The 72,089-nt window shown below is 43.7% G+C and overlaps 1 protein-coding gene, 2 long non-coding RNA genes and 1 pseudogene across 3 annotated transcripts; 2 read left to right on the top strand and 2 right to left on the bottom strand.

Annotated features, from left to right (window-relative positions):
* Positions 1–31,428: 31,428 nt before the first annotated feature.
* On the bottom strand, positions 31,429–32,607 carry LOC115542511 (uncharacterized; annotated as a pseudogene).
* A 4,101-nt stretch (positions 32,608–36,708) lies between these two features.
* LOC115542513 (uncharacterized) lies at positions 36,709–37,103 on the bottom strand. Its single transcript, XR_003976561.1, has 2 exons — positions 37,039–37,103; positions 36,709–36,797 (listed from the first exon to the last, which is right to left on the bottom strand). It is a non-coding gene; the product is annotated as an uncharacterized LOC115542513 (long non-coding RNA).
* A 24,529-nt stretch (positions 37,104–61,632) lies between these two features.
* LOC115542512 (uncharacterized) lies at positions 61,633–62,529 on the top strand. Its single transcript, XR_003976560.1, has 3 exons — positions 61,633–61,676; positions 61,981–62,119; positions 62,313–62,529. It is a non-coding gene; the product is annotated as an uncharacterized LOC115542512 (long non-coding RNA).
* Positions 62,530–62,660: 131 nt separating this feature from the next.
* Positions 62,661–64,257, top strand: LOC115542509 (uncharacterized). Its single transcript, XM_030354789.1, has 2 exons — positions 62,661–63,915; positions 64,106–64,257. The coding sequence occupies exons 1-2, from the start codon at positions 63,174–63,176 to the stop codon at positions 64,183–64,185; spliced, it is 822 nt and encodes a 273-aa protein (XP_030210649.1). The 5' UTR covers positions 62,661–63,173; the 3' UTR covers positions 64,186–64,257.
* Positions 64,258–72,089: the final 7,832 nt, after the last annotated feature.

The raw sequence follows: 72,089 nt of genomic DNA, 5'->3' as shown, positions 1-72,089 counted from the left end.
CAAGGATCCTGGAGGGGACCTGGGAGTATGCCCATCCGGTCTACATGTGTTTTGTGGATCTGGAGAAGGTGTATGACCGGGTCCCCCGGGAGAAACTGGGGAGGTGCTGCGGGAGTATGGGGTAAGGGGGTCTCTCCTCAGGGCCATCCAATCTCTGTACTCCCAAAGCGAGAGCTGTGTTTGCGTCCTCGGCAGCCAGTCAGTTTCGTTCTCAGTGGGTGTTGGTCTCCGCCAGGGATGCACCTTGTCACCAATCTTGTTTGTGATATACATGGACAGGATATCGAGGCGTAGTCGTGGTGGGGAGGGGTTGCAGTTTGGTGGTCTGAGGATCTCGTCACTGCTTTTTGCAGATGATGTGGTCCTCATTGAATCATCGGCCTGTGACCTTCAGCACTCACGGGATCGGCTGGCGGCCGAGTGTGAAGCGGCTGGGATGAGGATCAGCACCGCTAAATCTGAGGCCATGACTCTTAGCAGGAAACCGGTGGATTGCTTACTCCGGGTAGGAAATGAGTCCATAGCCCAAGTGAAGGAGTTCAAGTACCTCGGGGTCTTGTTCGCGAGTGAGGGTACGATGGAGCGTGAGATTGGCCAGAGAATCGGAGCAGCGGGGGCGGTATTGCGTTCGCTTAACCACACCGTTGTTACGAAAAGAGAGCTGAGCCGCAAGGCAAAGCTCTCGATCCACCGGTCGATCTTCATTCCTATCCTCACCTATGGTCATGAGGGTTGGATGATGACCGAAAGGACGAGATCGCGGGTACAAGCTGCCGAGATGAGTTTTCTCAGAAAGGTGGCTGGCGTCTCCCTTAGGGATAGGGTGAGAAGCTCAGCCATCCGTGAGGAACTCGGATTAGAGCCGCTTCTGCTTTACTTAGAAAGGAGTCAGCTGAGGTGGTTCGGGCATCTGGTAAGGATGCCCACTGGGCGCCTCCCTTGGGAGGTGTTTCAGGCACGTCCAGTGGGGAGGAGACCTCGGGGAAGACCCAGGACTAGGTGGAGAGATTATATCTCAACACTGGCCTGGGAACGCCTCGGGATCCCCCCGTCAGAGCTGGTCAAGGATGAGCGAATTTTCTCGTTATTAAATTAAAACAACCTCCCTATCATTCGCTGCTGCTGGAAAAAATAAAATAAAAAAATAAAATAAATTCCCTACCTACCCATGATCTCAACTGACAACCAACAGGAACCAAACTTTAATTTTTTTTGAGGCCTAATTTATTAACTCAAAAGGCAAGGAACACGGGTGATGCGGGGAACACAGTGAACACAGGTAACACACAGGACACAACTCACCACGAACTAAAATGATCCGACAAGGAACAAAGGAAAGACAAGGGCTTGTATACCAAACACACAGGGCACGCAACGAGTAACAGCTGAAACACATTAGGGGAGGCAGCACTAATCACACAGGAGGGAAACCTGACATGGGGAGAAACAAGACTGATACCAAAGTAAAACAGGTAACACACCAAAACAAGACAAGGAAACCGACAGACCATGACCATAGGCGTCGATTACGGGGGGGGCGGGGGGGACATGTCCCCCCCATTATTTGAAATACGAATTTTGTCCCCACCACATTTAAAAATGTGCAAACCAATTGCGACTGAAAAAATCCCCACATACTCAACCGAAATCGTTGAGTCTATAATCATGCGATAGGCGCGCACAAAGACATCATTTATTAGATAGACCTACCTAATAAACCGTTGGAACACACAAGACCGGAACCCATAGCAACGCCGGTAAACAAACCCCTACTCCCGAGAAGCCCAATCCCTATGAGCTCCCCGCGCTACGACCATCCGGAGGCGCACAGAGCTTTTGGCGGTGATATTATATATACAATTATATTATATTATATACTATTATATATAGAGCTCCGAGAGTCGCAAACGGCAACAATCACTTTCTCCTCCATGCTGCAGCTCATTCCGGACTGCACTGCACTGAGTTTGACGGTTGAACGCTGATTGGCTGTTACATTACACATGTCACTCAGTGGCCACGCTGTTGAACGCTGATTGGCTGTCATCACGCGAAATTCGTGTCAAAGTTGAAATATTTCAACTCGAGCGAATTTGTCGCCCCACAAATCCTCGTGAACGCGCTCGCCTGTGCACGGCGAAAGTGTGGCGTGACAAATCAAAACAAATCAAAAAAATTCGCCCGATACACGTCTATACATTCACTTTGTATGGGATCTTGTTGCCTCGTCGCGTTTGGTGTGAACACACTAGAGAAGTTTCAAGATAGACAGCCAAAATTGACATTTTTATTCAGAAAATAGCCTTTTGCTTCCTGTAAAAGGCATGTTTGTGACACGATATGGATACATCATCTAGCCTGCATGTGGAGGGCCACATAAGGTAAGAAATTGGTTTACGTAAACGTTGCTGCTGGTTCTGTTTGCTCCTGATGACCTGGCCAAAGGTTATCCACGGTCCTAAGCGATTGTGATCTGATTCTGGTTGGTGCTCCAGCTAGTATGCATTGTATAGATTGCAGCTAGTAGCAGCTACAAACGGTGCGATTGCTATGCCAATGTGGTTATAGTTGTTTTGTCTGATTGAGATATGTGACGACTTGGAGCCTGGTAGGCCTATCCGGACATATGTTCTCGCATAACCTGTGTGATTATCCTAAACTGTAGGGGATTTTATTTGCGGGCAATTTGCTTATGTTGTTGCAACGAGTGAAGTCTACATTGTTCCTTCGCAAGTGTTTACTGGTGGTCAGGATTTGGCAGATGCAATTCTCCTCCGGGCGCTTTTTTTTTTTTTTTTTTTTTTTTCCAGCATCACATATGCTACCAGCAGCCCTTGCTCGTCTTCAAAAGGCTGATGCTCAGTACCTTGTTTCATTTCGTACCCCCTTTACAGTCTGGTATTGTTTGTCTGGTAAACTTTTTTGATGTCGAGATAAGTGTTAAATTGCCAACACTGTTCTTTGTCCTGTGTGTATTAGTATTACATATCCCGAGCCAATACCCTGGTGTTTCCAACGCCGTTTTGCAAAACAAGCCAAAACACAAACTGTGTTTTCAACTTATTGTTCGAATAGGATTTTCAACACCTGACTATACACTGAGCATATTGTAATGCAGCGTTGAATGGATGAATAGCTTCCATAAGGGTACCCAGCACTTTTCAAACCACACTCTATTTGTTATCATTCGTAGTGCTGATCAGCAGAGCACGTGAGCACTCCACTGCATTGAGAAGAGCCGTGTAATAAACAAAAATAATTGACAGCTGAACGTTAGGCAGGCCCATGGAAGTGAATTGAGCAGTCTACAGCATTAAGAAGAGCCGTGTGATAAGTAAGGGATAATGTATAGAATGCCGGTCATTATCGGGAAAATAAGCCCTGACAGGGCGAACAGGACACCGACGCGCAGCGAAGGTGTCTTGCTTCCCACTGAAGGGGCTTAATTTCAATAATGACCGGCGACGTTCTATACATTATCCCGCTTATTACACGGCTACGTGCCAAAACGAAAAAAATACTTCACATGGTGTGTCTTTTTACAATTTCTTTTTTACCAGCATTCGTAGTGTTGATCAGCAGAGAAAATAGTCTGCCAAAGACGTTGACGTTTCTTAATAGCAAGCAAAGACGCTGGGGTTGAAAAGTTACTGGACTACTTGAGGAGTGATACCAAAGACATCCTAAGCAAAAAGTCCTTTGTTTTCCATTTCATCGGCCATTTATACTTAGCAACGGTGCCGGAAGTTGTGAAGAGCCCATTCAAGTGAACAGAGCGTTCCACGGCATTGAGGAAGCCCGTGTAATAATCCGTGGTGGTGGGTACAAAATGAATCATGACAAAATCTGGTGGGGACGCGTCCCCGGCGTAATCGACGCCTATGCGGTGAGCCCCGTGCGTAATGCTGCACCATGGCACTGCTGGAACTGCTGGAGGACCATGCAGTTTGATCATTGACTAACTACATGAATAGTTGCACAGAGGAGATTCTTATAGAAGTTTTATAGTCAAACAGTATAGGGTATATACAAATTTGATGTGTTTAGGCCATTTATAAGATCTAGTTAATATCATTAAAAGTAATTTCCAAACACATTAAAGAAAAGAAAAAAACAAAAGCAAAGAGAGATTTTGCAGCAGTAGCAAACTTTTACTTAAACAGAGTGGGAGAGGAATCAGGTTAACAAAACATCTAAGAACATCTAAGTAACCAGAGAATGTGATTCTAAAAGGGGTGAGTGTGTTACGGACAATCTATTGTGTTGGTAACTTCACTCATAAATCTATCTACAGTTAAGTATGCATTTAGACAAATACGATAAAATATCAATATAATATGTGCAACCTTTTATGTGTGGTTGTTCAAGACACACTGAAGGCATGATGCCACCATAGGTTTGCAGAGGACTATATACAATATACACACTGAAGGCATGATGCCACCATAGGTTCGCAGAGAACTATATACAATATGCACACTGAAGGCATGATGCCGCCATAGGTTTGCAGAGAACTACATACAATATACACACTGAAGGCATGATGCCACCATTGGTTTGCAGAGAACTATATACAATATATTTCATTGCCAATTTTTCTGAATTGGATCGTCGACTAAAAGGAACTTCTTTGAGAGACGAAACGGAATTGTGCACGTTTGCAGCCATGATGAAATCAGCAAGTGACTTGATCGAAGATATCCCTTCGCGCTCTTTGCTCAGTTACATATGACGCAAGCACGTTAGGGCGAGTCCCAAATCCCCATTGAAAATGCATTGAAGGCTCAATTTCCGAAAAAAAAAGTTTTAACATTAGAGTCAACGGAGAAGGCTTGGGCGATTTTCCACGTCGATGAATTCGCCCATTGAGGCGGGACCATTTGAAACGCGACTTGAATCTGACGATTCTGATTGGACAATGACAGATATTAGGTCTAGAACACTGAAAACTACTTTTGCCGTGATAGAATAAAAAAATAAAAAATAATCCTCTTTCTCCCAGTTGGTAGTGCGTCACCCAAATCGCCCCTATACACCATCCGCCCCTGCTCTAAGCAATCTTTGCTTTATAAATCACAGTGCCTACAAGTGTGCGCAGCTGAATCAGTTTCACGTTCCACCCTGTACACGCCCTTTTTTAACCATAAATGGTCAATGCAAACGACCTCATGATTGCGATCTGCATATAAAACAGACTCAGATGGAAGTATTATGTTGTGTCGGAAAGAATGGCAGAAGGACTGAGAAAAGCAAAATAGCAAAAATTCACGAAGGTTGAAGTGGAGACACTTGTGGGTGTGGTGGAGGTGTCACGTTAAAATTGTACCGGGGGCGAAAATTGTACCGGCCTACGTCATTGTTTGTTTACATCCTGACAACCTGACAACCTGCCCGGCAACAGACGACGCGATGCAGAAAACATGTTTCCAAACGACGAAATAACATAATACAGATAGCGGATCGCTATCTGCATTATGATAGATAGCGATAACACTTGTTTTTACTTTATATTTGTATTGTATTTAATTGTTTAATCGAAACAATAAAAAAAATTGCCCGCGAAACCGGCGATCGCGTCAAATGACGCGTCAAATCACGTAGGAAGGTTCTTGAACATTCTAGACTATGAAACCTGCTTAAAACACTCAGTTTACTAGCTAAATTCGATCAAACAATTCAATACAATACAAATATAAAGTAAAAACAAGTGTTATCGCTATCTATCATAATACAGATAGCGATCCGCTATCTGTATTATGTTATTTCGTCATTTGGAAACATGTTTTCTGCATCGCGTCGTCTGTTGCCGGGCAGGTTGTCAGGATGTAAACAAACGATGACGTAGGCCGGTACAATTTTCGCCCCCGGTACAATTTTAACGTGACAGAGGCCCGAAAATTAGTTTTGTTCGGCCGTAACGGGATTGGGATCACCAACAACAAAAAGCAGAGTGAGTAGCAACATGTCGCAGGGGGCTCACCGCTGTATTTAAAGGGTTACGGTAATAAGACCAACCGAGAACACCTTGGATAGACAGTTTGTAATCACCCACGTAAAAAGTTCTTGAACATAAACCCTTTTTAATGCCTGATTTGTCATGAAAAGCATCAAGAGGAAAGGACAATAATATAACGATTGTGATGAGGAGTAGCCTATGTGGCTTGGTTTTCCACACTTGGGATTTAATTGACATTTGATCATGTGTTTACAGTGTCACATAAAAATATTATGTTATTGACACATGTTGGACAGATGCTTTATTCCATGCAGTCGCGCCGTCAGTGGACAGTATGGAGTGACGGGATTAAATATAGAGATTCTAAGGAGATGTTTCTTATAACTGAGAAATAACGCAGTTGACTTAAATTATTCTGATTAGGCTACATAGATTTAACGCATGATAAGGGTTGAAATTCAATTTATGAAGGGCGATGATAAAACTTTGTTCTTCTCACTCTACATTTCTTCAGTCTGACTTCAGTTCACCAGCACACCCCTGTGTCGCCAATTCTCCTTTTCCGACAAACCATGCGTACGCATGGGTCCGAGTTTGCTAGGCTCCGCACAGATCACAACCTTGGCGTGGAAAGTTACGTACGCCACTTTCAGCCCCATTTTGTGCATACGCAACGGTTATAAATGAGACCCCAGGGGCCTCATGTACTAAGGTTGCGTACGCACAAAAACGTGGCGTACGTCCTTTTCCACGCTCACGTTCAGATGTACAAAACGTGAAATGACCGTAAAAATGTGCGGTCCCCACGCCAGCTCCAGAGCTGTCGTACGCACGTTTCTACAGCTATTGTTCCTTTGGCGACACTTAGAGGTGACGCTGGGAAACTGGGAAAAAAGGTGAAAACAATGACTCATCAGAGTGATTTGCACATCAGAGACACACTAATGAACAATTAACACACCTTGCAATTATATGGGTGGCTATAAAAGCATGCGCAATGGATGAAGAAAATTGTTTTAAAAATGGCTGCGTTAGCGTTGTTAGAGGACATCGCAAATGGTCAAATCCGAAGGGCGCTGGAGACGCCGGGGCCAACGGAGGAGACGCCGGGGCCGACGGAGCAATCCGTGCCCTCTCCTTGCTTGTCTATTCAAAAATAAAAAAATTAAGTTAATAAACACGAGTCAAAGTCTTTAATATCCTGGCATCTTTACGCACGACTTATGTGTATTGCAAGCAGCCAATTGTATGACCAGTATAATTACAGCATTTATGACTTCAGCATATTTACCTTGGGGATGATCGGTGTCCCCTTCATGGGTTCCCACCACTCCGGTGAGAGCTGTGTCACCGATCAAAGCGGCCACTCTCAAATCGAAGGGGGAGAGTTCCCCCACTCCCTTCCCCCCACCTGTTGCGGTCACGCTTCGGCGGTGGGCAGAAACCCTCCGCTTCACCTCCACCTTGAGGTCTGACCACTTTTTTTAATTTCAGAGTGTGTGCGCTGCTGAGACCCCACTGCATTGACGGCCTCGCAAACACACTCCCACTCACTTCTCTTTTGTTTTGCATTTATCCCTGTTGACAGGGTTCCAATAGCCAACCCAGTCGCCAAGAAAAAACGTTGACGGTGTACGTTTCCCTGAACACTGGATACGTAGCATTTCAACGTAAAAAGTAGCGTGTTATACCTACAGTATCCACGCGTGCCGCTGTGGAGGCGGGTTTCGGGGTTTGGGTTTCACGGCTTTCGCGGCAAATTGTGGACACGTTTGTTGAGGGGGGGGGAGACACGTTTGTAGGGGGGGGGGCACGCTCGACAACGAGAGTTGGTTTTTATTGAACGCTCGACAACGAGAGTTGGTTTTTATTGAACGAGACTTCAACACGGAACAGCTGCACGAAACGATGGTCACGTCATTCTCGGTGACGGTGTCGACAACAATGAACACACGAACAATGTTAATAGAACAACACACAACCACATAACATCCCGAACCCATTAACCCCACTTAATCCTAACAACAAAACAAGTTAACAAAAGCCCCTTTTGTCAACTGACAACCCCAATTCCCAGAATCCCCCGCGGCTCCGGAACACGGCGTAGCCTATATTAATCTTTATTATCTGAATGGGAAATGCAATATTTTAGGAGAGATACACCATTAAACGCGTTTCTAATGACATTTCTAGCGAGAAATGTACATTTTCCTTACATAATCTTCAGTCAGTGAATGTGTATGATCTTTGTTAATCTTTATTATCTGAATGGGAAATGCAATGTTTTAGGACCGATTCACCGTTAAACGTGTTTCTAATAACATTTCTAGCGAGAAATATACTTTTTACTTGCATAATCTTCAGTCAGTGATTGTGTCTGATCTTTAGTTTTATAGTTATTAGGATTTGATCGGCTCGCTCGCATGTTTCAACGACGTCAGGTTGTTAGGAATAGGGACGCTGCTTTCTCTAAACTAGCAGCTCACGTGCTTCCTGCGTTTGTGTTATTAAACTGTTACTTTATGTAACTTTTAATGATATCATCTTGATAGAAACACGTATATCTGAGAGCCAACCCAGTCGCCAAAAGCATACGTTGACAGTGTACGTTTCGTGAACACTGGATTACGTCGCATTTCAACATAAAATAGCGTGTTATACACAAACACGCACGCACACACACACACAAGCACACACACGCACACGCACGCACAGACACACACAGACAAAGACACACACACACACACGCACAAGGTGCATTTCGCTGCTAAAACAACAACAGAATTCCCTCAAATATTATTACTAAAGAACCGTTTTCCAAAGAACGAAATGTAAACCAATGCATTCTGAATGGGAGTGTTTCTCTGATTTTTCCATGCTACACAGAACGAAATGTAAACCGTCTCCTTTTGACCTTTTGACCCCAGACTTCTGGGGGAATAGCTGAATCAATTCATTAGTCAATCAGAAGCATGTAAATATCTTCCCGGTGGCGTAGGAGGACAAACAAGGTGTCCTTCAACATCTACGCTTCCAGGCGATTGCAACGGTGCCACACATGAGCATATTCGAACATGTTTAATGGTAGTAATTAGCTGTCGAAATTGGAGGCCTTAATCAATAATGAGCAGCTATTGATTTGCTTCCCGATAAAAAATTGTGACAAATGACATGTTATTTAGCATCTACACGTTGAGCTGAGTCCAATGAAACCAAGCATGACACTCTAGCTAATGGTAACATATATTTTACATGGTACAACTAGGTCTAGGACATGATCTCGGTGTAGCAAGAGGGCGAGCTTGATCTCATTGGACTCAACGTGTTAACGCTTAACGTGTAGATGCTAATTAACATGTAATTTGTCAAAAATCTCCATCGGGAAGCAAATCTATAGCTGGTCATTATTGCTAAAGGCCTCCAAAATCGACAGCTAATTACTACCCCGAAACATATTCAAATCATGCATGTGTGGCACTGTTGCAATCGTCTCGAAACGTAGATGTCAAAGGACACCTTGTTTGCCCTGTTGCACGACCGGGAAGATATTTTCATACTTCTAATGGATTGATTCATATTTTAAGGTTCTCGGAGTGAGACTTTAAGCGGCTGCAGCAGAAGTGTTGAGACGAAAGATGATATCAAGACATTAATAGAATATTCCCATTCACATTATGATTCTTCGTCATAACATCCGACCAAACATCCTTTACATTCACCGAGCGAAGATTATGAAAGTCCAGGCCCCCCCTTCCTGCACTCGGGGTCCGACCGGGCCAAGTTTCGGTGCGGGGGTCCCAGTTAGGCCCTAGAATATGGTATTCAAATTTCAGGGCGGTAGGACCTTCCTATCTCAAAAACTGTTTTTCCACCACATTCTGAACCATTAGGTCTCGTAGGCAACACTTCTGAAGGGGCTTTGTCCAAATGACAGTCCATTTGGGCAAACTTTTTTTCTCTATGGGCTAGAACTACAAATCTTGGATATGTCGTTCTCGGGGCCCCGGGAAATGTGTGTAAACATTTTAGCATCCCTAGCTATCTCGAAAAGGCCGGAAAAGGGGCGTGACCTCCAACAGTACAGTCACTGTACATAAGACAGAGGTTAGTTTCTAGGCCCCATTCTTTGCGGGATGGAGGTGTACATTTGTGGCTTAATGTGTGTAGACACAGCTGGCCTGTGGCCACGTCTTTGCAGTCTGGGGTCAAAAGGTCAAAAGGAGCCGGCACCACGCCGCTTATGAGATAACAAAAAGTGAATCTGTATTTCTCTCATAACATTTTGTCATTATTGAAGAGAGGCCTGATTCTCAGATATGCATGTTGGACTGTTAGGGTAAAGGTCTGGGAAGCACTTTAGGCCAAAATCTTGCAAGCGAGCCGCTGGGTGCAGGTGCAACGAGATGGAGCACTTGCTGAGTCATTTCCTGTAGGGCTGGAGCCACAGGTTGAAGCGTATATGCGTCCTTTGAAACCCCCTTTGATATATAAGAGACCCCAAGGTACAGTTTACTTAAATGTTCTCGCCTCAGTCACCTATTGCATCACTTCCTTTAGGGCTTCGGCCTCCTAATTGATCATTGTAGTATAATTGAATGCCCTCTTTCATATTATATGATACTTCCACCACTGGGACGTGGCAACAACTCTCCAAATCCATATGGGGAGGGGGGGGGGGATGCTTTTGGACAGTAGGGGTGTACACTAGACATAAATAGGAAGCAAACTCAGGAGAAGGAATGACCTCTCACAAATATTTATTGAATAAATTGTTTCAAATAACCCTGCCTCGTTAAATCAATGAACTTGGTGTTTTGCTTTCAAAAATAGGTTATAGAAGAAGTCTAAACTGCAGAAAATAAAAACATCCAAGCTGCCTTTTAAGGATACCTCGGAATATCTGTCTATTTTTTAACCGTCGGACCCCAGTTTACGACAAAAACAACACAATTTACGGCAGCTCCTTTGCCGCGTGGTTTTTAGAGCCATGTAAGGATTAGAGGGGGCGGTCGATAGCAACCACCATAGCAACCATGACGGTCAAGTGACTGGATGCAGCCCCGTTGAAAAAAATAGAATACCACCCAACACACTCAGGAGATTAATGATATTTAAATTATTATGACCATGAAGTCTTTATTTGCATGGGTTTACATTTCGTTCTGTGTAGCATGGAAAAATCTGAGAAACACTCCCATTCAGAATGCCTTGGTTTACATTTCGTTCTTTGGAAAACGGTTCTTTAGTAATAATATTTGAGGGAATTCTGTTGTTGTTTTAGCAGCGAAATGCACCGTGTGCGTGTGTGTGTCTGTGTCTGTGTGTGTCTGTGCGTGCGTGTGCGTGTGTGTGCTTGTGTGTGTGTGCATGCGTGTGTGTATAACACGCTATTTTATGTTGAAATGCGACGTAATCCAGTGTTCACGAAACGTACACTGTCAACGTATGCTTTTGGCGACTGGGTTGGCTCTCAGATATACGTGTTTCTAACAAGATGATATCATTAAAAGTTACATAAAGTAACAGTTTAATAACAAAAACGCAGGAAGCACGTGAGCTGCTAGTTTAGCGAAAGCAGTGTCCCTATTCCTAACAACCTGACGTCGTTGAAACATGCGAGTGAGCCGGTCAAATCCTAATAACTATAAAACTAAAGATCAGACACAATCACTGACTGAAGATTATGCAAGTAAAAAGTATGTTTCTCGCTAGAAATGTTATTAGAAACACGTTTAACGGTGAATCGGTCCTAAAATATTGCATTTCCCATTCAGATAATAAAGATTAATAAAGATCATACACATTCACTGACTGAAGATTATGTAAGGAAAATGTACATTTCTCGCTAGAAATGTCATTAGAAACGCGTTTAATGGTGTATCTCTCCTAAAATATTGCATTTCCCATTCAGATAATAAAGATTAATATAGGCTACGCCGTGTTCCGGAGCCGCGGGGGATTCTGGGAATTGGGGTTGTCAGTTGACAAATGGGGCTTTTGTTAACTTGTTTTGTTGTTAGGATTAAGTGGGGTTAATGGGTTCGGGATGTTATGTGGTTGTGTGTTGTTCTATTAACATTGTTCGTGTGTTCATTGTTGTCGACACCGTCACCGAGAGTGACTTGACCATCGTTTCGTGCAGCTGTTCCGTGTTGAAGTCTCGTTCAATAAAAACCAACTCTCGTTGTTGAGCGTTCAATAAAATCCAACTCTCGTTGTCGAGCAAGCCCCCCCCTACAAACGTGTCTCCCCCCCCCCCCCCCCCATCAACAAACGTGTCGTCATCCCCCCCCTCAAAAAACGTGTCTCCCCCCCCCCCCCTCCCCGGTCAACAACAGTCTACCTCCCCCCCCCCCCTAAACAATCGTGTCCACAATTTGCCGCGAAAGCCGTAAAACCCAAACCCCGAAACCCGCCTCCACAGCGGCACGCGTGGATACTGTAGGTATAACACGCTATTTTTTACGTTGAAATGCTACGTATCCAGTGTTCATGGAAACGTACACCGTCAACGTTTTTTCTTGGCGACTGGGTTGCAACCGCATATGCTTGCGCATTTCTACCTCGTGGAGCAAAATCTCGAGCTCAGACTCCGTGAAGTTTCGTTTTTTGCCTCTGTTCATGGTGACAGGTGATCGGATTAAGAGGTGAATCTCAGGTCCAGAGGCCTATTTAAATGAAATTGCATATTTAAATGAGGGCGTGGACAGGGAGGAGTTTGGCACCTCGGCATGTGCGCTCAATTCCACGTTGATCGAGATGTACAAAAGAAACGTGCTTGGATCCATGCGTTCGCACACTTTGATACATCTCAATTTATTTGTGCGTAAGACAGTTTCTGGGTTTTGGCGTACGCCAAGTTTCAGTATGAAATCCACGCAAGTCTTAATACATGAGGCCCCAGAGCCGGACAATGATGTCGTAGTAAAGCCCTCAGGTCCACTCTGCATGTAGGCTATTAACTGTGGCTAAACATCAACTGCACTGAAGTCATCATCACTTCATACGTTCTCATTTTCAAATGATTATGAATGCTATTATTGTTATTTGAAGCCGTGTCATTCTTGACTGTGGGTGGTGTGGTCCTCTGTGTCTGCTAGTGTCTATAATACAGTAATATTTTTGTCGACATTATCAAACGGAAGAACTTTTGAAGAGCACAGGGCTACGAAGCACACTAGCCAATAAGAGGATCGCCCACCGACGGAAACCATTGCCGTGTTCCAATACCCGTACTTCCATGAGTATACTTAAAGGAAGTATACTATCCGAACTATCTACTACGTTAATTTTTCAGATGTGAGTGCTGTTCCAAATCGAGTACTACTCCGTGGTGCACTAACCGGAAATTACGATCACGACTGCCGCCGTGGCTCCTCCCCCGCAATAAACATCCAGCTTTGAACAGCTTTGAACTCTTTACGCCTATAAAAAGCTATGAAAACTATAAAAACTACAAAATGACTCTATTAATGCACGCTATGTCCAACAGTTCTAACAGCTCAGCCTGGCTCCGCCTCTTCCGCTACGTAGCTAAGATGGCTGCCGTTGAGTACGAGGGCCGTGTTCCAATACCCGTACTGTCCGTACTACGTTCCAATTCAGATCCGGCGAAAAGAAGTATACTTCAAGGACCCGGATGCCGTACTCAAAATGGGCTTATCGTGAAGTGTGGATCGAAGGACACTTTCCGTACTCAACGGCAGCCATCTTAGCTACGTAGCGGAAGAGGCGGAGCCAGGCTGAGCCAAAGTCGGCGCGTTTTCCACATAGCCTGCATTAATAGAGTCATTTTGTAGTTTCTATAGCTTTTTATAGCTGCTAGGCGTAAAGAGTTCACCGTTCAAAGCGGGATGTTTATTGCGGGGGAGGAGCCGCGGCGGCAGTCGTGATCGTCATTTCCGGTAAGTGCACCACAGAGTACTCGATTTGGAACAGCACTCACATCTGAAAAATTAGCGTACTCAAGTGAGTACGGATAGTGCAGATAGTGTACTTCCTTTAAGTGTACTCAAGGAAGTACGGGTATTGGAACACAGCCGGGGAGTGTCCTTCGATCCTTCACGATTAGCCCGTACTACGTACTCAAATTTTGGCTGGTAAGTACGGACAGTACGGGTATTGGAACGCGACCCAGGTTACTGTTGTCTTGCAACTGATCAGAATGGAGCCTACAATATAACGGATCATAACAAGTAAAATAAAGGAACTTGTTTGTGGTGATTTTGTTTTACCTCAATCTCTATGCAAGTCTTTGTTTTTATGTTAATAGAACCAGTAAAAACAGAGTTTTAAAGTTGATACTTTATAACTCCGTTAATAATCCAAAAGTTAATAAATTAAAAATCCAAAAAAATAAATAAAGATTATTATCGTAGCTGAATTGAGACTGAATCGTTCTACACAGAATTGCGATGCATCAAAGAATCGATTATTTTTCCCACCCCTATTGGTTACTGTACTCCAACAGTTCTAACAGAGTCCATTGTTTTGCTTGTAAGCTTTTTGGTGAAGCTAGAGTTGCTGACACGCGCCTTGTGGGGGGGGTATAATAACTTGCAGTGTCTTTCAAAGATACTGAAGCACCATGAAACAAGTGGTTATCACATAAATGCTTATCTGATGTGGAAAGAATTGGCATCCCGCTTATGCCTAGGTAAAACTATTGATAGCGAATTGCAGAGAGCCTGTTGACTAGAGTGATCGACTGCATACTCTTCCTTGCAGAAAGAAACCTGCCACTGAGGGGGACAAAATGCACAATTAGGAAATCCTAGAAATGGAAATTTTCTGGGCATCCTTGATCTCTTATAGCACGGTATGATGTTACACTGGCAGAGCGTCTTAGAAAGGCTGCCTCTAAAAAAACACCGGATATCTGTCCTGGTGCACTCAAAATGAATTTTTTTGATTCGATATCAGAGTGTGTTTTAGGCCTGCTATGTGTCTGCATACCCCCCAGAAAGTAGGCAGTTGCGCCCCTGCCCTGACGTCTCAGCTTTCACGCTCTGACTTTGGACACATCCATGCACTGTGTAGGCTACCTCAAATGCCTTCATGTGTGTTCTCCTCTTCTTTATGGAGAGCAAACCGAGAGACATTGTGGTGATTTAGTGTTGGTTTGCGACTGTCCCTGGGATTAACCTAGCCTGGCTCCGCCCGCCTAAGTACTTCCGCTGAATTTGAATTTCCCTTCAGTACTAGGTCTGGACCTGCTGTATTTAATTTGGTTTTCTGGCGCCGCCACAGCGGCCACCAATCAGCGAACAGAGGGCGTGTCTGAGAACAATGACGATAAAGTCGTACGCCAGTTTGAGTTGTTGTTGTAGGTCGGTAGTTGATTTACAATGTGCAATTTTTCCCTGATAAATTAAATTCGACGAACAAAACCTGCAGCTGTCGTTGACGTACATTTTCGTGCAGACGCGCAAGGTGTTTGGTTTGTGTACAACCTGCGCGTGATTGCCGGCGCATGACATACGTCACAACCAAACGTTAGCGATTGGTTATGGCAGATCCAGAGTGGCACTGGGCAGATCCAATCATTTTAAACTTCAACAGACACCCGCCTTCAAGTGAGTTAACGTTTGTCAATTGATTAGGTCCAGACTCTCTGTACAAATGAAATGAAATGAAGTGAAGTACGAGAGTCTGGTAGAACCAGGCTAGGATTAACCTGCTGTGGGGGACCGTTATGCGTTTGTGTGTGTGTTTGTGTGTGTGTGTGTGTGTGTGTGTGTGTGTGTGTGTGTGTGTGTGTGTGTGTGTGTGTGTGTGTGTGTGTGTGTGTGTGTGTGTGTGTGTGTGTGTGAAAATGAGAGCTGGTTGCTCCGCATAAACAATGATTGTGGTGATTTGGTGTTGGTTTGCGACTGTAACTGGGATTCATCAGGAGAGGTGGATACGACGCATATAAACAACCAACTATGAGAAACATCTTACCTACAGTATGGGCCCTATCTTGCATCCGGCGCAAGTGACTTAGTCACTGGCGCATGTGTCGTTGCTAGTTTACAACTGGCGCAGAGCGCTCTTTTGCCACCTGCGCCACTCGCCGGTAAATTAGGGAATGATCTTGCGCCCCAAGGGGCGGTTCGGCGGAAGGAGGAGGCGTGTTCTGGCGCAAACGGTATTTTGACGTTTCTGAAAACCATTGCGCTACTGACCAGGAAATACCTGGTTTAAAGTCAGTGGCGCGTTGTTCAGACGCTATTTTAAGGGCGCATGCATACATGCGCATGCGATGCATACGGATTGCTTGTGCACCTCGCGCATACACTTTGCTTCTCTCATCTACCTAGCCGCACATTCTTGGTAAATTATTTGGGAAAGAACAGCTGATGCAGCGGTAATAAGTTGTAGGCTACTTTTAAATCAATGCATCTGCAAACACCGTACAGCAAACACATATTTTCTTGACACAGACATCGTGTAGGCCTACATGCCCATAACTTTTAGGATTGATGAGTAGGCCTATTTGATCGTGAAAAGCATTGTTTTACCGCGAGTGAGTGTTAAAAAGAATGAATGAATGCGGGCGCGCGTGTGTGCTCTGTAAGGCGCCCAGTTTCCAACCTCGAAATTTCACTTAATTTAAATTTAATTTGCATCGTATTTGTTATCCTTACCAGATGCCCGAACCACCTCAGCTGACTCCTTTCTAAGTAAAGGCGCAGCGGCTCTAATCCGAGTTCCTCACGGATGGCTGAGCTTCTCACCCTATCCCTAAGGGAGACGCCAGCCACCCTTCTGAGAAAACTCATCTCGGCCGCTTGTACCCGCGATCTCGTCCTATCGGTCATCACCCAACCCTCATGACCATAGGTGAGGATAGGAACGAAGATCGACCGGTAGATCGAGAGCTTTGCCTTGCGGCTCAGCTCTCTTTTCGTAACAACGGTGCGGTAAAGCGAACGCAATACCGCCCCCGCTGCTCCGATTCTCCGGCCAATCTCACGCTCCATAGTTCCCTCACTCGCGAACAAGACCCCGAGGTACTTGAACTCCTTCACTTGGGCAAACTAAACACGTAACGCATAATACAATCAATGGCAATGTCTATTACCGCGGGGACACATGCATAGGATAGCATACAATACTGATAAGAAACAATGTTTATAATGTATTGCGTAGGCCTATATCATTAAATAGAACCACAGTTACCGCATATCATATGTTATAGCCTATCATACGTTTTCTTTGCCGAAATTTATTTGAGGACTCAGTATATTCCATGTGTGAATTAGGCCATATTATTTGGCAATAAACTAAGCCATTTGCAGTTTGAAATTCTCGGAGACTGCAGACGCGCTGTCAAAATATCAACTCGTCCGATTCAAATGCGCTCATGGCTCTTAAAGGGGATGGGAGCTGGCACTCTCATTGGTTTGTTGCACGTTACGCCCAAACCACACCTACGGGTAATTAGGCTGCTTCAGACCAACCCTTTTGACACTTGCGCCGCGGCGCAAGCGTCATTTATCCGCCTGTAAAATAGCGATAGCGCCGTAGAACCGCCCACAAAGCTACTTGCGCTTTGCGCTTTCCCACTTGCGTTTCAGACCGTTAAAATAGGGCCCTATATGTTTGATACCAGTGTGGAGAGAAGCTGATGTCGCACTCACACTAGGCCATCTGTACCGTGCCCAAGTCCATTCCACACCTGTACCGTGTTCAAGTCTACTTCGTTTAGCTAGTGTGAGCACGCCAACCATACCTCAAGTACAGTTCAATTCAGTGGCCTGAGCACACTTGGGAGAGCTGTGCCCAGGCCACGGGACAGATGCTTATGAGCCGACACGCGCACAAGCACGGCTACACAACCTGAGCTGGATGACGCATACTCCATGAGACCCTTCTTTCCCTTCAAACAAAAAACATGGTGGCAAGCGGTTCACGAGTGAGTTCACGTTGGTGCGTTCACAGTCTAGACCTCTTTAGAATAATTTGCATACTCCCAAATGTTTTTATTTGGGAGTTGGCAAAAACGCCAACATATTCTTTATTTTGCTGACCACTTTAAGATCAGGTTAATGAACAAGGTGACAAGTGGATTTTCCTCATCATCCTCATCATGAAATAACTCTAATGTTTAATATGCAACTTCTTCACAATGTAATGATTGCGATGCTTAAGATGTGACTTCTTTATACTGTAATGATAAGATGTCTAAGCTGTAACTTCTTCACAATGTAATGTTGATATGTCTTATATTGTGATGTTCTTGGAATACAGGGCTGAAAGTGTATGTTTAGTAAATGGGCAACAGGAGTGGGAGACATGAGAGGTGTCCAGTTTAAAGGCCCGTAGCATAGAGCGGTAGGATTGGGTAAGTGCAGGTTGGGGGAAGCCACACAATTAGGGGATATAACTCAAGGCCTGACGAATGTTCAGGAATTCTTTGCAAACCATCTCAGGTTTTGTTGTTATCTTATGCAAATGTATTATGAAAATATATGATGCAAATGTATTGACCAAATATGAGTAATAAAGCCTTCAACTTTTAAACCTAGTCGTTCTCGACCGCTCGTATTTTGCAGAGTATTCGACAGGACCTGTGCAGCTACTGGCCAGGCCTTATTGTTTATCAGACAAACAAGTCCGTCATTCTGATATCTGTCTGACCGTCGTCTGTTCCACCCTGGTAAACCTATCAATGTTGGTAGTTCCACTTTAGAAAGATCCTGGTTTTGGATGTCCGGTGACCTTAAGGAAATCACCCAATGGTAAGAAACCTAACATCAGGCCAGGTCTTGTGGGAGCGTTTCCACTGTGGACCCTTCCACATGGTGCTCACACTCTTGTGGAGAACATCAGAACTTCCTCTGCTTTATATATGTTCTGCTCCTCAAGAAGAGAAGCAGGGGCCTCCACAGCACAGCTGATGACCGATGGTTTTTAATCAACTCCACATGAGTCTGAACTATGATAAAGGGACTCTGATGTTACTCCACAGTCACCCATGGCAGTTTGAAACGCCTTTCTGAGCACGTACCAACAAGACTTGTCGTCATCCGTGTAGCCTGAGTTTTGGGCAGTAGTTTGTGCTTCTCAGTATAGTGTGAACCTTGCTGTGAACCCATTTTTTCTGCTATAGAAATGTTTCAAAGCAGTGACATAATTCACTGTCAGCCTCGCATCTCTAGCCATGGATCGTCCTGGCCACCAGCCACTCCTTTTTTATTTGTGAAAGGCAAATCAGGCACGCCTTGATTTGCAGTAATAGGGTGAATAGTTAAATAACGATAGATGACAATCTGCTGAATGGCAAATCATTGAAGACAGCTAGCTCTGCCAGCTTTAGAATCCATATCAGCTGAGAAATTATGTCATATTCAAATGGTATCTCTCACCTTTCCTGTCTTGCCGTGATAATATACCATAGAGGTTGGGCCTTCCCCTGCCCCCTCACAGTGCCATAGCATCGGTTTGAGCATAGCTCATTTATTAATGCAAATCAGGTTCATAAAGCTCTGCTCTTGGATGCAGATGCTTCATTCATCACAGAAGGACCTCCTGACTCTGCAGGTGAGTACCATCTTCAAGTCAGAGACAAAACTATGTTGGGATGTTAGATTGCTCTGTAATGGTAGCTAACTTATTACTTATTATTGACTCGACAAATGAATGTAATATGATAATTATTTCTCTTTCTTAAATGTTCTTTTAATTTTTTATTTTATTGGATTTGTTTCTGGCAGATCGTTGTGCAGGGTTGTGGGAAGAGAGATTAGAGCAGTTAAACACATAACAAATCCTTGTCATCTTCACAATTGTCTATCTGTTTTCTATGCCTTTTGCTCCCTGGTTGTGCGTGCATATCTGCTGTGAAACTTGTCTATTAAGGACTTCAGTTTCAAAGAAAATAATCAAAGAAACTATATGATAACTTCAGAATACACAAGTACACGTTTTGACTTTAAACAATTCAATCATGAGATGATTATTGATTAGTGCAGATGCACACATCTGCCCAAAGCAACTATCATAGAGGAAAAATGACAGGGGTTGAAAAGAGTATTAAAAGCATGATGAACAGAAAAGGGTCAATGGGACATTTTTAGACAATACATGGATTGAAACCTGCGTTACAAGGGCAGGTTATCTGTGATATCATGTCATTTGAAATAAATCACATTGAATTACTATTATCTCTGTGAAATTATTGCGGCCCCACAGAGCTGTATAGCATTTCTCTTCCCGATAACCGCAGAGTCAGCAGCATTCTGAGTCTGAAGCTGACAAAGGGGCTTTTTATATTTAACGCTAAGCGTATATTTCCACAGAAACATTTTTTTTTAGGTGTTGATTGTCAGATTATGAAATTGGAAAGGGTCACTGCTCAGAAATCAAGTGTTCTTTTCGGAACGTCAAAGTGCCTTTTCGGAAGGGCTTCGATGCGGTTGATGATGGCCCCTTCCAAGAGGGTAACGCTCCTCGGAAACCTATTCTTTATACTATAAAAAATACGATAAAAAACTATAAAAAACGCTGTGTCGTTTTCCAAACGACACAGCGTTTAGATCGCAGACCATTTGCAAGAGCGACACCGGAAGTAGTTGCCTATAAATCTTTCATACCCTCTGTCTTTATGCTTAATAAACACTATCCTCATTTATTTACTCTGTCTGTCTGTCTGTCTGTCTGTCTGTCTGTCTGTCTGTCTGTCTGTCTGTCTGTCTGTCTGTCTGTCTGTCTGTCTGTCTGTCTGCCTTCAACCTCTAGCAGAGTCCTTTGTATTTGTATATGGAAAGACATTGCCGATTGGGATATAAATAACATGTTTTTTGTTGTTTCAAATAATGACAATGATTTTAACAATTATCAGAATTGTAACAAAATAACAAATCATGTATCTATCATTTGTATGCATGAAGATATACATAATGTACAAAAGATGCAATCAGTGCTTCGGAGCCGAGTGTGGCTTGTTCGCACTGACAAAGTATGACAGCCACGCTCTCTTGCTGGCTTTTAAAGCTCTGTCAGCGTAATGCTAGCTCTTGCTACCGATTGTTGCTGGAATTTCAGAGCACGTCTGGGCTTGGTCTCAGCGACGCCTTTGTAACAACATTGTTAAAATGGAGGACCGTATACGAGGAGCAAGTGTATTAGTTATTGTCAGTAATGGAATTTGTTGTTTCTACAGAACGATGGGGTACAGTAGGCTCTTTTATAGTATCATTGGTAGGTACTCCACACAGCACCACTATTATATGTATCTGAGTTCATTATAAGGAATTAACCCTCCATAACGACCATATAGGCTACAATCATTTTGATCGTTGCCGTTTGTAATATTTCTACCCCACACATCAGAATTTGAATAAATATTTAAATATAATTTAGAATGTGTTACGTAAAATAGTTTCAGTTGTTGCTAATGATTTTTACTACTTTATTTGATTTTGCATTTGCATTCACCAGGTACGGTCGTCCACCTGTGGGACTTTTCAGGTATGCCTATGCGCTCTTTTAAGAGGCTGACGATAAACATGCAAATATTTCAATGTGTTTTCATCACATTGAAATAACTAAAAAAAATAAATAATTGTTAGAAAATATTATTTAATTAAACCTGACAAACTTTTCTGTGATGTCCTTCTTAATTAAGCTGAATCCCGCATTAACGTGGCGTTGAGCGGCACGGCCTTTCAGTCTTCAACCAGCAATGGCGGGGAGGCTGAACGCGCCATTGATGGGAACAGCGACCCCGAGTGGACTCACCAGAGCTGCACCCATACCGCCGAGGAAAAACCGTGGTGGCGGCTCCAGCTGACCGGTGTGTTCAGGGTGTCGGAGATCGAGGTCACTAATAGGAACGTCCTTAGAGAGCGGCTCAACGGCGTGGAAATACTCATCGGGAATTCACCGGTGAACAACGGCAACGACAACCCAAGGTGAATCACTGCTACCGCCTGCCCAACTTCCCCCCTTAAAAACTGGAGCAGGATAGTGTAAGGGCTAGGGATTTTCACTCCGAGCCAAAACATGCTGGGTTTGATCCCTATAACACTCCTCCAAATTATAAAGGACTAAATAGAATACAATATTATTCTGTGAGAAAAGAGAACACATTTTTGCATCCCCTGCTCTACTAAACTACAAGGCCACACACCAGCTACTGGCATCTAGTGTCTGATTCCTACCTTTACCAGACTGCTGTCTCCTCTCTATCTGTACTTTTTGTCAGGTGTTCCATCATATATGATGTCCCGGGCAGCCTGACTCAGACTGTCCAGTGCAGGGGAATGGAAGGAAGGTTTATCAACTTCTACCTGTCCTGTGCAACTGCAACTATCCTGACTTTGTGTGAGGTCAAAGTGTATGGAGGTTGGAACATAGTATATCATTACATGTCATCAGTGGAGGAAAGTAACAGTTATTTGTTACTTTAGTAACTACATCTTTCATATATTTGTTATTTAATTGCTCGCATAGCTGTAATAGACATTACATGGATTGAAAGCCGGTTACCAGGGCAGGTTATCTGTGATATCATGTCATTTGAAATAAATCTCATTGAATTACTTTTACTTCTGTGAAATTATAGCGGCCCCACCAATCACAGAGCTGCATAGCATTTCTCTTCCAGATAACTGCAGTCAGCAGCATTCTGAGTCTGAAGCTGACAAAGGGGCTTTTTATATTCAACCCATCATGTTCAACGATAAATTTAATAGGCCATTTTGAGGGGTATATTTCCTCAGAAACATTTTTGTTTAGATGTTGATTGTGAAATTATGAAATAATACAATAAAATTAGAATATCTTGGGTCCTTGGGACTAGAGTGCCTAGAGGGCCCTGACGGTTGGTATGGTGAGGTAGACAACTATGTCAAAGGATGCACTGTGGAGTGGTCACCTACATCCACATGCATCTGAATGTCATTAGTTACTCTAAGGAGAGATGTTGCGGTGCTATGCAGTGTAAATGGAGAGCAGAACTCCCTCACCACCAGGCTGTGTTTTGTTTCCCCAGAATTGGTGCCTCCCCCACCGTCCATCACCATCCAGGCGATGGAGAGGAACGTCACACTGGTGGGGAAGCGGCTGTGCTGGTCCGACGCCCTGTTCTACTGCAGAGACTATCACTGGGACCTGCTGAGCATCAGGGGCCCCGAGGACCAGGAGATGGTTGATGAGCTGGTGGCTAGCGCCCCCTTCCCACTAACAAGACAACTCTGGGTGGGCCTGCGCAGGTACTGGCAAGGTCTTGGTGTCTATCAGACAAACAAGACGGTCCTTATGATCATCTGTCCATCCATTCAATCACTTTTATCTTGTCAAAAAAACTTAAAATATTCTTTGGCCACAATATACTCCTTCCATCCAGCTATCTCTTTCAACTCTTTCAATGTTGGTAGGTCAATTACAGGAAGCTCCTGGTTCTGGATGTCCCGTGACCCAATGGACTTCACCCAATGGGATGCAGCCTCACATCATTCCAGCCCCTGTGGGGGCGTGTCTAGTGTGGAACGTTCCACATGGAGGCAAAGCTCTTGTGAAGAACATCTTGATTTCATCTGCGTAACAGGTTGGTGTCCAGCCTGTAGAACTAGTACCAGGTCCTTATCAAGTGAAACATCCTTAAAGGGATCTAATGATGTTATTTTTACGGTTTGTCATTTCATTAGAGCTAGTTTACATAGTTTAAGCTCCTGTCTCTTAAGTCTCCCCCTCCCTGAAAGCCCAGCCCAGTAGCTATGCATGTAAACAAATGCACACACACCAACACAATATCCTTGTTTTATGTACTGTTTTATGTATGGCTGTGGAACTCTGGAACTACACTGTCGGGTTAAAAAAGAATGTCATCCATGTAATGGCTAAGTTAAAGGCCCGAAATAGTGGTTTCAGTGCATGGCAAATATTGGTAAATAACTGTATTGCGGTAATAATATTACAGTTTGTATAATCATAAATCAAACTCTACACTTGAACAATGTTTAACATTTTGTGAACAGAAAGACTTTTGGCATATTGGTACACATTTGTATGGTAAGGTAGGCCTTAAACTGACCAATTTAAACACTAAAACACAGGTAGCAGAAATGTTTTAAAGAACAACTGACTTACCATTGCGTCCTCATATCATAAACCTAACCAATGAAATACTTATATGCTGTTTCATAGTGCTATTGCGTTTACGCAAAAACAAATAATTTGAGGCGATGAAATACTTTAACTGTCTTGAGTCTCAAGCATTTTAAATCCAGTTTCCAAACCCTCTGGCTTCCCTCACTTTTCTTCCTATAAAAAAACTATAACTGGCCCTGTTTATTCCTGTGGATTCAGACACAAGGTTGAACCACTGGACTTCAGTCGCACTGTGTAACATTTCAAGTAGCTTGTAGCTTAAAATCACCTAAACATTTCTACTAGTTTCACCCAAGGAATGTGAATAGTGAGTGAAATTATATATTTTTTCATTAACCTTGTTGTATCTCTTTGCGCAGGTCCGACAGAGGGAGACAACAAGGTGCACTTCTACAGTTCAACCAGAGAGAAACAAACTCAATGTGTATAGTTTGGCCTCCCTGGGGAATACTGCTCCTGATTCCCAAGTAGTCCTAAGTAGCAACATTTCTGAATGCTAAAGCTCAGAGCTTGGTCTGTGGTAGCTAGCTATTTCTGCATTTTGTCATAATGAGCATTGTTAACAATTCTTACGATGCCTATCCTTTAGGGGTGTGAATCTTTGGCTTCAGACGATTCGATTCGATTAACGATTCAGTAGTTGGCGATTCGATTCAAGGACAATTTCTTTTTTTTGGAACGATTCGATTCGATTCTGTAAACCACGATTCGATTCAGTAACTTCAGTAACTTTGAACCAAAGTTCTATATCCGTGAAATAAACATGCAATAATGTGACACCCTGTCATGGGTAGATGTGTTGGAGCGTCTTGAACTAGGTGGAAAATCACTCAGGAGCCGACGAGAAGTTTGGAAAAAGATGGGATCTTTTATTTTCCCAATTTAAGGCCCATAGGGCAATAAAAATAAAACGAAAATCAACATAAAGAAAAATACTTTTCACTAAACAAACCGAATGGGCTTGAGAGTCACAAAAACATCAATTCGAACTTAAGCATACTGGACCTTTATATTATATTTATTACCTATTGCTAGATTTTGGCGTAGCCAAAATATACAAAAACTGCAATAAACATAATTACAAAAACTCGGGGTCACTTCCGGTTTACCCGGAAGTTATGACGTTAATTTAAACCCCGTTGACGCGGCACACATTCCCAAATACAAAGTCTAGACGAGACGCTGATAAGACGAACAATTACGCTGTTATCATGTAACTTTTAAACTAAATAAACGAACCTGGAATTTGACAACGACATACTTGTTTGAATGGTTATTGCAACAGAACAGGTGACGTTTATGGTAAATGGTAGTGGTGCCGAGATGATGCCTCATGAAACGTCAAAGCCTCTCAGCCAGATGAACCACCAAAGTGGTTCGTGCTCGAAGCTTCAAATGAGTACCCTATCTAGTGGTGAATGAAATTATGACAACCCAACCCAAAATGTGATTTTTGCTTCGTGTGCCGATACAACATTAAATCATTTGAGAATTGAAGTCATTTCAGTGATACATGTGTGTGAGTGTGCCATTCATAAAATGGCACAGAGCTCATGCTAGAAAATAAATCATTTGGCAAAAGTGTGTCTTAGCAGACGCTTTTATCCAAAGCGACTTACATCGGTAAATACACACATTGACACACCGACGGCAGAGTCAACCATGCAAGGCGACAGTCAGCTGTCAGGAGCAAAGTGACAGGGACACAACAACACTGAACTTGGAGGACCTGGGGATTGAACTAGCCACCGGTTACAAGTCAACTGCTCTACCTCCTGAGCTAAGCCGAGCCACCCTGCATGACAACTGAGAAGGAGTTATTGATGTAATAACGACGCGGCGCGGCGCGAGACACGGCGCGACACGGCGGCGTCAGCGCACTGAACTTGTGATTCTGTGACATTCAAGGAATGAATTGGAACAGACAACTAAAGCTGGAGGTTCTTATTTGAAGTACAAATAAACTCAAGACCTACCTGCACCAATATTTTAGGAAAAATAAAATAAATAGTAACAATATAGGTACAACAAGGCAACTAACTAAAATAATGAATGCAATGCACATATTGTCAGGGAGGGCAGCCGACTGAGGTCTAAGGACATGGAAGGCTCCTAGGATGTCCAGCTCCTGGAACCTCCTTTTCAGTTCTATCTCCAGGCCAGTAATGTAGGGTTGGATGACCTACAATGAACAGATCAGCACATTTTCTCTACCAGGAACAGAAGGATCGAAATTACTTTCCCTACTCTTATTTTTTTAAAGTTAAAATCTACACTAATCTGTTTCCACCTCACCTGTTGTTTCAGCAACATTTTGTCTGCTGTCCTGGCCTATATTAATCACTATCTCTCCTAAACAGCCCAGCCCCTGAGAAGCACTGGGTTGTTCAGCACTGTTTGATGCCTAGGAACATTCGAAATAAGTTTATTATATATTTAATAAAAATGTACTAGCCACAGCCATTTGACTGTTCAACTTAATTTCAGACTAAGCTAACTACCTCCTCAAGCTGCTCCGTCTCGTCTGGACGAGGCCTTTTTTGGTGCAGAAAGAACTTTTCAATACTCATCTGGATTAAAGCAACAAACATTCAGAGTCAGAATAAAATAATATTAAGAACAGAATGTAATAAATGTTTTCTATTCTAATTGATATGGGCACCGTATAGGCCTATCTAAACTATAACCGCATTTCATCTTAATCGCAGTGTTCGCTGCGTTACCAACGACGTCTATGATGACGGGTGCGGGATGTTCAATATCAATAACGTTGAGTTCATAAAGCTAATATTACCTTTTCTGAGTTAAAAAAAAAAAATTGGGAAGGTGTGTTAGACCACAGTATATCATACTAACCTTTGGTAAACTGCAAATGTCGCAGACCGTCTTCTCTGTGCCAAATATATTTTTCTCAAATAGCCTACCTCAAGCATTGCGCGTGGACAGGAGGAGCGGGCGAATCAGCCATCAGTGAGTGTGCATCTAACTCCGCGTTTACACATCTGATCCGCATAGATGTGGAAGAACAGCTCAATCGGAATAGAAAAGTATCATATATATACTCAATCGGTTCGGAATAGAATGCTATGCGGAATAGAAGAGGTGGTGTAGTCCGCTATAAACACTTATTCCGATTAGTTTGGGGTTAAACTTAGAGCAGCTGCAGATGTTCGCAATTGGTCCACTCCGTCTGTACTTTAATGCACACCGAACTTTACCGCTGTCAAGGAAAGTGGATTTATTGCCTGATTCACGTCTTTGTTATTATCACTCCGTAGTAGTTACAGTAGTCCGGTAACTTATCAACCCCAGCGTGTCCGGTTGCTAAGCGACAGGTGACATCGGTGGGTTCATGTGTCAGCGTATCGTCGCTCTCGCTCCGTGTGTGTGTGTGTGTGTGTGTGTGTGTGTGTGTGTGTGTGTGTGTGTGTGTGTGTGTGTGTGTGTGTGTGTGTGTGTGTGTGTGTGTGTGTGTGTGTGTGTGTGTGTGTGTGTGTACGAGAATGACAGGGAGAACGAGTGCTATGCGGAGATGAATGGACGGAACGATTTTTAGATTTCCAAATCGCGTTATTAAAAAAAAAAAAAAAAAGACCAAATCAATTCGTGGCGCTCGATGTTGATTCTGTGGCGCCGCGCCACACAATGGTCTATGTATGGGAAACACTGCCATATTTCGAAGCAGTAGCCAGGGCCGGATTAACAATTTTCTGTGCCCTGGGCAACAAGGCTCAAGGGCCCCCCCCCCCCCCCCCCTCGCCGCCGCCAAACAATCGTAAAGTCGCTATCATCAGAACTTGGTGGCTTGATGAGTACTTATTGAATGTTTCAATTGTCTTGACAGCAAACAATTAGGTAGGCCTTAACTTAACTTAATAGACCTCACCTCCATTACCACTGTTAATGGCTGTTAGGACCGGCTGCCCTGGGGAGGGGGGGGTTCATCAGGGGGGATAAGGTGCTTCGGGTGTGACCTCTATCGCGTTGGGGGTCGGAGATGCCGGAGGAAAGCATCTGGCCACACACACACACACACACACACACACACACACACACACACACACACACACACACACACACACACACACACACACACACACACACACACACACACACACACACACACACACACTCTTTCCCTCTCACAAACACCTCCCCAAACCCTCTCGTAATCTGTCCTTGTCCCCGTATAATTCTTTATGTTTTGGTATATGTTACATGTCTGTCACACGTATCTGGGTTTTGTCGTGTTATGTGGTGTCTGAAGATGTATGTTTGCACTTTGAAAAAAAAAAAAAAAAAAACGTTGTCAAGGGCCCCTTTGATGTCACGGGCCCTGGGCAAGTGCCCAGTTGCCCTAATGGTTAATCCGGCCTTGGCAGTAGCCCGAGGCGAAGCCTCGAACGTCACACCCTACGTCATTTCGCCAATGTGAATCCTACTCGAAGCGGAGCTTCGCTGGGGGAGGAGCCGAGGTACTCGACACACGCCCCGATGCCTCGACGCAAAACGTAACATCACTAGTAAATGGTATTAAACAGAACGTTGTAATGATGGTACTTGCAAGATTGTATTAAACTGTCGTAGTGCGCATGATAAATGACATGGTTGATAAATGATTTTAAAACAGTAGGAGGGTAACGGAATACATTGTCAAACAAGACAAACACACAGGCAACATTGACGGAAGCTATGCGCCCCGTCACACACCCCTTGGCAATTTTACCATTATTCTTTGCGAAGCCAAAATGCTTCCACACTTTGGATTTCAAGTTTGCTGGTGCATTAACAATCTCGCTGCCGCTCTCTGCCATGTTTGAAATGCACCAGTAGAGGGTGAGGGAGAAAAAAAACTCGTGGGACGAGAGCTGACTAGCTGATGACAGAGTTACGGATTACCGAGCTGCACTTCACAAAATAAACGTGTAAACTAAGTCTTAAAACATTAATCATAATCGATTCATACGATTTAAAGCATTTACATCGATTATTGGTGAAGCCAAAACGATTCATTCTATTTATTTATTTTAGCAGATCGATTTAGTTGAATCGGTAGGACTGACAATCGATTCATCGATGCATCGCATGAATCGTTACACCCCATAAAGAGAACAGACTTTGGTTGTCTTTGCTAAGTTTGTATTGAAACAGGAGAGACACCTTCTCAAGCAGGTACGCTGTAGTTACACTGAGTAGTTACACTGTTTGGTAAACATTTTTGACACAGGTGACGGGTGGTAGTCATGCACTATTTGTCCATCATCTATTTTTTGTCACCAGTCAATTTTCAACAGGGTGAAAGCATATCTCTGGTAATAAACAGCTCAAACATATTCAAACAATTCAAGTCAATTATGACATTGGGCCTCCATAACTTGCAGTGACCTATAATAGTCTACACTAGAATACACAATTTCAAAATCGTTGATATAGCGTAAATTGAGAACCAGTACAGATTTTAACTGATAGCATTAGTAATCTACCATGGTAACACTGCAGACACCGCTAGTGATGTAGGCTGCTATTCACACATGCAGCCACGTTCAGGAAGAATTCCGTGCTAGTTCACACATGGGCCAAGGGCCAGTCCAGCAGATGGCGGTAATGCAGCACCTCTGGATACGAGCTGCCATAAAAAAGCAGATTAGGAGGGTTGTCTCAATTCAGGGGATGCATCCTTCGAAGGATGTGGTCTATGAAGGTGTGGCCTCGTAGACCGTGAAGGCCGGACCGAGGCTGTTTCCCAATGTCAAGGAAGAATGCTCAACGGCCGCCCTTTTAAGGACGCCACGTCATCTACGCCGACAAGCACTGTTCCAATGTTGAGGACACTCGAAAGCCGCGCCATTTTTGCGTCCTTTGTTTTTGAGAATTCCGAGATTTTTCAAGGATGCATCGTTCGCTGCATCCTAGACGAGCCAAAACTACCCACAATCCTCTGCGTTCACTGGGCGGGTTCTTGAAAATGGCAGCGCAGTAGGCTACACGTTCAAATGAAGTAAAGTTATATTAGTTTTCAGAAATATTTTGTGCCGTATTGCTTTTTATAGATTCACCATGTTAATGCAAATAATCAAGCCTAAAGACCTGTGCCACTTTTCAAACGTTTTTGCAACTTAATGATACGTTGCTATATTTTGCATGGACGTAGCTGGTGTTAAACACCACTGTCACCAATGTCAATTTACTCGCTCACAAGATTACATTATTTATGTATACCTATCTATGTTTGTGTTGAATCGTTTTTTTTAGGGTCAGCCCAGCAAACGGAGGCTTTTGTGCGCCGGGTGGCGCGCAAACATTTGTTTACCGGTGGAAGGGATATGGTGCGTTCGAGTATTCTCTGCGAGCCGTCTCGGATCGGACGCCACGCCCACACTAAAATCGTTTTATTATAGTGCCACTATCCAATGTTGTAAAATTAATGCACAACCGATCATTTGCAATGTTTGTAATTTTTAATGAACGTATATAATTGTATTTTATATGATATACTTATGTGTTCAAACCACTGGTAGATTGTAGGCATATATGAATGAATGAATCAGATCAGTTAAATAATGTATCCAAATAAATACATGTTTATCATCTCTTTCTTTGTCTTTTCCCCCCTGCATAATAGTAATCAAACGTACTGTAAATGTGATGCATGAATTAAGTTCTCAGACAATTTCACTTAGTTTTATAAAAATTGGTTATTCCTTTTAATAAAGACGATTCTATCAACCGCAACAAAGCTTTTGTGACTTCCCCAAAGATGCGAAGGAGACATGACCGCATTCATAACAGACAAAAGTCAAATAAATATCGATCAGCTTGATTGCTGCCATGTTTTATTCATAAGCGCACATGTGTTTACAAGCAGACACGCAGTATTACAAAGCGGAAGCGCTTCCACACTACCAAGTCGTTCCAAAGTCTGAACGTTACAAACGCTAGGAAGTACTCGAGCTAGCACTCTAGTCTCATCTCCATAGGACGCGACTAGCAAGGACGCATCCTAGCAAGGCTGCAGCCTTCACTTTGGGAAACAGCCCGAAGGCCGAACAAACGTTTTTAAATGAGACGGTCTGCCCTACGGAGCATTTCAAGTTTGCGTAAAAAGCCGTTAAAACCCTTTACCTTGCGTGATGACGCGCCGCTACTGTCACCTAGCTAGCAACCCTGACAGCTACGGTTCAAACCGGACGGCGGAGGAGAAATATGGATTCTGATTCGGTTACATAATAATTATATAAAATATAACGTTAATTAGTTTAACGTTATATGGCTCGTGTTAATGAAATTGAACTTTGACAATAAAGTTACAAATTTAAAAAAGTCCCAACTTTATTTTAATAAAAAAAAAATGTTTTTACACAGTTTTTTTGTCATTGAATATGTAATTGGCTGCAACTGCCGCTTCTGCTCTCTCTGACGCCATTTCTGAAAAAATACAACACGCAATGATTCTTGGGATACGTTGGGTCGTGAAGGATACATCTTGTGTATCCTTCAAATCCGGGAAAAGAAGGCTGCATTTGTCGGCCGCATTTGAAGGGAGCCTTTCGAAATGGGACAGCCTTGACGCGTCGCAGTGACGCAATCGCCCTTCGAATGCACCCTTCAAAGGATGCGTCCCCTGAATTGAGACACAGCCATTGAGAGAGAAGAGTTAATAATAATAATAATAATAATAATAATAATAATAATACATTTTATTTGAGGGCGCCTTTCATAGCACTCAAGGTCACCTTACAGGGCAGTGTCTAAAAAAATTAAATAAAATCAACAATCATAAAAAACACAAGAACAAGATACATTGAAACAATTTACCCAAGTTGGGTGAAATGGGTGGGACACAATGAATTAGATTGAAAATGTCAGTTTAAAAAGATGTGTTTTTAGACGGGACTTAAAAGTGGAGAGAGTGTCAGAGTTACGGATGTCAGGTGGGAGGGTGTTCCAGAGGTGTGGGGCAGATCGGCTGAATGCCCTGGACCCCATGGTGACCAGGCGGGCGGGTGGTAGAGTGAGTTGAATTGAAGAGGAGGACCGGAGAGTGCGGGTGGGTGTGTTGGTGTGCAGGAGTTCACAAATGTATGGAGGGGCGAGGTTGTGGAGGGCCTTGAAGGTGAGGAGCAGAATCTTGAAATGGATGCAGGTTTTGACCGGGAGCCAGTGAAGCTGCTGAAGGACAGGAGTGATGTGATTAATGGAGGGGGTTCTGGTGATGATGTGAGCGGCAGAGTTCTGGACCAGTTGAAGCTTACGGATGGACTTGAGAGGGATACCAAAGAGGAGGGAGTTACAGTAATCGATGCGGGAAGTGACCAGGGTGTGAACAAGGATGGCTGTGCTATGGGGTGTGAGGGATGGGCGGAGGCGGTGTTGATGTTGCGTAGATGGTAATAGGCAGATCTGGTGATGTTATTGATGTGTGCTTGGAATGATAATGTGCCGTCGAGGATGACACCCAGACACTTAAAGGAGCATTTCACCGGTGGAGGCATGAATATGTATTGAAATTGGGTCCTTTATGGAGTCGAATAATAAAATAAAATCCTAATTTGGTGCCGTCTTGACCGAGAAAAGCATAAAGTGACTTTTTGGCGCTTGTAGATTGAAGACAACAACTCCCACCATGCAACACGATGCACAGCTTCACTGGCCACTCCCGCTGATCTAGATCTCTGCCTATCGGACACCTCACTGTTCCATCTACCAAGCTGATACCGCAAGACTGCTTGAAAATCATTTCACACAATAATTCTACTGAAGATCCAGTACCTTCTGCCATTGTACTTCAGTTTTATCAACAGCCTCTGTTAGCTTAGCTTCAGATGCTGTGGATGTTAGTTTCTGCTGGTCCCACCCAGTGGCACTGCTCTAATAGGTCTGCAGCGTCAGTGGGTCCCACCCCCTATAGGGGGGTTGGACTAGTGCTTGTAGTCTTACGATAATCCTCCCCTCTTACACTTCCTATTTACTTCTACGCAAAAATCGTCATGTTGCGTCATCTTAAACAGGAAGTTTTGGAGATCGATACGGATCTCTCCAGTCTCTCCAGAAAATAAGGGAATGATACACGACCATTCAAAAATATGAGTGGGTTTCTAACGATACAAAGCTTAATGGAAATGGGTGAAGTTTCCCTTTAACCTGAGGGGAGGGGGAAACTGAGGTGTTATCGATAGTGATGGAAAAGCTTTCAGGTTTTGTCTTGGTTGATTTGGTGCCGATGAGGAGAACTTCTGTTTAATTGCTGTTGAGTTTGAGAAAGTTGCAGGTGAACCAGGTTTTTATTTCAGAGATGCTATCAGTAAGGGAAGTGGGCGGGAGAGTGGACGAGGGCTTGGTAGAGAGGTAGAGCTGGGTGTCATCAGCATAACAGTGGAAATGAATGTCAAATTTGCGGAAGATATTGCAGATGGGAAGGAGGTAAATGATAAAGAGTAGGGGCCCCAGGACAGAACCCTGGGGAACACCTGAGGTGACGGGGGCGGGGATGGATTTAAAAGACTTTAGTTGTACAAATTGAGTACGGCCAGAAAGATAAGATGTGAACCAGTCAAACGGAGTGTCGGTGATGCCAATGGAGGATAGTCTGTTGAGGAGCGTGGTGTGACAGATGGTATCAAAGGCTGCACTCAGGTCCAGGAGGATGAGGATGGTGAGTAGTCCAGCTGCCATAAGGAGGTCATTGGTGATTTTGATGAGTGCTGTTTCAGTGCTATGGAGTGGGCGGAATCCGGCTGGAACTCTTCATAAAGATAATTGTCAGATAGGTGAAAATGGAGTTGGGAGGCAACTGTCTTTTCCTAAAGCTACTTGATCTCGATTATGCAGAATACAGATGCGGAGAAAGCAAAGACGACAAAGATGCAGCCAGAGCTAAACTTCACAAAGCTTTGCTAGCAAAAAACCCACAGATCTCGAATACGGTTCGTAACGAAAATATGACACTGGAAGTTATTTTCATCCAAGAAGAGCTTGCTGGGTTAGGCTCTGCGGTCATCAAGGTGGACCCGAGAATCAGGAACCACATCATCAAAAACAAGCGAAAAGACTTCCTTGACATGAGTGCAGTACATGCCATAGACCAGATCCACCTAACCCAATGTTTTGCATGCCAGAAGTTCGGCCACAAGAGGGGTTCCCAATTCTGCCAGTTTCACGGCCAATAAAAGACTGTTTGCCTCTACTCTGCCAAAGAACATGAATCAAAGAACTGTTCTGTCAAGCGCGACCCACAGAAGCACAACTGCTCCAACTGTCTCAACAGCACAAACAACAGGTTAAAGAAAACTGCAGCAGGTCACACCTCTACAAGTCCTGACTGTCCCATCCATCAACGAGAAACCCAGTCAGTGGTAGCACGAACAGCTGGACTAGACCCAAAAAACGTCATCTATCAAAGGACCATGTCGACAAGAAGGCAGTGATAAACCATCTGAATATCATGTCATTCAACTGTCGTTCTATGCGGAACAAGATTCAAGATATAACATCTCTTCTCCTTGACTCTCATATTGACATTGTTTTGTTGCAAGAGACATGGCTGAACAAGGGTGACAGCGCGATCAAGTGTGAAATTGAAGACCATGATCTGGAAATGATAAATGTCAATCGTGTACTGAGGGACAATGGTGGAGGCGTTGCGGCAATATTCAAACCTGGATTGAATATAAGACAATCACAGAACAAGAAAATGTACAAGACATTTGAATACATCTGTATTGATCTTAAGAGAAGCAGAGCAACAACTCAGTTCATTAACATCTATCGACCACCGTACTCCCAAAAACATAAATTCACCATCAACCACTTCCTTGATGAATTTGGGTGTTTCTTGGAACAACGTGTTGCGTTGCACCGAGGAGAAACTGTCCTAACTGGTGATTTTAGTATCCACATGGAACTAGCTGATGATAGATATGCCAAGAAATTCACAGAACTTCTTCTACAGTTCGATCTAACACAGCATGTCACTGAAGCCACCCATCAAGAAGGAGGACTCATCGATCTACTCATCACTACCGACAAAGATCTACCTCGCAACGTGGGAGTGTATCATGATCAACTTGGTTCTGATCACAAACCAGTCTTCTTCCAGATTGCAACAAGTGCAGCGTCCAAAGTGTCAAAGATGGAAATTTCTGCTCGAAACTATAAGGAATAAGATCTTGATGCCTTCAAGAATGATGTTACTGACTCCTGTCTCTGTAATGAAGATTTGCTGTCAAGAATGGATCTTAAGGATCTTGTTGAGTGTTACAATGATAATCTTAAGCTGTTCATTGACAAGCACTGCCCTCCTGCCACCAAATCCTTTCATCAACGCCCTTATTCAAGATGGTACAACGAGAAGCTTCAGAATAAGAAGAGGAAGACAAGTGCAGCAGAAAGAAAGAAAAACAAGAGTGGGTCTCTAGAAGATTTAGCCAACTACAAGAGGGAGAAAAATGTCTACAACTGATTGCAGAAAATAACAAGGAGCGACTACTATAAAGGAGAAATAGAAAACTGTGGCAATGACTACAAGGCTATCTATAAAGTAGTTAACAGATTGTCTGGCAGGAAAGAAGATATGATACTCCCAAACATCGAAGACGACCTTGAAGCGGCAAACGGTTTCGGTGATTTCTTCTACAACAAAACACGTAGCATCAGAGATATCATTGAACTAGAGCGCCTTTATGTTGTACAGGACAACATTATACTTCCACCAGCACCTGTTGCTAACCCTCTTCACTCCTTTGACAGTCTCAGTTCTGACCAAGTTTGTCAACTCATCAAAGATATGAACGATAAATGCTGTGACTTGGATCCCATACCTACATGGCCTGTCAAGAAATACAACAAAGAACTATGTCCCATTTTACGAGTGATGATCAACAAATCTCTCGGTAGCAGCCTGTTTCCAGAAAATCTAAAAGAAGCTTCTGTCAAGCCAGTCATCAAGGACAAAGCCGGCGACCATGATGCCTTCAAGAACTACAGGCCTATGAGTAACACATCTTTCCTGTCAAAGTTACTGGAAAAGGCAGCCCTGAGCCAAATTAACATCCACATTGAAGACAACAGCCTCCATGGATATTATTAATCTGGATATCGGAAGAACCACTCATGCAAAACTGCAGTCCTTAAAGTAGTAAATGACCTGATGGGAATGGTTCAGGCGAAGGGTGCAGCGGTCCTCATACTCCTCGACCTGTCAGCTGCATTCGACACCATTGATCACAACATCCTGATTGACAAGCTAAAGTCTGAGTTCGGCATCAAAGGTGATGTTATCAAGTGGATTGTATCCTACCTGACGAAGAGAACCTATAGAGTCAAGATAAAGAATGCATCAAGTATTATCTTTAACCTGATCTTTGGAGTCCCCCAAGGGTCACTGCTAGGTCCCCTACTATTCATACTCTATGTCAAGGAACTTGAAAGGTTTGCAAAAAAGCATGGCATCTCCATACAAATCTACGCAGACGATACCCAACTGTATGTCAGTGTTGATATGCAGAGAAGCCAGCAAACAAAAGAAAATATTGAAGCATGCCTCCTTGAGATACGACATTGGATGGTACATGTACTGTCCTCGGTGGGGTGTGCTAACTCCAACTAGACAGTGAGCTAAACTCTCTTCTCTTCATGAACATGAAGAATGCCTTGAATTCTTGTTTGTAGATTTATTTTCATTCTTCACATTGTATTGAATCCATGTAGATAAGATCAAGAGATCAAAAGATGAAAGAGAGTGAAACTAGAAAACAAACAACAAAGTATTGCAATTAGTTAAGTCACCTAGTTTCCTTTAACAATACCTTAAGTATAGAAATCACAATAAAGCTAAATGTTAACATTTCTTAGAACTAGGGGCCACGTGTTGAAACTAACATGCATAGTTAACATTCCCGATTAGTTAGCCTTATAACTCCGTTTTTACATCATGTAATTAACATACAAATGAGTCAACACAGCCACAACAAAGATACGATACGTACAAGCGATGCCTCTGCTGGGGAACCAACATGCAAGAAGCCTTTCTCTGGGGTAGTGACCGTCTGCAATCCCAATCAACCTGCCGTTTCTAACGTTTTCTACGCGCGCATTCTAACGCGCATTCTAACGTGAGAAAATAAGTACAAATGTGTTTGTTTGTATTAAATCTCTTTAAAGGCTCACTATGCAACTTTTTTAGCCCAAATTACTTTATTACTATTATTAAGTATGCAGGTTGAGAGTTACGCTGATGGTTCTGCATCCATTTCTGGGTCGATTGGTGGGTGTGTCATTTACCCATGTCGCCTCTCCAGTGAAAAAGCGCATATGCAACTTGATCTGTTCGGACCGAGCCAATCCGGATGTGACGCAGCGCAAGTATCCTCGAAAATGTAGTCAGATTGTAGTCTCGAAAATGCTTTACGGCACAGACACACACCCAAACATGGCACCGGCTAGATATAAACAGCCAGCTGCGAGGCAATTGTTGCATTCATCATGGATCAATCGACTGATAAGGGACCCAAGAGGCGAATGTCTGTGGAACAAAAGAAGAATGGACCAGAAAAGAGATCCGACACGAGTGAAAGGGGAACTATGCAACTTTTTTGGCTTGATTTACCTTAATATAACAGGCTAGGAGTCATTGCGATGGTTCCATTATACATTTTTGTTCGATTGTTCGTTGTTTCAACTCCCCCTTGCGCATCTTGGCGGAGAAAATGAATATGTTTCTGCCGGCGACCCGCCGCCCACTCTCGCGGGAGTCTCGGGTCTCGCGAAGTAACAAATTGCTTTGCGGCACAGACCCCCAAACACGGAACCGGCTCGATATAAACACAAGTAACTAAGGGATTGTTACATTCATCATAGATCAGCCGACTAAAAAGAGACAGAGAAACCCAATGTCGGAGGAACAGAAGAAGAGAAAAGGGAGACTGACCGACAGAGAGGCCAGACACGAGTAAACGTTGGGCAAGCTTTTTAGGAATAGCGTGAACTGAAAGAAAAAGAAGACTTCAAATCAGACTCCGACTTGGCCGTGTTGCTTTTGAAATTGAAAGTACCCTGGGGTGAACTTTGTCCTCGTGGTATTCTTGATGTTGATAGTCTCTGTACAAATGTGTTTGCTCAACCATTTTGTTGTGAGCCCTGTATGTTTCTAGCTTGCTTGGTTGCAACCATATAAACACCTTTGTTTCCATTGGTGTTTTGCTGTTCGTCCGTCTCGTCCCCCAGATACAGACTGAATCCCCGAATCCAGGTTCTTGTTTATTTAGATTATTATGTTGGCCAACACTCTCACACTGATTGTTCTGTTCAACCTAAGATAAAACAATTATAATCTAGGATATAAATTCTCCCCGTCAACTATAAAAAGGATGGCTTTATGTTTATTGCAATACAAATACACCATTTTAAAAATGTATAACCTTGCCTACACTTTATGAATATTTACTTCGGACATGGCTCCACGCATTCGCTGGCTTCTTTGAAAACAAATGCACATGGCTCGCGTAGAAGTGCATGGGGAAGGGTCCGGTAATTCAGACGGCCGGCGGAAGCGTGGCCGCCGCGCTCCTGTGCTCTCAGGCAAAAAATTGGATTCATTAATAAAGATGGAGGACGCCGTCGGGGTTCTGTTACTTCGTTTTTTTTCCTCCCGGGTCCTCTCGGGTTCCAGGTCAGCGGGTGTTGTGAACGGCTGGCGAAAAGGTCGAGAAAGGGGGTGGAGGGAAGGGTGAGGGGGGGGGGGATGTTGGGGGGGGGGGGGGGGGAGCCTGAGGGGAGAGAGGATGACCCCCACCCCGGCGACAGCGCATCACTCAGTCAAACTCGTCTATTCGGACATTGGCCGCCCGTTGATCTCTGGCCCCGCCCCTTCCCAACAGCTTGCGCTAGCCGCCGGGGGGAGAGGGAGAGGGGGGAGGGGCGGAGGGGGAGGGACAGCTCTATGGCCGACGGAGAGGTCAACGAGTTGTTACGACAGTGTTGTAGAATATCTACTACGAAGCTGTAGGGGGCGCTGTGTAGAGAAATGTGCGTGCCAAAACCAAGAAAACAGCGAAGAAATTCCCGAAGTTGCATAGTGGGCCTTTAATATCTGATCAGAAGTGTGTCTAGTATTAGGAAATTGTACATTATCAAATCAATTGGTCTAGACAAAAAAATATATGTTTGGCTTTTTAAGCCCAAATGCCATCATTATGTGCCATAAAACTAAAAACACAGACTAAAAACAGTCAAGTAAGAGCTTGTGCCTTTTGGAATGCGAACAGTGCTCATTTGCATTCAACTTGTAACAAAATTCAACTGACGTAAACAAAATTAAGCATTGATTAGACAGAGATTTATTAGATGGGCCTACCTAATAAACCGTTGGAACACACAAGACCGGAAACCATAGCAACGCCGGTAAACAAACCCCGAGAAGCCCAATCCCTATGAGAGCTCCCCGCGCTACGGCCATCCGGAGGCGCCAGATATTGTATATATATATTGTATACAGTGGCGCAAAAAGTGGGTATGCACTATATGCGGCGCATTGGGGCGCCGCACCAGAGGGGGCGCCAAAGCGATGGAATATCGCGATGATCAATAACAGAGGGACGTTACTGATACGGCGCCCCCCGCTCCTTCGCCTCCCTCCCCCCCTCCTCCCCACACGGCGCTCCAGTGGGCGCCGTGTGGGGAAGGAAAAGATAGGAACTTGTTTGTGGTTACTTTGTTTTACTTCAATCTCTATGCAAGTCTTTGTTTTATGTCAATATAACCAGTAAAAACGGAGTTATAAAGTTGATACTTTATAACTCCGTTAATAATCCAAAAGTTAATAAATCAATAATGCAAAAAAATAAATAAAGATTATTATCGTATCTGAATCGAGACTGAATCGTTCTACACAGTATTGCGATGCATCAAAGAATCGATTATTTTTCCCACCCCTATTGGTTACTGTACTCCAACAGTTCTAACAGAGTCTATTGTTTTGCTTGTAAGCTTTTTGGTGAAGCTAGAGTTGCTGACACGCGCCTTGTGGTGGGGTATAATAACTGGCAGTGTCTTTCAAAGATACTGAAGCACCATGAAACAAGTGGTTACCACATAAATGCTTATCTGATGTGGAAAGAATTGGCATCCCGCTTATGCCTAGGTAAAATAGTGAATTGCAGAGAGCCTGTTGACTAGAGTGATCGACTGCATACTCTTCCTTGCAGAAAGAAACCTGCCACCGAGGGGGACAAAATGCACAGTTAGGACATCCTAGAAATGGAAATTTTCTGGGTATCCTTGATCTCTTCTAGCACGGTATGATGTTACACTGGCAGAGCATCTTCGAAAAGCTGCCTCTAAAAAAACACCGGATATCTGTCCTGGTGCACTCAAAATGAATTTTTTGATTCGATATCAGAGGGTGTTTTAGGTCAAATTTGTGCCCAGATCAAAGGGGGGGGGGGGGCGCCTGCTATGTGTCTGCATACCCCCCAGAAAGTAGGCAGTTGCGCCTCTGATTGTATATGTATAAATTGTATCTGATATTATATATACAATTATATTATATTATATACTATTATATATAGAGCTCCGTGAGTCGCAAACTGCAACAATCACTTTCTCCTCCATGCCGCAGTTCACCCCGGACAGCGCTGCACTGAGTTTGACGGTTGAACGCTGATTGGCTGTTACGTTACACATGTCACTCAGTTGTCACACTGTTGAACGCTGATTGGCTGTCATTACGACAAAAACTTGTCGCCGGTTTTCTCTCGCGAAAAATTTGCACGATACACGTCTCTACGTTCACTTTGCATGGGATCTTGTCGCCCCGTCGCGTTTGGTGTGAACGCACAATGCGATTCTTCCTCGGCGGCGCCGTGTTTGCTGCGTTCTGATTCAGAACTTCTGAACCAAAACAAAGCAGCGTGTGTGTGACGTCACGACGCATTTGCCGCGACCGGAACCGATAAGCGGAATCGTTAAGCAGGCTTGCTAATGATTCCAAGGAATCGGTTGACTTGGCACCAGTTCTGAACAAGAACCGGCTCTCGATTCCCATCCCTAAACGTTCATCATGCAGTAATACAGTACGTTCAGTTCACGTTCGCCGAAAATATGAACGAGTTCATGAACTATCGTTCAATGAACGCGTTCAGGCACAACACTGGCTAGGGGAAGCGGTTCTTCAATGGTGGATTACATCATCGAATTTGAACATCGCTACAACAAGCTCTGTAAGTTTAAAATGGAACTTACGGATGCAGTGTTAGCCTTCAAGCTACTACATACGGCGGGACTTAATGTGAAAGATAAGCAGTTGGCGCTTACAGCTTGCCCGAGCGTCAATTTTGTTGACATGAAATCAGCCTTAAACATTTTTTGGGGCAATAACGTTACACCACCACAAGATGGCAGCAGTGCGTTGTGAATGAGTGAAGATGCTGCCTACTACACGAGATACACAGGCAGACGGGAGAATAGGTCAAACTTGCAACCGTTACAAACGGTGTTTCAGGGCACAAACCCACTCGACAAACATGGGAGGAGAACAAGATGTGCAGTATGACAGAGCACTTATCACTGGGCAAAGGATTGTCCAAACAGAAAGGAATATGTCAAACTTACAAAAAAATGATGTTGATGAATACAACATTACTTTGTTTTCAAACGTTTTATCTGACGCAGAAATCTTCATGGTGGAGGCTTTGGGATCAGCTGTGATTAACACAGCCTGTACAAGAACTGTGTTTTGAGAAAAATGGCTTGATGATTACATCAGTGAACTGCCACAGAGTGAGTTACAAAAATTTAGTGACAAAACAGAGTGCAAGACCTTTTAGATTTGGTGATGGGAAAGTGGTCCACTCCACGAGGAAAGTGATTATTCCAGCCAAGATAGGACAGACTAAATGCAAAATCGAAACAGAAGTTGTCCCTGCAGATATACCCATACTTTTAAGCAAGACTTTGTTGAAAAGAGCAAGTGCAGTTTTGGACATTGCGCATGAAAAAGCAACAATGTTTGAACAACCTGTTCAAACAAACAACCTGGAAAAAAAGACAGTCCTGGTGAAACTGCATAGACAATTTGGACATGCTTCAGTTTAAAGACTACAAGAACTACTGGCCTGTGCAGGTAATAATGATGAGGAAAGCAACACCATACTCAAAGACATTGTAAAGAACTGTGAAACATGCATCAGGAACAGCAAACCAAAACGCAAGCCAGTGGTGGGTTTGCCCATGGCATCAACTTACAATGAAACTATTGCTCTGGACTTGCACGAGTGTCATGGCCTAGGGTAACCAGACAATGATGGAGGACAGAGGCGTGGTTCTAGTTTCACAATGATCACGGTTTATTTAACAACATAACAAAAATGAGATCAAAACGTCGCAGCGTGGCAAGCAGGTAGAGATGCCTAAAAGGAAGGGGCTGGACTGCTGGAACAGGGCGCAACATATAGGCCACCATCAAGGCGACTCCGCCCCTCTTCATCAGTCCTAATTGGGAGACAGGCATACCAGTCCTAATTGGGAGACAGGACAATCATAGGCAAGGCCTTGCGGCCGTCACATCTCCCCCCATAAAAAAAATCCACCGGATTTCCGATTCGGTCAATACAGCAATTCCACTACCTACTGCTCTTAAATAAAACTCATCAATCTGGTTCATCAATCAACCATTTTTAGCAATACAAATATTCTAGGTCAAACAGTCGTAACCCACACATAAAGTTACTCAACACTACAATATACAACCTGACCAACAGCTCCTGGTCTCGTACTGACCCCCGTATTCCGGCGCCTGGAATAACTAAGGATAAGACAAAACGATAGACTGCATAGAAATTACCACAATTGCATGTTAGACACACTAGATGGCAGGAGCGCGTGACAGCGCGTCCGCGATCACGTTCTCTTTGCCCCTGATATGCCTAATGTGCAGATTGTATGGCTGGAGGAAAATACTCCAGCGCATCAATCTCTGGTTCGGGTTTTGAAGTGAGTGAAGGAAAGTTAACGGGTTGTGATCACTATAGATGACGATGGGTGTTGGGCTACCCCCAATGTAAACCTCAAAATTTTGCAAGGCCCAAATTAACGCCAATGCTTCTTTTTCTATGGTTGAGTAATGCAGCTGATACGAATTTAATTTTCTCGAGAAATAGCATATGGGACGTTCAACGGAGTCCTCATCATCTTGGAGCAAAACGGCTCCAGCTCCCACATTGCTCGCATCTACGTGCAACCTGAATGGCTTATTAATTTTTGGAGCCAACAGAAGGGGCGCAGATGAGAGAAGATCTTTGGCTCGCTCAAACGCCGCTTGACAAGTGGACGTCCAAACAAATGGCTTGTTCTTTTTTAACAAAGTTGTCAAAGGCACGACGACTGAGGAAAAGTTCTCGCAAAAACTTCGATAGTATCCGATCATTCCGAGAAATCTCATTAACTCTCGCTTAGTGGTAGGTGGTGGGTAACCATCTATGGCCAGGACCTTTGCGCGCACTGGGCGCACAAAGTCCTGACCAACCACTTTTCCCAGGTAGGTCACCGTCGCCCTGGCAAACTCACACTTCGCCAGGTTGATGGTGAGGTTGGCGTGTGCAAGTCGAGTAAATAAGTGATGAAGTCGTTCCAAATGTGAGTCCACATAGACTGCACAACCGTCCAGATTTGCCACTACCTGATTCATCAGTCTTTGAAAGGTGGCGGCAGCGTTACGTAGCCCGAACGGCATGACCTTGTACTCATACAACCCACTAGAAGTAACGAAGGCGGATAGCTCCCGTGCTCGCTCGGTCAACGGAACTTGCCAATATCCTTTTAATAAGTCCAATTTGGTAACGAATTTAGCTGACCCCACTTGGTCCACGCAGTCCTCCATTCTAGGGAGGGGAAATGAATCGGGTTTCGTGACATTATTCAATTTCCTATAGTCGGTGCAGAACCGATGTGTTCCATTGGCCTTTTTAACTAGCAAACAAGGACTTGTCCAGCTAGAATAGGACCTTTTTGCCAAATAATTTTTCAATAAATAATTCACTTCACCTTCTAAGATTTGCTGTCTCTCCCCAGAGACTCTATAGAAGCGTTGCCGAATTGGGATGGCCTCCCCAACGTCAATATCGTGACTAATAAGATCAGTCTGAGTGGGTGTGTCGGAAAAAAGACCCGGAAATTCCTTAATCAGCGCACTCAACTCAGATGTTTGATCTGGAGTCAGATGGCCCAATAGCAACGGTAAATTAGCCAAAGATTCAGTATTGTTGAGTTTTCCCAACAAAGCTGCATCGTCAGGCTCACAGGCGTCCACCTCCTCCAGCGTTGCCACCGCTGGCATGGAGGGGATGGAAGTTGCGATACAAGTCTGAATGCAGGTAGCGCCGTCCTCATCCGGTGCTACCACCACCGGACTGGGAACAGTGCTCAAATCAGGCCGCACCGACGGCAACTCCTCTTCCTCCCCGTCTCGGTTAAAGTAGGGCTTAAGCAGATTTGCGTGACACAGCTGTGTACGTCTTTTCTTAACTGGCGTGGCCACTACGTAATTGTCATTTTTCTCTTGGCGAATCACCTTGTATGGCCCTGCAAATTTAGCCTGAAATGGAGAGTGTATGACAGGTAGAATGACCATCACCTGGTCTCCAGGTTTGAAAGAGCGACACCTAGCTTTCCTGTCATACACTTGCTTCATTTTCACTTGCGCTTTTTGCAGTTTCAACATTGCCAATCCCCCAACAGCATATAATCGTCGCCGGAATCCATTAACGTAATCGGTCAAAGTCTGCGGCGGCTCATTGCTTGCACTATCCATCAGTGATGCTACTGGCCCCCGCACTGTGTGGCCAAACACAAGTTTGTTCGGGCTAAACCCGGTACTTGCCTGAGTCACCTCCCTAACCGCCAGCAGCAGCCAGGGAAGAGCATCTTCCCAATCGCTGTCTAATTGTACACAATAGGCTCTCAGCATCGATTTGTAAGTCTGATGGAAACGTTCTAAGACACCTTGACTCTGGGGGATGCCGAGCCGATGACTTATTGTGTCGGATCTTTAACAAGCGCAATATTTGAGAGAACGTTTTGGATGTGAAATTTGTACCACGATCCGACTGTATCACTGTAGGCAATCCGAATATGGAAATGAATTGGGACAGCGCCTTAACGACTGGCTTGACCTTGATTGAACGCAGAGCATATGCTGCGGGGTAACGGGTTGTTTGACACATCATTGTCAGCAGATAAATACAACCCGATTTCGAGCGAGGCAGCGGTCCGACACAGTCAATCACAAGATGATCAAAAGGTTTAGGTGTAGGAGTTATCGGCCTTAGGCTTAATCGCCTGGTTCGGCTTTCCAGTTAATTGACACACATGACAGGTCTTCACGTGTGAAGCGATGTCTCGTTTAACTCGAGGCCACTAACAGTAGCGCAGGATTCGGTCATACGTCTTTTTAACTCCCATATGACCCGCATCATCATGGGCCGTTTCCAACACTATTTTGCGCAGTGAAGATGGCACTACCAACTGCCAGTCATATACTCCTGGCAGTCCGCTGCGTGCTGGACATCTGCGCATTAGGACATCCTCTCTAACCACATAACCATGTACGGTATCGCTGTCCTTCACTCTAGCGTATAGAGACTGTAACGAAGTGTCAGATCGTTGCACATCGATCAGCTGTTCTCTCGGGATCGAATCAGGCAAACCAGGCAACGGTGGCAGCGCAGAACTGTCGCCATCACCTGTTTTGGCAGCAGCCCGCGAGGCAGAGCGTGTCACAGCAGCCACTGGGTGCACACAGGGGGTCTCACACCCCTCAAAGAGAGATCCTAGGTTAGACTTATCAACGCTAGGCGGTACGTTGGCCCATACTCTGGACTTGGCCAGCCCGTTACCAAGAATCATGGCGGTGCCCTGCAACGGGAGCGCCGGACGTACGCCAACAGCCACCTCACCTTGGACCAAGTCGGAGTCTATATACACCCTATGCAGGGGCACAGACAAAACATTTAGGTTAATTCCACGCACTAAAACAGACTGGCCAGTGTCGGAAGCAGGCGAGAACGGCAACACTGATTGCAAGATAAATGATTCGACCGAACCAGTATCTCTGAGTATCTTAATCGGCACTTTCTCTCCATCAGCGCCTAGTGAAACATTCAATTTCCTATAGTCGGTGCAGAACCGATGTGTTCCATTGGCCTTTTTAACTAGCAAACAAGGACTTGTCCAGCTAGAATAGGACCTTTTTGCCAAATAATTTTTCAATAAATAATTCACTTCACCTTCTAAGATTTGCTGTCTCTCCCCAGAGACTCTATAGAAGCGTTGCCGAATTGGGATGGCCTCCCCAACGTCAATATCGTGACTAATAAGATCAGTCTGAGTGGGTGTGTTGGAAAAAAGACCCGGAAATTCCTTAATCAGCGCACTCAACTCAACTCCATCAGCGCCTAGTGAAACAGAGCCATCTGAAATAAAGGGGGAAAAACTCACTTCGAATTCAGGCTCGTTCACGTTAATCGGTTGACTAGGGAGAGATATGGCCAAAGCAGATCCTTGTGCTGCGCCTTTAGTCTGAGTAGCGGTACCAAATTTAGCCTTATATTTTTGTTCATTCTCCTTTTTCTTTTTCAACGCCTCACATTGCCATTTCGTATGCCCTACGCCTAGGCAGAAGTGGCACATTACGTTATGATCTATTTTATTTTGAGTGCGCTCAGCACGAAATCCTGAATCACCAGAAGCAGAGGGCGCATTAGACGTGGTTTTACGGGGAGCTTGGTGGCTCCACTGTGCACGTTCCTTACTGACTGGTTGTCCACCAAAAAACCTTGTTTTGTGGACCAACGCATAGTTATCCGCTAAAACTGCTGCTTCAGAAAGTGTAGTCACCTGGTGTTCTGTTACATACATCGCCATCTCCTCAGGGAGCCAATTCTTGAATTGCTCCACCAAAAAGAGACTGCGTAACCCGTCATACGACTCCACTTCCGATGACGAACACCAGCGATCTAACTGAATAGACACAATGAGCTTGAACCGGGAGTGTGGTATCTCCATGCTATTGATCACTTCACACGCTTCATCGCGGGGAGCAGTGTTCACGTTAGCCGGCTATAGCCGGACATTGGCCGATTGCACGCACGCATGGCCGGTATAATAAAATGTAAACGGCCCACATGTCCAAGAAAAAAAAGAAAGAAGTTCACATTTATGTATGAATTAATCAGTAGAATATGAAAACCAGTAACGGTTCCTGGCCGAGCTCAGCAGGGAGGCAAACACAGACGTGCATTCATGAACGCGCGCAGTGCACCCGCAAATGCATACACATGTCACTCAATGGCCACGCTATTGAACACTGATTGGCTGTCATCATGCGAAATTGAAGTTGAAATATTTCAACTCCAGCGAATTTGTCGCGGCACAAATCCTCGTGAACGCGCTCGCCTGTGCACGGCGAAAGTGTGGCGCGACGAATCAAAACTTGTCACCGGTTTTCTCTCGCGAAAAATTCCCCCGATCCGCGCCTCTACGTTCACTTTGTATGGGATCTTGTTGCCCCGTCGCGCTTGGTGTGAACGCACAAATCTTTCCCGATTGGGCAAAAAGGCTGGCCAAAATCGCCAGTACAATCCCCATGTCCAGTGTTCCTGCGGAACGAGGCTTTTCTCTCCAAAACAGGATTAAAACATCTATCAGAAACCGCCTAACTGAGGAAAAGGTGACGAGGCTGATGCGCATATCGAGCCTTGGGCCGGGGTTGAAAGACTTAAATTTTTCGCGAGCAGCGGAGCAACCATGCCATGAAGTTGCGCCGAAAGTAGCCTGCAAGAATTGCAATTATTGAATTGATTATTTTTTGCCGAGAATGGCTAGGCTAATTTAATAAATGGCATTTTTTGAAGCAACTCAGTTTGTGTCGTTTGCGTTTAAATGTGGACTTCTGGTGATTATTTAATTATTAGTGAATAACGTCCGGAAGATATTCCGAATGTCCGATATTCTGGAATAGTGTCGGACATTTGTCCGCCCAAGAAAAAGTCTAGCGTGAACCCTGGCGGGGAGTATTATCACCACGAAAAAACCCGGGGAGACAGTGAAGCACTTTATTCACTGCTGGATAAGTATCCATGGTCCCCCACGCAGGTTATTCAGTGATAATGGAGGTGAATTCAACAACGAAGAAATGAGGGACATGGCTGAAAAGTTTAACATTGAAGTGAAAACCACTGCAGCATACAGCCCATGGAACAACGGCCTACTAGAAAGGCATAATCAAACCCTGACAGACATTTTGCTGAAAGTGAAGAAAGACAACCAATGTGACTGGAAGATGGACCTGGATTGGGACTTACAGCCCCTACCAGCTAGTGTTTGGGCAGAACCCAAATCTGCCTTCAATCCTTATCGATAAGCCTCCAGCTCTGGAAACAAGTTTGAATACTTGGGTAGCCCAACACATCACAACATTACATGCATCAACGAGAGCGTTTACATGCTCTGAGAGGATCCGAAGAGCCCTTCGCAAACAACTCCGGCCCAATGATGACAGATACGAAACAGGGGACAGAGTATACTATAAGAGAGTAGACTGTAACGAGTTGAAAGGTCCAGGTGTAGTCATCGGCCAAGATGGTGTGGTGATTTTTGTTAGACATGGGGGAACCTACATTCGAGTGCACCAGTCTAGGCTGAGAAAAGTGGATCACCCAGAGGTGTAAGAAAATAAAAGGGGAGATATAATTGAAAATGAAAAACTTACAATGACACCAGCAGTTGTACTCAATTATCATAACTATGACAGTGACAATGAATAACAGGAAGTGTAACCTACAAATGATGAACACCTTGATATTGAGGATAACACTGAACCCCCTCATGCATCAGTACAGCCTGGAGGGAGTGATCTCGATCAACCTGACAGGAAAATCAGGTGCGGTTTCAGGCACCCAGCAAACTTTATGGTCACAGTGGATGGCCATACTGGCACGTTCAACACCCCGGACGAAGCCGAAAAATTCCTGAGTCGGGAGGCACGGGACTGTAACATGGATGTTGGGTCAAGCCGGCAAGTTGACTAATTTATCTGTATTATCAGCAAAATTGAAAGTAAGAAAAAAAAAAAAAAAAAAGACCAAACTCGCACTGAGAATTGAGAGGACAAATGTTTTATTTGCAATTATTATCCACGGTTGAGGTGGAGTCTCTCCCTTGCTTGGAGAGAGGTGAGTAGTTGTTTGCTATCTTGGGCCTTTATTGGCCCCCTGAGTTTAGCTTTAACTTTAAGTCTGGGGCATGGAAGCGTTTTCCATGGGGTTGTCTTTCCCCTTTACTATGTTCATGTGTTCTGTTCGATGTTCTTTTTCTGTCTGCACATCTTCTTTTTTCAGTTTACTGTATATTCCTTTTTGCCATGGTCATGTAACAAATTCCCTTATGTAGCATATTATGTCAGATAGACCTACATCTTGTAAACACAGTGAAGGTGGAATTACATTGTTGGAATGTACGGGGGATCAATAGCCCTCTTAAGAGAAGAAAGGTTTATGCACATCTACGCACACTCAAGGCTGATATTTCCTTCCTTCAAGAAACGCATATAAAAACAACGGCAGCAAAAATATTGCGTCCTTCATGGGCATCTCATGTATTTCAATCTAATTTTTCTACAAAAGCAAGAGGGGTAGCGATCCTTATTAAGAAAACAATAGCTTTTATCCACAAGCAAACTATTTCTGATCACAGGGGCAGATATTTAATAGTTAAAGGGGAACTTAACTCTGTACCATTTACCCTAATTAACGTGTATGGGCCAAATTTCGATGACCCCATTTTCTTTCAGAATCTCTTCAACACTATACCGGATATGTCAAACTCAAATATAATTTTGGGTGGAGTTTTAAATTGTGTTTTGGATCCTGTCTTAGACAGACAACACTCCCAAACCAGTTCATCTAAGAGCAGTGTTACTCTTAATAATTTAATGCAGTCATATAATCTAGTGGATATTTGGAGGCTCCTCAACCCCACAGCAAAATACTTTTCTTTCTTTTCAGCAGTTCACAAGTCTTATTCTAGGATTGATTATTTCATTCTGGATTCTAAACATTTAACACAAATAGTTGACTGCAAGTATCATTATATTCTTATATCGGATCATGCCCCTGTTTCTGTAAAACTTAAATTGAATTACAAGAGGGGAGAATTTAGCTGGCGCCTAAATAATGCAACGCTGAAAGATAAAGAATTTTGCTCTTATCTCTCAAACCAAATAGATCAATATGTACAAATGAATGACACTGGTGAAGTTGATGATTCCACACTTTGGGAGGCCATGAAGGCTGTTATTAGGGGCCACATTATATCCTATGAGGCAGCAGAAAAAAGAAAATCTAAAGAAAGGTTAAATGAAATTGATAATCAACTGGCTGATATGGAAGTGTTATATAGAGAAGGTAACAAACCTGAGTTACTCAAGAAGATCACTGCATTATGATATGAATACAATACTCTACTGTCAAAGAATGTGTCACGTTTACTGGTCCAAATTAGACAAAAATATTTTGAATTTGGCGACAAGCCCCATAGGTTGCTATCCCGTCAATTAAGGCAAACTCAGGCTTCCAGAGCCATACACTCTATTAAGTCAGATGATGGCACTCTCTGGACAGACCCTGAAAAAATTAATAAATATTTGCTGTTTTTTATGAACGTGTCTATCAGTCACAAGGTGAACCTGATCCTGACGAGATGGAAACATTTTTTGAAAATCTGGACCTACCTAAACTATCAGCAGAATCATCTCTTTCAATAGATAATGAAATTAATTCAAAATAAATAATGGAAGTGATCTCCTCCGTTCCCAACAATAAGGCAGCTGGGCCAGATGGCTTCAGTATACAATTTTTCAAAAAATGTAGCTCTAAATTATCGCCACTCTTATTACGTATGCTTAATCACTCAATGTTGAACTCAAGGTTACCTCCCACCTTATATAAAGCCAACATTTCACTTATACCCAAGCCAGGCCGTGACCCTAACTTGGTCTCATCATACCGCCCCATTTCACTGTTGCCTATAGAAACCAAAATCCTGGGTAAAGTCTTAGCTAACAGATTAAAGGAGCACATATGTTCCATTATTCATCCTGACCAATCAGGTTTCATGCCAGGTAGACCTATGTATTTTAACTTGCGTCGTTTATTTCATGTGTTGTACACGGAGCACAGAGAGGAGGCTGTAGTAATCTCTCTGGACGCACAACGTGCGTTTGATCAGGTGGAGTGGCCTTATATGTTGATCACACTTGAAAATTTTGATTTTGGACCCTCCTTTATAAAGTGGATTGAGATCATTTATTCACACCCAACTGCCTCTGTTATCACCAATCAAAACATTTCATGCCCTTTTGCAATCAATCGTGGGACCCGTCAGGGGTGCCCTCTCTCCCCTTGTTTATTTTCAATAATTATTGAGCCGCTTGCTGCCAGTGTCAGACAAAGTCAATTAATATCCCCCGTTGAGATACATGAGCAAGAGCATCATCTCTCGTTGTATGCAGATGACATTCTTTTGTTTATATCTCGTCCTGAAACATCAATACCTGCCCTCTTGACTCTAATTAGCAGTTTCGGCAAACTCTCTGGATTCTCTGTTAACTGGGACAAAAGTGAGTTAATGCCAGTGTCCAAGGAGGTTAATATGACGTATTTATTGTCCACTCCCTTTAAAAAGGCTTATGAGCATTTTTCATATCTTGGTGTTATTGGTACGAAAAAATCGGAGGACCTCTTACGAAAGAACTGGAACAGCAAAATTGAACAGCTTAAGCAGGGAATTAATTTCTGGAAGACTCTTCCTATTTCTCTCGTAGGGAAGATTAATGCTATTAAGTACTGCCTCGTTTCCTCCATCTTTTTCAATCCATTCCTTGCTTTATTGCTCAGTCTTACTTTAAGCAACTAGATTCCATTATTGTATCATTTATCTGGAACTACAAAGCCGTTAGAATTTCTAAAAAACATTTATGTAAAGCAAAGAATGTTGGTGGCTTTGCTTTACCAAATTTTAAAATGTACTATTGGGCTACTCATCTGTCTATGCTTGCTTGGTGGAGAAGGGGCCCCCCCTCTATTTCAGATTCATGCCCAGCGTGGCTACGCATAGAACAGCTGCTTTGCAAAAAGTCTTCCTTGCTGGCACTGCTTAATAGCCCCACCACAGTCAAGAAGTCATGCTATAGTAACAGCCTTGTAATTCATGGCACTATACGCATATGGGAGCAGATAAAATCTTATATTAAGGCTCCAAAAATGTATACTGACACTCCCATTTGTAATAATCACTCTTTTATACCAGGCATTAACGATGCAGCTTTCTTTGACTGGAAACAAAAGGGTATTGTTAACATAAATGATTTGTATATTGAAGGAAGTTTTGCCACATTTAGACAGCTAAAAACTGCTTATAATATTTCTACCTCAAGCTTTTTCAGATATTTACAAATTAGAGACTTTATTCGTAAAAATGTAACAAACTATCAGAGCCTGAATAAGCACGAAACTCTTGAGACAATGAATACATTTGACCCGGCTACTCGAGGGGCGGTTTCCTTCTTTTACAAAACTCTTCATAAGGGAGCTGTGCTGGGTACCGAGGAGCGTAAGCAGGCATGGGCAGATGAGTTAAATTTGGAACTGAGTGATGATATCTGCAATGAATGTTTGCGAAATGTGCACAGATGTTCAGTTAATGTTAGACACAATCTTATACAGTTTAAAACAGTCCACAGACTTTATTATTCCCTGGAGAAGCTAAATGAATTTTACCCTAATGTCTCACCTGTCTGTAATCAATGTAAGTCCATGATAGGTAATTTAGCACACTCATTTTGGTTATGTAGCAAACTCCATTCATATTGGAAAAGTATTTTTCAATGCTTCTCTGAGGCTTTTGGGAAACGTTTGGAACCTGACCCACTTGTGGCAATTCTGGGAGCTACAAGTCCCTTGTCTTTTATTAATAAATACGAGAAGAAGGCTATTGAATTTGGGATGGTGCTTGCCAAGAAATTGATATTACGTGTGTGGAAGTTGGACTCTATGCCTACATACGACCTGTGGTTAGGAGAAATGTCTAACACACTGCATTTGGAGCGACTGAGATACTATAACGATGATAGAGGAGATGTGTTTGATAAGATTTGGGACCCTGTACTAAGATTCTTTAATGGGTAGGCTGCTCTATAGTGCTTTACTATGCATATGTATGGATATGTGTATTTTTCTTTTTTATTGTACTCTGACATTCACTTGACAAAACTTCTGATCCTTTTACTTAATATTTATGTTTTGACCATGGACTGCGGCTGCTAATTTTGATGTGCTTTGTTCTGTATGTTATGTGTTTGTATGCACTGTCTGTTTTAAAAACTGAAAACTTCAATAAACATATTTAAAATAAAATAAATGGCAGCTAAACTCCATGGACATTAAAGCAGCCTTTTTTACATGGTAAAGAGTTGACCCGAAATGTATACATTCGCCCAACCCAAGAAGCACAGAGCAAAGGAACTGTATGGAAGTTGAAAAAGTGTGTTTATGGCCTTACAGATGCTTCTTTGTACTGGTACAATATGGTGAAAGACACTATGCAGCAGTTGGGAGCTACTGTGTCAAAAGTTGATCCAGCAGTATTCTACTGGCTGGATCATTCCTGTAATGTAATGGGGGTCCTTGCAGCTCATCTGGTTGACTTTATCTGGGTTGGTTCACATGCGTTCTCCACAGCTGTCATCCCCCAATTGAAGGATGCTTTTCAAGTTGGACGTGAAGAACACCACAGCTTCAGCTACATTGGAATGCAGGTTAATTCCCTGAAGGATGAGATACAAGTGCAACAAAGTACATGCATAAAAAGTCTTCACCTTATTCCTGTGGATCCCACCAGAGCAATCGAGTTTGACATGTTTAAAGCCACGATTGGCCCGATAGTTTCGGTAGCAAGACAGAGCAGACCCGACATAATGTGTGACATATCCATTTTGGCAACACAAACACAAAGCATGCTACTGTCCAGACCCTGCACTGTGCAAACAAACTCATCAGAAAACTAAAATCAGTAGAGGTGATCTTGAGGTTTCAGTAATTGGGAGAAAACTGTTCCCTCAAACTAGTCGTTTTCAGCGATTCCTCAATGGGGAACCTTGCAGATGGGGGAACACAGGGTGGACATTTTATCATGCTTATGGGAGAAGATGGTAAGTTTTCACCAATATGCTGGCAGTCAAAACGCATCAGGAGAGTTGTACGGAGTACGTTAGCAGGAGAGACATTGGCTACAGCGGCTAAAACGACGACTACACACACTGCCGCTTCCCTGCATCTTCCTCTCTAATGCCAGATCAATCGCAAATAAAATGGATGAACTAAAACTACAGTTTGCAGCAAACAAAAAAATCAAGGACTGTTGCATTCTGCTGATAACGGAGACCTGGCTTCACTCATCCATACCGGACACGGCTACCCTTAATAATAATAAGGTTGTGCAGCCCACCGCTACGACAGAAATAGCGACTCCGGTAAGAACAGAGGAGGGGGTTTATGCATTTATGTGACGATTGGTCCACCAACGATTGGTGCACCAACGTTACTACCATCGATAGCAATTGCTCCCCTGACTTGGAGTATTTGACCATCAAATGCAGGCCCAAGTATCTTCCACGGGAGTTTAATATGTCATGGTTATGGTTGTTTACATAGCACCGAATGCAAATGCTAATTCCGCCCTCAGTCAGCTGTACAACGCCATTAGCCTTCAGCAAAACACTCATCCAGAGGCAGTGCATCTCATAGCAGGCGTCTTTAATCATGCTGATCTGAAAGTAGTGCTTCCCAAATTCCATCAGCACATAAACTGTGCTACCAGGGGAGGAAACACTCTGGACAAAGCCTACTCAAATATCAAGCATGGTTACAAGACTAAACAGCTACCTCACCTGGGAACATCTGATCACATGTCCCTGCTTCTGATACCAGCATACACCACAATTAGGAAAAAAGCCCCCCCAGTAACACGGACTGTTAAAACCTGGCCTGATGATGCCGCACAGCAGCTGCAGGACTGTTTTGGAAATACCAACTGGGACATTTAAAAAAATCAGGACTTGGAAGAGTACACCTTCACCGTACTCTGCTACATCAAGCATTGTGTTGACACGGACAGGCGCATCCGGGTGTATCAAAACCAAAAACCCTGGATGACAAAAGACGTCCAGACCCTGCTGAAGGAGAGAGACACCGCCTTCAGGTCTGGAGATGAGGTACAGTACAGCGCTGTCAGAACCTGCCTGAAGAGAGGCATCAGGGAGGCTAATGCTACGGCCACACTGCACGCGTTATTCGGGTTAAAAAACGCGCATAACGCGCCTAACTTGGTGCTTGATCATTGTGTGTCGCAAAAATGGTTCAACGCGCCTGTGGCTGCGCTGGATTTAGGAGTCTGAGGTAGGAAACCCAAACGCCGCCGTGTTTGGGTGCATGATAGATCTTAGATCGGGTTAGATTAAATAATCTCGGATATAAATAACAGTAATTGGGTTAACTAACTTCCCATGGTGTGTCTGGTGTGTTTCCAGCATTCGTAGTGTTGATCAGCAGAGAAATAGTCCGCCAAAGACGTTGAGGTTGCTTAGCAACCAAAGACGCTGTCCGTGCAAGTGAATGGAGCATTCCCTCGTCGTCATACCTATCAAACCAAACATCCTTCACATTCACCGAGCGAACATTATGAAAGTAAAATGCACATTTCTCGCTAAAAATGTTTACATAAACGCTTTTAATGGCGTAACTATGTTTCTATTTCCACCCAGAATAAAGAAAGATGTCCGCCATATGCTTCTGTGCAAGCGTCACTCGTTACTCTCTGCCAGTGATGTCGGGTCAAGCTCCACGCTGGTTGGCTATCGCGGCTAAGCGTCACGCGTAGGCGCGTCAAAAGTTAATTTTTTTTAACTTTGCGTGTTGGTGCGTTGGGCGCTTTGGTGCGTTTACGCGTCATTACGTGCATATGCCATGTCTAATGCCACTAACGCGCCGCTTTAACGCGTGTGAAGCGTCTACGCGACTACACCAATGGTCCCCTATGCAAAAATGCAGATTTTCAACGCCAACGCCCGTCCAGTGTGGCCTTACCTTAAGACAGCATGTAAGAGGAAGATTGAGGACCACTTCAGCAGCAACAACTCATGGCAGTTGTGGCAGGGGGTCCAACACATCACAAACTACAAGTCCAGCAACCTCACAGTTACCAACGGTGATGCCTCGCTATCTGAGGAACTAAACTGCTTCTTTGCCCGCTTCGAGGCTGAGACACTGGCGGTGGCTCCATCACATCCACCAGCCCCAAGCAACGACGTCTTCACAGTGCAGGCACATGAGGTGAGGCGCACACTACGGGCAGTGAATCCTAGGAAAGCTGCTGGACCGGATGGTGTGACGGGGAGAGTGCTGAGAGACTGCGCTGACCAACTGGCTGATGTCTTCACTGATATGTTCAACCAGTTTCTTTCCCAGTGCAAGATCCCACCCTGCCTGAAGTCCTCCACAATCATTCCTCTACCAAAAAAGACTACTGTCAGCAGCCTCAACGACTACCGGCCGGTGGCCCTTACGCCAGTCATCATGAAGTGTTTCGAGAAACTAGTCCGGAGCCAGATCACAACAAGCCTGCCAACCACTTCTGACCCCCAACAGTTCGCATACAGAGCAAACAGGTCTACAGAGGACGCCATAGCCACCGCGCTCCACACCACGCTGCAACACGTGGAACATGAGGGGAGCTACGCCAGGCTGCTCTTCATAGACTTCAGCTCTGCTTTCAATACCATCATACCAAACAGACTTCTCACCAAACTAATGGACTTGGGTCTTTCACAACCCATCTGTTATTGGATTAAAGACTTTCTGACAGAGCGCTCCCAGAGAGTTAGAGTAGGTGCCCATCTTTTCTCTGCACTTAGCATCAGCACCGGCTCCCCACAGGGCTGCGTGCTGAGCCCCCTACTCTACACTCTCTACACCAGGGCTATTCAACCTCCTTAACAAGTGGGCCGAAAAGGAAAACCACTGGGGGTTCATGGGCCATACGGAGTAAAACTACGTGAATAAATCGCTACAAATAAATCGTACTTAAATTAGTGTTAACTTAATATATACTACTACATGGAATAAACTTGTCAGACGCATTCCTTCCTTCTTGACTTTTAATCGTATCAATATAAAAGATTTTGTTCTCACATATTTTGGACACGTATTTAGAATTCAACAATGTTGTTTGAATCATATGAGACATTTTGAGCCAGTGAGTCAGTGAGAAAGATGCACTGACTTGTTTGCCTAGTTTGGTCCAACGTGCCCTTGTTCTGATGGCATTCATATGAGAAAAGCTAGACTCACACGTATCGGTTGAGCCAAACATTGTCAGAATAAGTGATGCCAGTTCCTGATTGTGGGATACTGATACTGGCTAGTATCACCGGCTACACACAGAAACCTGATTTGCATGCAACTATGTTTCTCCTTTATTTTATTTATTATTTGCATGCAACCTCTTGCGGGCCAGAAAAAATGTAAGAGGGGCCGCATTTGGCCCACGGGCCGCTAGTTGAATAGGCCTGCTCTACACCAATGACTGCATCCCCAGCCACCCCAGCAATACCATCAATAAGTTTGCGGATGATACAACAGTGGTGGGGCTCATCTCAGGTGGGGATGAGACTACATATAGGGAGGAGGTCCAAAGACTGTCTACATGGTGTGCAGAGAACAACCTCATCCTCAACACCTCAAAGACCAAAGAGCTGATCATTGATTATATGAGGAATAAGCCGGACATTCAGCCCATATGTTACGACCCCTACTCGTTCAGGGGGAAAAGGGAAGTAACACACACACAACCCGGTGGATTGGGGTTGTAATTATAGTGTTTATTATAAGGCCTAAAAAATTTTTTTGTTTGGTTCCGGTTTCCGACCGACCCTGTCAATTTATGTGCGACCCAAATTATTTTATGAGTTTTATAAAAAAAAAAATATATATATATTTTTTATGTAATTACGTTTTGGTACAGCACCTCTATAATTACGTTTTGGTACAGCACCTCTTCATTCTGTACAAGGATGAGCGAATTTTCTCGTTTTTAAATGAAAACAACCTACCTATCATTCGCTGCCGCTGGAAAAAATAAAATAAAAAAATAAAATAAATTCCCTACCTACCCATGACCTCAACTGACAACCAACAGGAACCAAACTTTTTTTTTTTTTAGGCCTAACCCAACAAAGGAATAGAATTTAACAATCATCAGAAATGGGCCGCTAGGTGCTGTCAAAGCAAAGAAACAAATATAACCAAAAGAGAACTCCTTAAAATAAAATGGAGCTACCTGTCTAATAACTAAATACGTATGGTCCTAAAACATACCCTAACTGGCTACTCTAGCATAACGAAAACGGAAATACAAATGATCAGCACGCTCAGAGCAAGGTACGTTTTATTACTCTGTTTTCTGGGAATAATTGACACAAGCAGAAACCAAAAACCAGCCGTTTTTTCGTTTTTTCGTTTTGTCCAAAAAAACGAAATTCAAAACTTAAGTTTGTTTATTCGTTTTTTGGTTCTTCTTACCAAAACGAGTTTACCACTCAATATCTGGTTTCCGCCGGTGGGCGGGTCCTCTTGTTGGCTAGCGTGCTTCAGAGCTATAGAGAGAGTTGCGACACGCTATGATCTCGCCGACAGGGTGGTCACGTGGTTCATGTAAGCCTCAATAGTTCCAAACACGCCGCGCTTTCAATGTTATTCTATGGGACGACAGCAGAGATTTCAATATTAAATGGTAAATATGAATGAAAAAATCACATGCAAGTATTTGTCTGACTGTTATTGCATTATTGCATATTTGTAAATGTCAGTTTTACATTTAGAGCGGTAGGGGGGCAACTGAAAGCTATCTACAAGTACTATTACTTAGATACGTTTTTAAGTTTTGGAGGGAAAGCTTCACGTTCGTGTTAGCATACTGGCCTAACCTTAACTTGTACCTTACATCTGTGTTGAAATCAAAGTATTCAAGATGTTCTACCATGATCATTTAAAGATATAAGCCACACAAAGCATCAAATATATTAAACAACTCATTACGCTTGGATGAATGAAATTGTATTTTTTTTTATTAAACAATTAGTGTGACAAGAACAAGTGATTGCGATTGTGTGAACAGATTCAACAATGGACACAGCAGGGAACACTATATACTTAGGGCAAACCATTAACATATAACGTTGCAAATATACTATACTTTATGCCATTACAATACTTAGAATAGCCCTAGGAAATTCAAAATGGGTTTAGGAGGGAGGATCCTCGTTTGGTCATGAACTCTGACCTCTAACCTATTCTCAAAAGTCAGGGCATAAGTGGTTGAGGAACAGTTGTTACCCGCTCTGTGATCTTCAATGGTGTCATGGTTCATTGGTTACAACTAACATTTTATAGATCAATGGTCATACCATGGTTGGCTGTGCAGCATTTGGATGCTCCAATCGGTCCGAGAAGGGTTATCACGGCTTCCCCAAGGACCAAGAGCGCAGGGAGAAATGGATGGCAATGGTCAGCCGTCAAAACGTATTGACAGTCAGCAACCGTCAAAAACGATGTAACGTAATGTTCAGATCACTTGCTAGCATTTCAAAGGGCATAATAATTGTAGTGTAGAGAATTATGACTTTCCAATGATATTTGAAGTGCAACGGAAACTGATATTAAAGCCTACCTACAGGTACACTTTGGAAATGACCAATTCAAAGCCACAAAAGTAGATAGGATGTTGAAGTTGAGGCCCGATGCAGGCCCAACAGTTTTCATCCATCGCCCTAAACCGAAGAGGAGGAAACCCCCTTCTGTGAGGGTGCCTCCGGAACCAAGTGCAACGGACCACCCATATTGCGCCAAATTAAACTTCGGTATGATCCATGCAGCTTACAATATTCCCCATTTCATGTAATTCTAGGATAGACTACACTCCTGATGAGATTACATAATTCATGTTTGCACATTCAGTTTAAAAAACAACCAGAAGGCAGGGATTCTCTGAGGATTTGCACACAATGTAGATAATCGACACATTTCTACCCAATTAACAATTGCCGGTAGATCCATTTATAAATTGTATTGGTTTCTGATTGTGGCAGATGATTTAATTCACATTACAGAAATGTTTTGCTTTAATTCATTTTCTTACATTGGAGATGACAGTAGTTGCAAATGCAAAGGCAAACTACATATAGCATCAACATTACCTTGTAATTGTTACAGAGATTGAGGGAGAAATTTAGGTGGATTTCAAGAGCGTTGAAAAGGACATCACAGGAGACACAGAGAGCAATCAAGACGCCACATTGCCAGGGGAAGGTGATTCAGGGGCAGGTGATCCAGTGGCAGGTGATCCAGTGGCAGGTGATCCAGGGATTTGTGTGCCGAGGGTCAGTCAGGGGTCAACAGTGAAGGAATAACTTTTGCCAGGGCCAGCTGCTCCAGGGACCAGACTGCCAGGGACTGATGGGGCGACTGTGGAGGACCTAATAAGGCAACTAGAAAAGGAAAAATTAATGAGAAGGAGAGCAGAGAGGGCTATTGCAAAACAAAAAAGAATCAATTTGGCACTAAGAAAGAGAATCAATTTGGCACTAAGAAAGAGAAACAATTCAGTCAACAAGAAGTTAAAACGAAAAAGCCATATAGGTTAAATTCACCGCCCATCATAATCAGCATTGTTGAATCGGCGGCATCTGTAGGGCTTCATGTGCTGAACATCACCCTTTCCAGGATATAATTAAACAAACACTGTTATTTCTACTAGCTATCGCATCATAAAACCCGTCCTTAAATCAACCTAAATTATCCTAGTAATCCAACATAAATAACTAAATAAAAGTTAGATTCACTAGTACTGAACTTTGTAATTGTTGGTGTAGATACCATCACATGGTGCAGTCGAGCTAACAAACTAGCAGGCCATCTACCAAGATAAAAATATATATAATTACGCTGTGCATATACAAATAAATATCAATATATGCATCATAAAGGGTCCTGATACAATATAGACAGTTGACAATTCAAAAGAGGTAGCTATTAATCAATTTACCCCTGGAGATACCTTCACAGATGGTGAAGTTGAGCTAACAAACTAGCAAGCAATCGGTCGTCTACCAAGATGAATATATATATAATTACGCTGTGCATTTACAAATAAAGATCAGTATATGCATCATAAAGGGCCTCTGATACAATATAGACAGTTGACAATTCAAAAGAGGTAGCTATTTAATCAATTTACCTCAGAAGTTACTCGGCGGCCAGCAATGGAAATGAACGGTCTCCTACGCCGTAAAATGGTTGTTTGGAACTATTCGAGGCTCCATACCCCGGAAGTAGGCGCTACAACGGAGTCCAATGGAAGTGTCGCAACTCTCTCTCTCTATAGCTCTGGCTGGGAGTGCATGTGTGCGCGTAGCCGTTAGTCTCAGGGATCTGTGCACGAACGGTTGTGTCGAACGCGATGGGGGGTGTGTGACATTCCTACAGTCTGTGATGATAGGCTATATTTCTACAAATGACTTACTATTACTAGCGATTAACATGACGAAACAACACGAACTAAGCTAACATTATATTTCTACAAATGACTTACTATTACTAGCGATTAACATGACGAAACAACACGAACTAAGCTAACATTAGACTATAAAGCAAACACTTTTGGCGGGTAAAGGGGAAACTGAATTCAAAAAGTCAACACTGTCAATGGTGAAATTGTCCAGATCATTAGATTAACATTAATCTTTACTCTTTTTCTCGAACATCTTATAGATCCACCCTGGGTACCGTCGTATTTTAAAATAATAAATACAAGCAATGGATACATTTCTGGATTTGTCCAGACTCAAAAAGAATTGGAGAGTCTGCTGGAGGTCCACTCAAGGGCCACACTGACATCGTTTGTCAAATGGTAGGTGTAAGACCAGAGTGTGATGTATGAAGGAAAAGGCATTTGATGGATGGTTTGTGTTGTGTTTATGTTTTTTTAAATTCCATTAACATTGAGAAGAACAAATAAGCAAATATTCATTCTAATAAATAATAATGTAGCCTAATGAAGTTTGGGTAATTATAAAAGCCCCTTTCATATTATCCTACTGTAGGTCTGAACACATAAAAGATGGCACCAAAGAGAGGCATCTATGGCAGGTGGAGGATTTCAATGAAGACACCCCTCTATGTGTGAAGAAAAGAATGGTCCTTGCTTGTCAGCATGGCAAAGCTCAACAGAAAAAAGAAAAGGTACATTGGTAAACAGTATAGTAAACAAACCCTCCTGTCTGGACCCTCAAATCAGAGAAACTTTGGTCTGTGGGTCCTGTAGACTTATAATTGAACACCCCTGATCTAAAGTAACACACACTCACACACCCCTGTTACTTTAGATCAGCGGTGTTCAATTATAAGTCTACAGGGTCCACCGACCAAAGTTTCTCTGATTCGAGGGTCCAGACAGGCACAGGTCAACTGTTGAAATTACATGAAAAACAGAATTACATAACATTTTGTGGATTTAATAATTTTTTGCTGCAATGTCTTCAGTTTTAATGGATGTCTAATAGGTGCAGGCCTATGCAAAATCTACACCTGACTTGTCTTGCACTTGTACAACTTGAAAACCGACATTGTATTGAAAATCTCATTATTTATCTTGTCTAGGAGAAACGTTCAGCAGAGCATGTATACACAAAAAAACGTTTTCATGTCCAAAATGGGAAGAAGTTGGACTGCCCAGCTAAACTTTTCATTTGGCATGTGCTGAGGTAAGCTTTTTTCAACCGCTCTGTCTCCTTTGCAGGAGAAATCCAGTGTGAATCGATCAATAGTGAAAGTGATCTGATTGATCAATATTGTCAATCAGACCATGGGGTAGATTAATTTTTGCTTGCTTGTTTGTTTTGCTTTTTAGATATGACTCATTCAGTGTGAGAGGGGATGCCACAAAATCCCATAAAGAAGACGCTATGAGAAATCCTAAGATAGCACTTCAAAACTCAGAAAACCCACCAACCTCTACATTCATTCATCTAAAAATTCCTCTATTGGAAGTTCACAATCATACAATTGGAGCAGGATCCTGTTTTTCAAGACCGATCCATCCAAAACTAAAAAATCAAATTCAGGTGATGGTCGGACAAGGGATAACTAATATAGCTTTCGTGAAGAGAGCCTTGAAGCAGTATGTGCTAAATGACTTGTGTGGAGAGGAGATCCTGGATGGAGGAGGGGAGAGGATGCCAGATGGAGGAGGAGGAGAGAGGATGCTAGATGGAGGAGGGGAGAGGATGCTGGATGGAGGAGGAGGAGAGAGGATCCTGGATGGAGGAGGGGAGAGGATGCTGGATGGAGGAGGAGGAGGAGGAGAGAGGATCCTGGATGGAGGAGGGGAGAGGATGCTGGATGGAGGATGCAGAGGAGAAATCATGGTAGACAGATTAAGGATCAAATCGGCACAGGTTGCAATGAGAGAAAAACTGAAGAAGTTAACGGATGACTCGTATTTGTGTGATGATTTGGAGACTTTACAAAAAATGACTGTAGCTCTGGACAATATGACACAAACAATTGAACAACTGTGCAAGAGAGAGAATGGACTGATTCTTAATAAACTGGATGACATTGTTATGTTGAAAAAACATGATCTTAGGGCACTGCCAGTTCGAAAGCACAAATCAAAACTGTCCAGAAAACGAAAATGGACCCAAGGTACAGTATGTTATGTTTTTGCTTGTAATAATTGCTTATAATATTTGTTAAAATGCAAACATGTCAAAACGGCAATGACTCTGTTCTCCACCATACCTGCCCCCTGCATGCTTAATACTTGCCTTCCACTCCAGGGTTCCTTCTGCTCATTATAATTTACTGTCCTCTTTTACATGTTTTATTTGTACAGCTCCCTTGTCGCCCCTTATCGAACATTGCGAGGAGACACTGGGCCACAGCTCTTCTGCTGTCCTGCACCCAAAATCCTGAGGATGCCATGGAGCTCGGCAAAAAAATCCCTAGCTAACCCTAAATATTTATATTAAACCATTTTGCAACAGGCAACTGTGTGTTGGTGTGTCTTATTGCTTCCCACGTCTGCGTCTGCATCTTTCCCACTCCTGGCTAATAGTTTCAGCTTTTGTACTGTATATCAGAAATGATCACCCTGTACCACACTGCTGACTTGTTGATGATTTGTGAGCACTCACGCATTTCTCTAGGTATCTTAAGTTTCCTACTGGAGTCATCAAAACTTTGGACTTTGTGTTATTGTAAGAAATATTGTGTTGCAAAAACTAGAAATTGGAAAGACAGTGATGTGTGTACATTGTGCGATTATCCATCACTCGCGATGTGTGTGCAGTCCAAAATGAAAGAAAAAACCTTGCATCACTTGGGAATCGAACCCCCAATCAGCAGTCTTTAAACGTTGGTCGTTGGTAACTGTAAACAAAGAGATCGCATTTTTTTTAACTGCTAACTAACAAACGGATTTATGCGTTCACTGAACAAAGATTATGGAAATAAAAGACCACTTTTCCATCAGAAAAATCATCAGAACCGTTATTACCAACCCATAGACGCTATCATCAGAACCGTTATTACCTACCCATAGACGCTAAAAGCGAAAACCTTTCTCACATGCACACCCATCGCGAGTGACGGCTATGCGCACACAAAAAGATCGCATTTTTTTTAACTGCTAACTAACAAACGGATTTATGCGTTCACTGAACAAAGATTATGGAAATAAAAGACCACTTTTCCATCAGAAAAATCATCAGAACCGTTATTACCAACCCATAGACGCTATCATCAAGCGAAAACCTTTCTCACATGCACACCCATCGCGAGTGACGGCTATGCGCACACATGCACACCCATAGCGAGTGACGTAGGACGTAAAGTCCCGGTAAGTCCCGCCCAGGTCGAAGTGGCGTCGATTTAGAGAGTCACCGCCCGGAAGGAAACCCCCGGAACCCCCTCTCAGAAGGCCCGCCCCCTCCTCCCGAACCCTGTGATGCTACAATATCATCTTGTTAGAAACACGTTTTTCAGTGAGCCAGCCCAGTCGCCAAAAGCATACGTTGACAGTGTACGTTTTAGTGAACACTGGATTACGTCGCATTTCAACATAAAATAGCGTGTTAAGCACACACACACACACACACACACACACACACACACACACACACACACACACACACACACACACACACACACACACACACACACACACACACACACACACAATGCATTTCGCTGCTAAAACAACAACTTGGGCTGCTTCTGGGTGGATTTTGAACGGGATGTGGGCAGGACGCAGGGTTGCCAGGTCCTGCCTGCAAAAAACGTCCTGCCCACATCCCGTTGAAAATGTTGAACGATGTTGAAGGCCCGGCAGTATTTTGGTTTTTTTCGCCTAAACACATACCCAAATGGAAAAGCTTATAACACAGTAACCCTAAGTCCTAGATGGATGTATGATACTTCATTTGAAAGCTGACAAGCTCTAGTTTCTGTAGATATGTTTATTTGGCATGTGTCATACACACAACCTAAATGACATCAGTTCAGACATGGCTCTAAAGCAATTTTTTTGTCTTCGAAAATAATGGGTCATATTTGAACTACAATAACTAGGATGTGCTTTATGTAAGGCATATGGCAATATGCCAAATACCTTCTACATCATGCCAACTACACCTGGAAAAAAATTTGGAGTTCTAGGCCTAAAGCTTTGGGAGTTAATGGAGTTTTTATGGTGTGTGGTCACTGGCGGCCCAAACCTCTCCAAAATGTCTCCAAAATGGCCAAATTGTGCCAAATGCATTTACTCACTTCTGTGACACTGGAAACATTACTGAAGCATTTTGGTGACTATAAAACCTTTCTCCATGATTCAAAACATAATTTTTTCACACATTCATTTGATATGGCCATATTGAGATATTGTCATGTGATGAGACACTACCGGATCTCTCACGACCACCTTCAGTAGGAGTGGGGGCCGGGGGTCTGCCTGTCTGGCTTTGCGGCTCCCAATCCGCATCACTGTCCTCAGACATTGACCTACAAACACAATGCAATGCACAAATGTCACCAAATATAATGAAGAAATATATAAATGCAATTCAATGGGGTGTTATTTACATAGAAAACAAATAAACATTTCATTTATATCATTTCTGTCATTTTTTCATTTATATATATAATGTATACTATATAACTATACTGCATTGTTCACTGTAAGCATAAAAACCCACACACAAAAATACACATAGATGGCGTCACTCACCGATCTAAGACTTCGTCCAATTGTTGCTTGAACATCTCCTCTATCTCAGAATCATATTGGCTGTCTTCGCTGTCCTCGGATGAAGCCAAAATCAAAGCGAGGGCTTCTTCATGTGTGTAATATTTCGTTTTCTTCGTTGATTTCGCCATTGTAAACGGCGAAATCAATGTGATCAATGTGTGCGGCGTGCGTCCTGGTCCGCTGGAGGCTCTGTCATGCGCAAAGCGAGTTGTCTGCCGTGATGACGCAGCTGTATATCTCGGCTCATACGTATCACACCTGGACACGCCTGGTAGCGTTGGAAAGGTAAACTCATTGGCTAGAAGCCCAAGTGACTGATATATCAATAGCCAATACGCTGTCCCTATACTAAAGCCGCGTAACAAAGTAAACAAAGCCCATTGGCCCTTCGAACTGGGAGCGCTCCATCTACTTCACGGGCTGTACCGGGGTGAAAACTGAACAGAAAAAGACGGGGACACTTTCATTTTGTAGCCAGCAAAGTGATGAAAACAAGCATACCCAACAACTCCATACTGGAGGTAGAGAAAATATCCGTGCGGCTTTGAAAAGCTGGATGTTAGTTGACGAACAAAGTTTGGAGATGGTAAACAAATGGACTTTACACGACAATATTCACAAGCTGGAATAATTTTATGAAAAACCATGTGGATGCTTTTGATCAGTGGATTCTCACGGACATTTGGAATATAAATAATTGAGGAATGGACACATATTACGGTTCTCGGATTGCTTCAAAGGTAGGGAGTCTCTCTGTTTTATTGGCATTTCCGGTTTACCATGCTGGTTAATATCAATATTTATGGTTTTGTGCTCATGATTTATGAAAAAAAAAAACCGGATGAATAAATTGTGGAGATTCTACCCTTTCTAACGATGTATAGAATGTCTGTAATGATGAAAGTTGAAGCGGGTTATGTCGCTGCGTAGTGGGAACATGTGGTCAACAAACACAAATCGCCCACCGGTGGGCGAATGGGTCTTAAGAGGCAGGGTTATTTGAAACAATTTATTAAATAAATATTTGCGAGAGGTCATTCCATCTCCTGAGTTTGCTTCCCAATTATGTCGGGTATTTCTCTCATAACTTTTTGTTATTGTTAAAGAGAGGCCTGATTCTCAGATATGCATGTTGGATGGCTAGGGTGTAGGTCTGGGAAGAACTTCAGCGAGCGAGCGAGCCGCTGGTTGAGGTGCAACGAGATGGAGCACTTGCTGAGTCATTTCCTGTATGGCTGGAGCCACAGGTTAAAGCGTCTATGCGTCCTTTGAGACCCCCTTTGATATGTAAGAGACGCCAAGGTACAGCTTGCTTAAATGTTGTCACCTATTGCATCACTTCCTTTAGGGATTTGGCCTCCTAATTGATCATAATTGAATGCCCTCTTTCATATAAATGATACCACCACCACTGGGACGTGGCAACAATGATCCAAATCCATATGGGGAAGGGGGTTACTTGTGGACAGTAGGGGTGTACACTAGACATAATTAGGAAGCAAACTCAGGAGATGGAATGACCTCTCGCAAATATTTATTTGATAAATTGTTTCAAATAACCCTGCCTCGTTAAATCAACATCGTTCAACATTTTGAACGGGATGTGGGCAGGACGTCCTGCCCACATCCCGTTCAAAATCCACCCATACGGCCCAAGTTGTTGTTTTAGCAGCGAAATGCATTGTGTGTGTGTGTGTGTGTGTGCGTGTGTGCTTAACACGCTATTTTATGTTGAAATGCGACGTAATCCAGTGTTCACTAAAACGTACACTGTCAACGTATGCTTTTGGCGACTGGGCTGGCTCTCAGAAAAACGTGATTCGAACTGATTCTAGGGTTCGGGAGGAAGGGGCGGGCCTTCTGAGAGGGGGTTCCGGGGGTTTCCTTCCGGGCGGGAGTTTTGGTTGTTGTAGTTTTCCGGTGGAGCTGTGCCTGCCTGTCCGATTGTGGAATCCAATAAACCTACTATCAAGCTTACTTCGCTCACTACCTCGCCTGTGGTTATTGTAGTATTAGAGGTAATACGGTAATACGTTGGAACGTTCTGTATACATGTAACCTAGGCAACGAGTGGCGGGAGCCATTAGAAGAACGGAGTTCATACCATGCAGTCACGTCACGAGTCTCCTTGATATCTTAATATGTGTTGCAAGGCCAACTGAACATGGTGTCAGAAGTGAAGACAGTGAGCTGCAAAGTGGTAGTGGTATTCGCTGAGTTCGGTTAGATAAGCCGGTCAGTGAGTTAGCGTTAGCAGCTTGACGGCGGGAGCAACGATGGCTCAGTACCAAGTTAAGCCTCCGGAGCCGTTTTCGTTCAAGGCAGAAGAGTGGACGAAATGGATAAAACGATTCGACGGATTTCGCATCGCGTCTGGAATGGACGCTCAGGACGAGGAAAATCAGGTCAATGCGTTGATTTACACAATGGGAGAACAAGCAGAGGACATTGTAGTTTCTCTACATTTAAACGCAGAAGAGGCGGGAGACTATGGTACCGTGAAAAATAAGCTGGACGCACATTTCGTAACGCGCAGGAACATTATATTCGAACGGGCTAAGTTCAACCAGAGGCAACAAGAGGTCGGCGAGTCAGCAGACAGCTTCCACACCGCGCTTCATTGCCTTGCTGAGTACTGCGGATACGGTGCTCTACACGACGAAATGGTGAGAGATCGTCTAGTCGTGGGCCTGAGGGATAAGCGCCTTTCAGAACAGTTGCAGATGGAACCTGAACTGACGTTGGAGAAGGCAATTAACAAGGCACGACAAAGTGAGCAGGTAAAGAAGCAACTTGAAATGCTAAAAACAAACTTTAAAGCAGAAGCCAGTAGCACTCAGCTAGACAGTATGCAATCGTGGCAGCGCAGCGGCTCAAAGCAAAGCATGCAGCGAGATAGGCAGACATTTCATAAAAAGACACTGGAAAGACAAACACAATGTAACAGATGCGGGGACACACGAGGGCATCATCCGCAGCAGTGTCCAGCTAGAGAGGCTGTGTGTAACCAGTGCCGAAAGAAAGGACATTATGCTAGAGTCTGCCAAGCTAAAAAGAAACCGGGAGTTCATGTAGCTGCAGTGACTGAGGAAGACAGCGATGAGGAATACAGCGATGAGGACGTCGCGTTCTTGGGCTCTGTGGAGTCCACAGGTGCCTGCCCATGGATGACAGAGGTAAGGGTGGACAATCAAAAATCAGTGTTTAAGATAGACACTGGAGCAGATGTCACTGCAATCCCAGCAAAGTTGTACACCCAGGGCCAGTTCAGCAAACTTTCCAGAGCCACAAAGACTCTTTATGGACCAGGAGGGACAGCATTAAAGGTGAATGGAAAATTTACAGCTACTCTCAGTAAGGGTAACAAAAGCACACAAGAGGAAGTTTATGTTGTTGATGGGCTACGTACGCCACTCCTGGGTGGACTAGCCGCCATGACACTTCAACTGGTTGCTCGTGTGAATAACATAAGCCTGGATACTAAAGAGACTGTGTAAAGAGAGTTTCCAAATCTTTTCTCTGGACTAGGGAAAATGGAGGGAGAGTACACCATTGTGCTGAGGCCTGGAGCAAAGCCCTTTTCTCTCTCGACCCCGCGACGCATATCCCTCCCACTCATGCCAAAGGTGAGAGAAGAGCTCACTCGCATGGAGCAGCAAGGAGTGATTTCAAAGGTGGAGGAGCCTACAGCATGTTGTGCACCCATGGTTGTGGTGCCCAAGAGCTCTGGCAGAGTCAGGATTTGCACCGACCTCACGGAGCTGAACAGGTCAGTGATGAGGGAGAAGCATCCGCTACCATCTGTTGAGCACACTTTAGGACAGCTTGCAGGAGCCAAGATCTTTTCTAAACTCGATGCTAATGCTGGATTCTGGCAGATTCCGCTATCCGAAGAATCCTCTCTCCTCACCACCTTCATAACACCATTTGGGCGGTACTGCTACAACCGTCTCTGTTTTGGAATTTCGTCCGCTCCAGAGCACTTCCAAAAACGCATGTCTCGTATCCTGGAGGGCCTGGAAGGTGTTGTATGTCAGATGGACGATGTGCTCATATGGGGTGCCACGCAGAGTGAGCATGATGAGAGGCTAAGGAAGACATTGACACGTCTGCAGGAGGCAGGGGTGACACTCAATGACAAATGTGACTTCTCAAAGAGCAGGATAAAGTTCCTGGGACAACTTATCGACGCCACTGGAGTCAGTGCAGACCCTGACAAGATGGGCGCTGTGAAAGCCATGGCAGAGCCCAGTAACGTCAGTGAGGTGAGGCGCTTCTTGGGAATGACCAATCATCTGGGAAAATTCCTGCCTCACCTGGCGGAGAAAACGCGCCCTCTCAGAGATCTATTGAGGAAATCAAACATGTGGGCCTGGGGTCCACAACAGCAGCAAGCCTTTGGTTCCCCTGCTAGGCTCAAAGAGTCTGGATGAACTGCCACCTCGCATACAGCGTCTACGTATGCGGCTGATGAGGTTCTCTTACACCATCTCACATGTGCCAGGCAAGGACATCGCCACCGCTGACGTGCTCTCCAGAGCGCCAATCGAGAACACAGCGGAGGGTAGGGCTGGGTATCACTAGGTACCCCACGATACGATACTATCACGATATTTTACCCACGATAACGATAATATCACGATGCAGCGATTCTGCGATTATTGATATATTGCAAGAAATTTCACCCACGATACATCACGATAACTGTGTCACTGAAGAAATTCAGAATTTATTACAAAAACATTTTATGCAAAGTAACAGAAAATTAGAAAACAAAATAAATGCAGAAAACATTTCATTGCTTAGTTTCATTCGCTCTGTTTACAGTGGATGTATCGCAATGGCGAGGCGCACACAGCCTTTAGCCGTGTTCTGTAAATATTCTAGAACACACGGGAGTCCTGGAGCTCTATATCAAAATATTATCATATAGCCTACATAGATATCTATATCATATAATATATATTATAACCGCCAAAAGATGTGTGAGCCGATATTATGAATCTCAAACGACCGCGTTGGGTTCTCCGACGTTCCTGGTTCTTCAACGTCCTCATCAATGTGAAGTAGACTGAACCACGACAAGGAGGAGAAAGGGATTGTTCCCGGGCAGCGCATAGGCACCTCCGCCTCCGGCGGTGGTCCCTCAGCGCCGCGGGTCTCAAGCTGGAAACATTCGCCGCCAACAATCCCTTTCTCCTCCATGTCGTGGTTCATGTTCTTGAGGGAGTCAAAGCCAAAGTTCCTTCCCCCCAATTCATTCTCAACCTTGGCTGAGACAACCCCCAATACGAGTCTCGTTGTAGAAATACCAGAGACGAGAGTCCGACAGAACGGTTATCCAAATAACAAGGAAGTGTACAACACTTGCGATACAGTCCTGGAGCTCTATATCTAAATAATATCATATAATACATAGAAATCTATATCATTTAATACATATTATCACGGCCAAAAGCGGTGTGCGCCTCCAGACGATATAATGAATCACAAACGACTTTGTCGGGTTCTGCGACGTCTCTGGTTCTTCCACTTTCACATGAACCGCGCGCTGCCTGCTGCCGGCTGCCGG

This window comes from Gadus morhua, chromosome 4, assembly GCF_902167405.1.
Source record: "Gadus morhua chromosome 4, gadMor3.0, whole genome shotgun sequence".
Taxonomy (NCBI): domain Eukaryota; kingdom Metazoa; phylum Chordata; class Actinopteri; order Gadiformes; family Gadidae; genus Gadus; species Gadus morhua.
Note: the sequence above shows the minus strand (reverse complement) of the source record. Positions and strands in the feature narration are given on the sequence as shown.

Bases quoted from the DNA above. Each gene is read 5' to 3' on its own strand.
- LOC115542509 (XM_030354789.1), top strand. From the start codon at position 63,174: ATGAGAAATCCTAAGATAGCACTTCAAAACTCAGAAAACCCACCAACC. The intron at 63,916-64,105 runs GTACAGTATGTT...TTATTTGTACAG, and splicing joins AAAACGAAAATGGACCCAAG to CTCCCTTGTCGCCCCTTATC.